Raw genomic sequence first — 72,089 nt, forward strand, 5'->3', positions numbered from 1 at the left:
TAATATATTAAATTACCTTTTGTTGTATTTCTATTTTAATGTTTATTATTTATTTTGGGAGAGAGAGAGGGAGAGAGAGAGCGAGAGCGAGAGCGAGAGCGAGAGCGAGAGCGAGAGAGAGAGAGAGAGAGACTCCCAAGCAGGCTCCACTCAGCGCAGAGCCAATGCAGGGCTCAGTCTTATGACCATGAGATCACGACCTGACCTGATATCAAGAGTTGGACAATAAACTGACTGAGCCACCTAGGCACCGCAACTTTTGATGTTATTTCTTAGCATTAACATTTTCCTACTACTCTGTTAAATATAGAAATATATAATATATTAATTTTAATAATACTATATGTATAAGATTACTATGTATACTATATGTTAATACAGTTGACCCTTGAGTAGGTCCACTTATACATGAATTATTTTCTGATAAATCCAACACAGTACTGTAAATATATTTTCTATTATGATTCTCATAATATTTTATTTTTTTAATTTAAAAAAAATTTTATTTATGTTTGAGAGAGAGAGACAGAGCAAGAGTGGATACGGTGGTGGGGAAGAGGGGGAACCAGAGAGACAAAGACAGAATCAAGCAGGTCCCAGGCTCTGAGCTGTCAGCACAGAGCCCAATGCAGGGCTCAAACTCATGAACAGTGAGATCGTGACCTGAGCTGAATCAGATGCTTAGCTTACTGAGTCACCCAGGCACCCCAACATTTTCTTTTCTCTAGCTTACTTTACTGTAATAATATGGTGTATTATACATATAACAGACAAAATGTGTGTTAATTGATTGTTTATGTTATTAGTAAGTCGGCCAACAGTAGACTATTCATATCTCAGTTTGGGAAAAATCAAAAGTTATTCACAGATTTTTGATAATGCAGGACATCACACTGCTTACCTCTGCATTATTTGAGGGTCAACTATATATTTATCTATCTACACACATCTATATTTGTAGAATAGTATAATTAACAACTGTGTAACTGTTACCTAACTTCAGTAATTGTAAGCATTTTGTGGCATTCTCTCTCCTCGTTCTCAGTCTCTGTAATTACGTGCATACACACACACATCATTAATATATGTACTTTTAGCTGAATCATTTAAAAGTATATCTCAAATACGACTGGCACTTTACCCCTTGATACTTCCACACATATATCCTAAGAAAAAGACATCATCTTACTTAATTTATATAAAATTTTTCCCAAATACATCCTTTGTATCTTTTAAAAATATATTTATTATTTTTTATTTTTAGAAAAAGAGAGAGAGAGAGAGAGACAGTGGCCACGAGTAGGGGAAGGACAGAGAGAGAGGGAGACAGAAAATCCCAAGCAGTCTCCACTCTGTCAGTGTAGAGCCCGACACAGCGCTTGATCTCAAGAACCATGAGACATGACCTGCGTGGAAATCGAGAGCTGGGTGCCCTACTGACTGAGTGACCCAGGCACCTCAATCTTTTATATCTTTTGCTACCAAGATTAAATTAAGATTCATGTATAACATTCATGTTTAATGTCTAAATTGTTTATTTGATTTAGAAGGGTGCAAAAAATTTTTTTATATCTAAGACAATGATGACATTGGCGTTTTAAAGGGTTTAATCTGGGTATTTTTATATTGTCCCACATTGAGAATTGTATTGATTCCTAATAATCTCTTTCAAGTTAAATACTTCAGCAAGAATGCCACGTAGGTGATGTTTTGAACTTCATACTACATTTCATCTAGAGACACACAATGCCAGTTTGTCCCATTTTGATGATGCTGAATTGGATTATCTGGTTTAGATAGTGTGCATCAAAAAGGAAAGGTTAATGTTTGGTTTGTTTTTGACATATAGGTAATAGCTGAGATCATGTGAATATACTTGGTCCTTACAACTTTCACCTAATGACTTTAGGACCTATTGATGGTCTTTACCTCGATCCTTAACAGTATCTATTATACGTTGGTAAATATGAAATGGCAATTTTCTAATTTTTTACACCCTGTATTTTTATTGGCATTATTCTGAAAATATGACTCCATTTAAGAATTGCAATGGATTCTGAATTATTTTCTTAAGTGCTAAAAATCCATTACTATCATTTATTCTTTTTCAAAAGAATAAGTTTATTCTTATCCTTTAGGAATAAGAAGTGAAGTATCTTTACTTTATATATTTAGCCACTGCTATATATTTAGCCACTAGGAGCCTTTTTAACCCCTGAACATTTGACATGCCCTTTTCAGTTTTTAAGCATGTCTGGCTTTCTTCCACAAGATATTAGAGAATCACCTCATTCTTTCCCTATTTAATTTCTGGTTGCAGTCATTTTCCAAAGAGTCTGGTTCTTTTCAGTGGGAAATTGTATTTAGGAAGACATGGACACTAGTTATGACTATTGTTATTGTGGTAACTTTACCTTTGGATTGTGAGGTTCTTCTTGTGAAATAAGAGAAGACATTAAGATATTAATATATTAATTAAGATATTAAGAAACAATAAGAGAACATACACATTTATACACACATACACACAATATGTATAAATATATAATATTGTATATACAATACAATATACAATAGACATATCTAATAAAATGGTTCAGGAAGTCTAGGATTATATATAGGGAGAGAACATATATTTAAGATTTCTACTTGTTACCTTCATATTTCTGCTTTTTATAATACTCTTAGTTTCCCTTTTCCTTACTTTGACTTCTACAATTTGGGTTGCCACATTTAAATCATAGTCTTTGGCACCCACCTATTTCCTAGTTATGTTATTTTATATTTTTAAGAATCTATACTATTTACATACTATTTTCCTGGCCTTGTTCCCATCTTAGTGTTAGTTTTGGATCTCCAACTGAATATATTTAATTCTTAGCAACAGTCCCTCTGCTGAAGTTTCCTCAGTTCTGTCTTGGCTGGATAAAACTCATCCTACATTTTATAAGCTTCAAAAAACTTCAAAACTATAGTATTCTCTGAGCTATCATATACTAAATTTTTTTTCTTTACTCTCAAATAAATACCATCCTCATATAAATGTACATGCTTTTAATTTTAGCCACATAGATGATGGACATGATACCAATTCATATACATGAAGCACACACACAAGCTCAGACTCACCTCGTCCAGAGAATTTGGTCTCAGACTGTGCATGTATTTTCATTGTATTCCCCAGATATTCCCTGATATTGCAGTCAACATACAAGTACAGTCCAGAAGACTAAAGAAATAACACTTCCTCCAGTTAAAGCTCAAAGGGCAATGGAACAGAGGAAAATATTTCAGACTCTCTTGCTTCAGACAGACATCTATCTCTGGGAGGCATGCTGAACAACCCTCAGGATAGTGTGGTAAGCAAGGCCCCCACTGCTCTTGGAATTATCTCAATAACGCACTCACGCTTTAATTAACTCCCTAATTATTCTAACTATCCCTCCCTTTAACTTTCTGAAGTCCCTTCTCAAATAATTTAAACCGCACTTAAATGTTTACCTTGGTTCTGTTTTCAGGAAAACTCACGTACGAGAGGTGACAAAAAATTATTCTAGAAAGTAACCTCTATAAGGGGTTCTAAAAATGTATCACTCATCAGGCATGTGACAATAAGTACTGCCTTGTTTGTGGTGAAAATGCCTAGAGTGTTATTAAAGGTGGAAAGAGGTGAAAGGTCTATAGTCTGAAAACTGTAATACATTGAAGGAATTAAAGATGATACAAATAAATGGAAAGATATTCCGTGGTCATTGATTGGAAGAACCAATATTGTTAAAATGTCCATACTACCCAAATTAATCTACAGATTTAATGCAATCCCTATTAAAATACCAGCAGCATTTTTCACAGAACTAGAATACTAAATAATACTGAAATTTGTATGGAATTACCAAAGATGTCAAATAACCAAAGCAATCTTGAAAAAGGAGAACAAAACTGGCGGTATCACAATCCCCTATTTCAAGATATACTACAAACTGTAGTAATCAAAACAGTCTAGTACTGGCACAAAATAGACACTTAGATCAGTGGAACAGAATAGAGCCCAGAACCACACTTACATGATCAATTAATCTATAACAAATGAGTAAAAAATATGCAATGGGAAAAAGACAGTCTCTTCAACAAATGATGTTGGAAAAACTGGACAGCTTTGTTCAAAAGAATGAAATTTGGGGATGTGTCAAGTAAGAAGTTGCTGCGGTGGAGGTCAAGGAGGTTGTTTCCTGCTTTCTCCTCTAGGGTGTTGATAGTTTCCTGTCTAACATTCAGGTTATTGAGACCCCATCAAGATTAAAAGGTTCTGCACAGCAAAGGAAACAACCCACAAAACTAATAGGCAACCAACAGAATGGGAAAAGATAGTTGCAAATGACATATCAGATAAAGGGTTAATATCCAAAATCTATAAGGAACTCACCAAACTCCACACCCGAAAAACAAACAACCCAGTGAAAAAATGGACAGAAGATATGAACAGACACTTCTCCAAAGAGGACATCCAGAAGGCCAACAGACACATGAAACGATGCTCAGCATCCCTCCTCATCAGGGAAATACAGATCAAAACCACACTGAGATACCACCTCACCCCGGTCAGAGTGGCTAAAATGAACAAATCAGGAGACTATAGATGCTGGCAAGGATGTGGAGACACAAGCACCCTCCTACACTGTTGGTGGGAATGCACACTGGTGCAGCCCCTCTGGAAAACAGTGTGGAGGTTCCTCAGGAAACTAACAATAGAACTCCCCTATGACCCAGCAATAGCACTGCTAGGAATTTACCCAAAGGATACAGACATGCTGAGGCATAGGAGCACATGGACCCCAATGTTCATAGCAGCACTCTCCACAATAGCTAAAACATGGAAAGAGCCTATGTGTCCATCAATGGATGAATGGATCAAGAAGATGTGGTTTATCTAGACCATGGAATACTACATGGCAATGAGAAACAATGAAATCTGGCCATGTGTAGCAACATGGATGGACCTTGAGGGTGTTATGCTGAGCGAAATAAGTCAGGCAGAGAAGGACAAATATCATATGTTTGCACGTATAGGAGGATTAGGAGGAACTTGACGGAGGAACAAGGGGGAGAAGAAGGGCAGAAATTGTGGGGGAAAGGGAGAGAGGCAAACCATGAGAGATTCTTGAATGCTGAGAAACAAACTGAGGACTGATGGAGGGGGGGGGGGGGGCGGAGATGGGCATGGAGGAGGGCACTTGTGGGGATGAGCACTGGGTGTTATATGGAAACCAACTTGACAATAAATTATTTGTAAGAAGAAAAAAAAAAACAAAAGAATGAAATTGGGTCAGTTTCTTACACTACACTCAAAAATAAATTCAAAATGGATTAAAGACCTAAATGTGAGACCTGGAGTAATAAAAATCCTAGAAGAGAACACACGCAGTAATTTCTCTGACACCAGTAGTAACAACTATTTTATGATGTCTCCTAAGGCAACTGAGACAAAAGAAAAAACAAACTATTGGCATTATATCAAAATAAAGGGCTTTTTCACATGGAAATAAACCATTAACAAAACAAAAAGGCAACATACTGAATGTGAGAACATATTTCAAATGATATATCCAATAAGGGGTTAATACCCAAAACATATGAAAAATTTACACAACTCAATACCAAAAAGCAAATAATCTAATTTAAAAATGGCCAGAGGACATGAATAAACACTTTTCCAGAGAAGACATACAGATGGTCAACAGACACATGAAAAGATACACAGCATCAATGATCATTAGGAAAATGCAAATTGAAACCACAATGAGATATCACCTTATACCTGTCAGAATGGCTAGAATCAAAAAGACAAGAAACAACAAGTGTTGGCAAGGTGTGGAGAAAAAGGAATCCTGTATACTACTAATGGGAAATGTAAATTCATCCAGCTACTATGGAAAACAGTGTGGAAGTTTCTCAAAAAATTAAAAACAAAATTATTATATGATCAAATAATTCCTCTACTGTGTATTGACCCAAGAAAACTAAAACACTAATTTGAACAGATATTTGCACTCCTATGTTTGTTGAAGCATTATGTACAATAGCCAAAATACGGGAGCAGCTCAAGCATCTGTCCATAGCTGAATGGATAAGAATAAGTGGTATATATCAACAATGGAATATTGCTCAACCATAAAAAAGAATGAAATCTTGTCATTTGCAACAACGTGGATGGACATACAAACTGTAATGCTGAATGAAGTAAGTGAGACAGAGAAAGATAAATGCCCTTTGATTTCATTCATATATGGAATTTAAAAACAAAACAAACTGACGCAAACAACAACCACAAAAACAGAGTCTTAAATGCAGACAACAAATTTATGGTTACCAGAAGACAGGTGGGTGGGAGGGTGGGTGAAATAGATGATGAGGATTAAGAGTACACTTACTGTGATGAACACTGAGTAATGTATCGAACTGTTGAATCAGTATTTTGTATACCTGAAGTTAATATAACACTGTATGTTAATTACATTTCAGTAAAAAAGGGGGATCTGAAGCCTCAAGGTAGTGAATATGTTAGATTTTTTTTAAACCAAAGGATCCACCAAATACTAGGTCTCAGAGGATGCTCCCTTTATTATGTCAATAATGAATGAATGTATATAACAACATATTTGAGAAGCTCTGTAGTGTCTGCATTTTATAACCCAGAATGAGATGATACCTTGTAGCTGATCTCATTTGTTCAATGTGAGTCACAGAATTGTGGACAAGGAAAGTGAAGTAACTTAAATTACTTAATATGTCAGAGGCAAGGTTAATATAATTGTTACCAGTGGAGCAAGGCTGAAATGGAAACCTAAGATTCATTAATAAGCATGGTACAAGATGAGTGGATAATCAACAAGATTAAGTTTAATTGCAGAACCAGGAAAAAACAAAAACTAGTAAACGGAAACTCCATCTAGTTTCCAACTTTTGGTCAGTTCTGAGTCAGAACACATGACTTAAAAGGAAGGTTGACTTCCCTTGAAAAAGAATCCTATAACACCACCACAAGTATTTTCCCAATCCTCCAAATGTACGTGTTGACATTTATTAGACTAACTGTATATACCAGGACAAAGAGAATATCCAAATCTTTTGAAAGTCTTTGCTAACGATGTGCAAAATGACCCCACTCCACCATATGAAACATTATGGTGGCCACCAAACTTGACTGGTGAAGTATGAATAATAAATTATTATTACTAAGATTTGTCTGACAGATACCAATGAATCTGTAGACCCACAAAGTGGATCCAGGCAACGAGAGGCTCTTTACTCCCTTTCCCATCCTTGAAATGTGTTCCACTTTCCTTCCCTGCTCCCAGAAGCTGCTTCAAAGGCATAGCTTTTAGATCATGATATGATGTTGAGGCCCTCTAGAAAGTATATGTGACTGAACCCATTTAAGGCCTCTATATAAACTTTTAAAATTTGGCAGGCACATCAGAGATCACCTTGTCTTGTGGCTGACTGTCCAAGACAAGCTTTGTGTGTAAGTTCCCTCACTTATGAAGCCTGAACTTATGAACTTCTTGCTTCGTTCTTCTGTTTCTCCTTGCACTCTGTGTAGAGGGGCTGGGTTCAGATTACACCCAGGAAGCTCCAGGGTTGCAAAGCAATAAAAGAGTGGTTCCTCATTCACCTAGGACACTAATGGTGACAAAAAGAAGAGTTTCCACATTTGTAATATTTTGGGGAGATTTGGACATCTCACCAAAATGGAAGAATAATGGAACACATATATATTCATATCACCTATCTCATTCATTACCAGGATTCAATACATGGTTAGGATTCCAAATGAATAATGGAAAAAACAAATAATATCAAAAATACAAAATGAAATAATGAAAGAGATGCAACACTGTAAATGTGTAAAGAAAAATAACATTAACCAATGACCATTATTGGATTAGAAGCCATCTGCTTTTTAGCATCTATTAAAATTTCATACCATAATGAAAGCAAGTAGAGCCCAAAGGAAGTTGTAACACACAGTATAAATTAAGAAATTTGTCTCCATGTTCAACATGGAGCCTTCTGTTCAACCCAAAACTATCATTCATTAAATAGTGAAGTACATCACTCTGCAATGGAAAGGTAGTGTTATTCATGAAAGATTCCCAAACCAAGTGAATTGTCATTTTACACATTACCTTGTTAGTAAGGAAGTCCAATTATATTATCTGCTTGACTAAATTGGGCCAGATGCTTAGAGAGTGAGTTTGGTACATATCCAGAATCATAAGATAATCTTCCAAGCCCCAAACAAAAAAATAACAACTGTTTGCCAAAGAGTAACATCTGGGGTGTCTCATAGCACAATCCCCATAACAGTGAAAATGGGTACAACGTCCAATTTTCATCTATTATATGTGCTAATTCTGCAAATGCATGTGGCCTCATTTGCTACTTCAAATAAAAGTACCAGAGCATCTGTTCAGGTAAATCCCACATCTAAGGACGTTAAGTGTGCTCCTTGGGCCAGATTTTATGCTGTTTAAATAAATATTATTTCTGCTTTAGAGAGTCTTTTATCAACAGGATTGGAAGATTTTGCTTTGTGAAAGAATTCTTCATAAGAATTATGTCCTATAGAATTATCCAGTACTGACAACAGAAGGCCTGTTCAAAGAAATATTCTGATTACCTTTAAATAAATTAGTTTGTGTAACATTTTCCATACGAATAAAGACAATTTGGATAACTTCAACTCTTTTCCATATTTCTTAATTGCTTGTTCTTTTTGTTCCTTCCTTAGACTTCTCTAACTCTCAGGTCCCTTCTTTGACTGAAGCCATACCAACTCTTGACCCCTTTCCCAATAGACAATGTCAGGAACTAAATCTTAAGACTAACAAGATATATCGAAGCTATTCAATTAATGCTTAAACATGTTTTTCCATTTGCTTATTTTTGTCTCATAAACCATCCGTAGTACTGTGGTTTAAACAATCCCTCCAATAGCTTAACTTCTCAATTACTAATTACTGTGCTGCCTCGCTACCAATGATCCCATCTCTACTGCATCTTAACTACAGTTCAATAGCTTGTACCCTAACTATATCACCTCCATCTTCACTGAAGAGCTTCCTAAGATTCTTTGAAAATAATTTTGGCTACAGCTCATCTCATCATCTATTTTGTCAGACCAAGTCCCAAATCCTCCTCAAATTTGGGGAGATTTTATAGCCATTTTTAAATGAAACACAGAACCACAAAAGCATAAATAGAGATAATTTATTGAGTACTTAATCTAATCCAAGCTTTATATATTAAATGCAGAAATGTGTGTTTGTATACAGTATTTTTGTTTTGTTTTTACTATTTTTTATAGTGTGCAGTCAGAACAGAATACTGTTTTCTAAGGTTACTTAGATCACATACTTTCCTCCCCATTCACTTCAGTGTTATGTGATTCATTTGTAATGATGTTAAGATTCATTTGTCACAGCCTGGAATTTTTATTGTTTGTTGTTGTTTCCATATACTAGAAATTACTCTTTGGTGTGTAGTTCTATGGGCTTTGATGAATGGATAGAACCCTTTATTACCACCATATTCACTTCAACAATTATCTCATCATAAATGCTGTATCTTTATGAACAGCTCGATCCCCCATTCATAAACTTCCTCCAGTGTTGTAAAGACATGTCATCACTGTCTTTTTGCTTGTATTATTTCTCATGAGAAATATTCCATCACCTGCATCTTAGTTTCTCTGTATACAATGTGCCTTTTTTTGGTATGCCGTAAGATTTTTTCGTCACTGCTTTTGATTATGACATGAGTTGGTATAGGTTTCTTCATATTTCTTGTGCTTGGGGTTTATTGAAGTTCTTGCATATATGGGTTTATAATTTCCATTATGTTTGTGAATTCATTGGCCATTATTTATTCAATTTTTTCTGTCTCTCCGGAAAGTCTACAGTTGCATATATTGCAGTCTACTTGAGGCCATCCTACAAAGTAATTTCAATTTTTTCCATAGGCATTTTATTTTGAATGCTTTCTATTGATATATCCCCATAATCATTAATTTATTTATCCATAGTTCCTGATATGGCACTTATCCTCTTCAGAGTTTTTTTATTCTCAGATATTATAGTTTTCATCTTTAGTAGTTTGATTTTGATCTTATAAAAATGTCTTCCATATCTCGGGGCACCTGAGTGGCTGAGTCGGTTAAGCGTCCGACTTTGGCTCAGGTCATGATCTCATGGTTCGTGGGTTCGAGCCCTGTGTCGGGCTCTGTGCTGACCATCAGCTCAGAGCCTGGAGCCTGCTTCAGATTCTGTGTCTCTCTCTCTCTCTCTTACCCTCCCCTGCTCATGCTGTCTCTCTCTCTCTCTCTCAGAAATAAATAAAACATTAAAAATTTTTTAAAAAACGTCTTCCATATCTCTCTTTTTAAACTGTAATTTTGATAACTCTTTTTAATAACATTTTCTGGTAATTCAAATGTCTGTATCACTTCTGAGTCTTGTTTGATTGATTTTTCTCCTCATTTTGGATTGTCTTTTCCTGCCTCTTTGAATTCCTGGTAATCACTGAAGGGTTCCTGACATTGTGGATTTTATTTTATTACACGCTGGATAATTTTTTAGTCCTAAAATTCTTCTTGAGCTCTGCTCTGAGGTGCAGTTAAGTTACTTGAAAATGGTTTATTCTTTCATGTCATGCTTTTATGATTTGTTATGTGGGTCTCAGCAGTGGTCAGTCTAGGGCTTGTTATAACCCACACCTTGCTATAACCCAGACCTCTCAAACTCTGTTCGATATTCCATGATTTAATGATCTTTCCCAGTTTAGCTGGTAAAAAAGGACACTGTCCATAGACTTGTTTGAACATCAGGTACCGTTCTCCTATTTTTTTAAATTATTAGATGGTTATTTTCCTGAGCTCAGGGATTTTTCTCACACGAATGTGCTAAGTACTTGTTGAATACTTCAAAAGAACTCTCTGCACATCTCCTGGATATTCTCTCCATGATGCCCTCTCCCCTCTGTCACTCTTTCCTGTAAACTCTGGTATCTTTGATCTCTCCAGACCCTCAGCTCTGTCTCCCCAACCTAAGGAATATTCTGGGCTTCACCTCAGTTTGCAGTCCCTGCACTGTAGTCAGGAAATTCTTTCAAGTAAGTGAGCTGGGTAGTGATAGGGCTTACCTTATTTGTTTTCCATTTCCCTTTTCTTCATTGTTTAATGTCCAAAGGTTTAAAAGTCATTTATTTTTTTTTCTCTATTCTTTTTCTGTTTTGTTGTTGCTGCTGTTGTTTCAGGCAGGGTAAATCCAGTTCTTCTCTTTTTATTTATTTTCAACATAATTTATTGTCACATTGGCTTACATACAGTTCTTCTTATTCCATCTTGGTCAAAAGAGAAATGTTCTGGTGATATGTGAGACAGAAAACAAAAGAAGGAATCCATTTTTGCCTATGAGCAAGCTATTCTTGAATTTAATTTAATCTCTTACTATTCAGGTTATTCAGAATCTCCTGAGGTAAAAATCTAAGCCTTCTGCTATTTTTTCTTGCATTAATGGATACAAGAGGCCATGGCTGTCACAGGAGGTTGGCTTCTTGAAGGAAGGAATATCTTATGAGGCATAAACCATATCCCCAGATAATCACAGACTTTATGGCTAACCCTAAAGGACTAAAAAGAGAAAAAAAATAGGGATTATCTTTACTTTCATCATATTTTTCATATGGAGGGCTCCCCATCAGTATAAAACTCCTTGCCATTCTCTCCAGCTTTGCCTTCTCAAGGCTAAAAGAGTCATTATTTCATTGATAAGTTTAGGGGGATTCAAACCTCTTTGCTCCTATTCTCTTCTTATCTAGCTTATCTTTGGAGAATACCTATACTCTTGAATCCCCTCTGATGTAGGTTTTAAAAGGACATTTCTCTGTCTTACATTTTTTGTGAGTTTTCATTGCATGACTTATTATGCTAATCCTATGAGCAAATCTCCTTAAAGGAAAACCAACCAAACAACAAACCAAATTTTCTACATAATTCTCTACCTATATGTTACCTTATTTCACTTGATCTTTTTCCTCAATGCACTTTAAATTTTTATTTAAACAGAGAAGCAATGTTCTGGGCAGGAAGGCCTATGAACAGGAAAATAAGGTGAAAAAAGTAGGGACAGGAAGAACTAAGTCTTTTTTAAACCATTCACTTCCCTAATGTCTATTGGTAGAGAATTTCAAAATCTCCTGAGCCACTGGGGCATAGAGACAGCAGACAGTAGTTGGTAGTAGGGAGTTAACCAAATTTTAGACCAGAGTCACATTAAAAAATTGATTTTAATGCCTATTCTGAGATTTGTCCTCGTTTCAAGAGCCTTGGGATTCTCAATGAGTATAGTCATTTTGTGTAACAGGCAATAAGGAATTCCTACATCTATTCATGGTTGTCAAGAGAGCATTCAAAAATGTGAGTTAGAGAATACAAATGCAGACAATGTTTGGAAATACAAACATAGGGATGGAGAGTAATGAGAGAGCAATTTCCAAGATACCACGCTTATATTGAGAGAGAAAATTTCAGTTACAGCAACTATAAGGAAGAACACTGTGACCTTGGTGTTCACCAAATTTTCATTGCCTTCCTCACTTCTCTTAGCCTCTCTGGCAATTAGATTGTGGTCATGTAGCTAGCTCTGGCTACCTGATAATTAAAATAAATAAATATATAATTAAAAGAAATAAAGCTTTTTGAATACACATTTCCTATCATTGTAAATACACTAAAGAGAAAATAAGGATTCAAATATTTGATGTTCTCCATCTCCATCTTCACCTGGTATTCTCATCCTTTCCTAACTTCTTCTTAAATAGTTATCTAAAAGAACCTTATTTGAGCACAGGAAACTAGTTGACACCACAGCATCTGACTTTCACTTTCTTTCTTCCTACTCTGGTTCACTGACATGATATCTGTTTTCTGTTAGTAACAAAGCAATATTATTTGAGGTACAGCTACAGTGGACCTATAGGCTGAGGAGATGAGTCCCCATGACCAGAGACGCAGGCCAAGGACATCATTGTCAATCCCAAGATCATGCTTTCCACTGCCATTATAACCAGTATAACTGACAACACTAATAAACACACATCCTGCATACTATTTTTTTTATATCATGTGCAATTGTAGATAAGTACTTTAGCTCATCCCATAATGTTTTAATGTGTTTCTGCATTCCTATTGTGAAATCCTTGCTACAGCACATAATTATGGGCTTCTTGAATAAAGCGAACAAATAATTTAAATGATAGGCACTAATAAGGCTGGATCCAAATTACAGTTTTCTGCCAGTCTACCTTGACCCCAGGTTATACACCTCAACTCTTTCTTCCCTTGTCATCAGTTTTTTTTCCAGAGAGTCACTATTTCCTTCCTACACAGAACTGTATAAATCTACATGATTAGCCTACCTAATATATCAGACTTCCTTCTGGCTTTGATGACCACAGTTTAGGAAGAAATTCAGTAAAAGTTTCCATATAACCTAAAATTTGTGTATATTAAACAAAAATGTTACATCCTACAGCTTGTATTTTTTCACTGTTTAAAATTTTAAATAAAAATAAAATCTCTGAGTGATTGTATTGAGTGACAGAATTGGCATATCAGTTTCCTTCTCTATCATGAAAGTCATTCTTTTAAATTCCAAAACTATTAATTTAAGTCAGTGAAATGTAGTACTACAGGAGTTGGAGATATAAAATGCATTAGAATCAAACTAGAATAATTCCAAATGTGCTCTTGAAATGAATGCAGAGAACTGAATCTATACATGTAAGTGACTGAATATATGTATAACTAGGAATTCTCCATATTACTTTTGACGTAGGATACAATGTTCTTAGTGAAAGTATGAAAAATAGAATAAAATATAAGACAATAATAAAATGATAATAAATTAACTTCTGATAATTTTACAAGCTATGTTGATATTGTATACATGCCACTATAATTCAATAGAAATGATAGCATTTGTCTTTGTAATTTGGATACAAATTACTTTTTTCAGGGAGAAGTATCTTCTCATGGATGTTATTTAGAATATCTAAGTCCTGGTCATAAGAAAAATCAAAATGACTTACAGATGATTTGCGTATTCTCAAATTCCTAATAGACAAGGGACCACTTCCTTGCACCAGGATATGCTACTTTGACCGCTTTGTTCTTGGCACAAAACTGCCTTTTATGAGGTAAGAAAAAAAATGTAATGCTATTGGCTATGCAACAGTGAGACTTCTGAAAACAGCATAAATGCCAGTGAAATTATAAATGTGTTTATATTAAAACTCAACTGCAATATATATAAGCACCAACAATTTGAATTCTGAGGCTCCATAGATTGCATTTTTCTGCCAATTTGTAGTAATATAACTAGGAAAATTGGACAATTGAATTATCCCTGCAGAAATGCTTCATATGGTTTTGCTGACTGTAGACTTTAGAAGGGTGTCCAGCTGATGGCCCATGAGGGATGAAATCTAGCCCACATTCTGCTTGGCAAGCTATGAGCTCATGCATATGACTGCATCTGCCCAAAGAAAGTAGCACATTTTATTAATTAGCATAAAGACATCTGTTTTCTTAAGGTGTATCCCATAATGCTTCATTTACCAGAGAAAGTGCCATTTTCTGCTTCATGCAAGCATTCCCTTTATTGAATATGTGTAACTAAGAGAGTTTAAATTCCACTTTCCTCCAGATCAATTTCTTTAAAATTCTAGAATTTTATTAAATTTTCTTTCAACTTTTTGATTCCTATCTAAATCATATACATACATAGATAAAGAATCAAATAATACAAAAGGTGTCTTCCTTATCCTCCCAATTCTAGAGAATGTAAATCATGGTGTTTTTTGACCCTTCTAATAAGTAACATGATATCAATAATTTTTTTCACATTTGCTACTACTTATTGTATAATAGATAAAAATGACTTCCTAACATATTCCTGTATGGGTATTTTTGTACATTGTTTTTGCTGCCTCTTGAGTTTCTGACCTTCTTCTCCCTATTAAGTGAGAGACATCTATCCAACAGAGAGAAGATGAGGATTTGTTGCAGAAAAAATAACAAAAAGAAAAAATAAAGTAAAAATCAGCTTCCTATCTGCCAAAAGGATTATCTAAAAAAATTTTCATCTTGAGACCCATGCAATTGTCTTTTAAAAATATTCTAAATTCACTTGCCTTCTTTCTTTTTTTAAAGAGGTATTTATTTATTTTGAGAGAGAAGGTAAAAGCAGGTGAGAGAATGGAAAAGAGAATCTAAAGCAGGCTTCACATTACCAACTTGGAGCCCGATGTGGGGCTCAAACTCATGGATCTGAGCCAAAAATCAAGAGTAGGATGCTTAACCGACTGAGATAAAAAATGATGCTTAACTGACTGAGCCACCCAGGCACCCTTATTTAACCTTTCTTGTCCGACCTTTGTTTTCTCTCTTTAACATGACAATACAAAATTCTCCAAATGCATAGAGAAAATATGCCCGTTCCTCATAAGGGCTCAACAGTAAAGGCGGAGGCTGAAAAAAAGGAGAAAACGACATTTGGCAAATCTCCCCTTTGGATTCTGGGAATTAATGGAAAGGGACATTGAGGAGTTGGCAGGAAAGCAAGGCTGTCAGACAACTATGCTGCCTGGGAAGGAGTTACATTAGAAATAGAGAGATACTTAGGACAGAATGGACTTTTTGTCTTGGTTCCTTAGTAGGGAGACCACCTATGGTCTCCTAAAGATGTCCATACCCTAATCCCTGGAATCTGTGAAAATATTACCTTCCAAGGTAAAAGGGACTTTGTAGATGTGGCTAAATTTTGAGATGTGGAGATTATCCTGGATTGTCTTTGTAAATCCAATGTAATTATAAATAGAAGCAGAAAGAAGAGAGAAGAGATGTGAAAATGTCGTTCTGTTGTTTTTGAAGATGGATGAAGGATCCAAGAGCTAAATAATGAAGAGAATATAGAAAAGATAACAAAACAGGTTATCCTTAGAGCCTCTGTAACAAATGTAAACCTGCTGTCCACCTTGATTTTAGTAAAGTGAAACATATTTCAGACATTTGACCTCTAGAATTTTAAGATAATAACTGTGTTGTTTTAAACCACTAAGTATGCAGCAATTTGTTACAACAGCAATAAGATACCAACAAAGATCTCCCCAGAACCCTGACAAGTGACTGTAGGCTACTCTCCCAGCATACTACCTTCACATTGCACCATCTTGTTCAGGCAGATAGAGTCTGAAGTTAGGCTTCCCAAGCCTCCTGCTAAATAGAGAGGTAATGAACCTGCCATAAAGACTCCCAAATCAAATAATCCACCTGAAAGCCTAGGCAGAGTATGCCAATTTAGCTAAAAGCATCCATGATATAACTATGTCTCAGAGACATCAGCCAGAGGGACCCAAACTGAGGTCATATCAACCAAGAAGAGGTCCCAGACTCTGAACAAAGCTGACTCTACACTGAATCAGCCATGGAATCCTACCAATGGCAGAACAACCATCAGAAGCTAGGTGGTGGCTCAGGAGTAAAAACAATAATTTTTGTAAAAAACTCATTTTGTAAAACTATAGTAAAAGCAGTAGTTTAAGAAGACATCGAGGTACATATTTTACTGGGCACATGAGTTATGAAGCAGATGTTTATGACAAAAGACAAGACTTAGACTAAATTCTCTCTCTACACTTCCCCTAATCGTTATACTGGTATCCATATCTTCTTCTAATTACCTCTACCACTTCAAGTAACTTCAAACATTTCTTTGTTCTATAACCTACAAACACTGTCTTTTGACTCTCTACTTTATTAGATAAGAACATTAGCATATTCCTCATCTACTGCACTTCTCACCTTTTTTCATCTCCTGAATGGTCACCAATACCTTTACTTTCATATCCTCTTCTAGAATATGGTTTTTTGAGATTGACTGTAAAAACATAAAACTGCAACATTATATAATTTTGACCCCATTAATAAGATTTTTTAAGGTAGTGCCAAGTTAAAATATAATCATATTGTGTTTGAGTGTGACCCTAATTCTGAACTTCCATATTATTCAACAGAGAGTATGCATTGCATCAAGTTCAAGTGAATTTCCATTTTCACCATCTATTAATTGCCTTTATCACAAGTGAGGGCTTTTCTAAATTCTCATCCTGCTATTACATTTCTTGGTTTAGTGTCTTATTTTCTTGGGAATAAATCCTCTGGTCAAATCTAAAGTAAAGGTGCATGTAAGGTAAGCTTTGTAACTATTACATGACTGAAAGTGCCTTTATTCTTCCTTTACATTTAATTGCTTCATTTTGGACAGAATTCTAGGTAGAAAATTGCTTTCTTAATGATAGTTAAAGGCATCAATCCCTTGTTCTCTGACATCCAGAGCTATTGATGATATGTCTGATGCCATTCTTATTCCAGTTCATTTATATTTAATTTTTAAATTTTGTTCATGTTTTAGTTTACTTATTTTTAATACTTTAAGTTTCATTACAGACTTCTTTAGGTGTTTGTTCTCTTTAACGTTTTTTAAATTTTAATTTCACAAAATACACATTCATTACACAAGGCTATGAGTTGACTCTTGATTTGAAGACATTTCTTTCAGACCCAGACATTTCTCTTTTTGTAATTTTTTTGACAATTCTATATTCTCAAGTTTTTCTGTACCTATTTTTAGATTTTCAATTACCCTGATATTTTACCTCCTGGACTGATTCCTCAAATCTCTTCCCTTTCTTCTTTTCTGTTTTATCTGTTTAAACAATTTTTTCTTCAAGTGTTTTTATTTTTGAGGGAGAGAGAGAGAGACGAGTATGAGCAGGGGGAGGAGCAAAGAGAAAGGGAGACACAGAATCCAAAGCAGGCTCCAGGCTCTGAGTTGTTAGCACAGAGCCCGACACAGAGCTCGAACTCATGGACATGAGATCATGACCTGAGCCGAAGTCAGGGGAACAACTGACTGGGCAACCCATGCGTCCTTCATCTATTTTTTTTTTTTAAACTTATCATAGGGTTTCTCAACTTCATGACCCAATACTTATTGGTTTGTTAACCAATACAAAATATAATCACAATGTAAAATACATCATAAATAAGAAAGAATTCATAAATCATAAGGGTATATGTTAATGGACTTTCACAAATAAATATGCCTGGAAACTATCACACTGGCCAGTGATTAGAATTTAGCTCCCAACCCAGAAGTCTTGATTATGCCCCCTTCCAATGACTAGCTACTCTTATGTAAATAATATTACAATTTATAACCATAAATATTACTTAGATCTAGTTCAGGAATTAATTAATTTGTGTCTTATATATTCTCTTCTGTATGGTTTATTTTACTTAACATAATGTTTGTGCAATTATTTTTCACTATTATTTGAATTTGTGAAATTATTTTACATTATTTTTTAAGTGTAGCTGTAGTTAGTTTTCTGATAATAAACTATCCTAATGAATACTGTGATCAGTGCATGCATGTGAAGAAAGTACCTGAGGCCAAAAAAAGAGCCATCAAAAAGACTCCTGGGGAAATATTTGCAAATAGGGCTATGAACGAACAGTCCCTGTCCTTTCTAAATACTACCTAGTATGGGACAGGCAAATTTTATGACAACAACATTGGAAAGTCAAAATGAGCTATTTTTATAAAATATTGCATTAGAGCAAATATAATTTAAAAGAAATAGGTTTCTATGAAGACAAATAATCATCAAAGAAACCACATTTGTAAAATTCTCTTAACCAAAACCATCTGCTAGAATATGAGAAACAAAAATGTTCTTAAATCACCATGTAGAAAGCAAATTGGAATCTCCACTTTGAGCAATATCTGACATTATCTAATAGATTTGAAATAGCAACAGACTTAGTTATACTGCTCTTAGGTATAAATCTGAAAGGAACTTGGGGTCCTTTAAGATGATGTGTCCTCATGAGGACACAAATACGATTGAGGTCAATGCAGAATTGTTTATAATAGAGCAAAGTGAGAATAATTCAAAGGTATACATTAGGAAAATATATTAATAAATTATTATTTAGTCAAACAATAAAATAATACATAGAAGTTAGATTTATATTTATCAACTTTGATAGAGCTTAAAAATATTCTGCTAAATAAAATATAGAAAAAAGAAATTTCATACAATTCACAGTACAATAGCTTTTAAGTAAATTAAATAAACCCACACAACTATTATATTTTCATGGACTCATTTATATGAAGTATAAATTTAGAAAGCACTGAAAAAATATACCAAATTATGATAGTGATTTCCTCTTCAGAAAAAGGGAAGTGAATTCTTGGGGAGGGAGGACTGGTAAAAATTAGTTCTTCGACTTTATCTGTGATATTTCATTTCTCTCATATAAAAAAATTGGAGAAATAATTATAAGGAAAACTGTAAAACTGTTACTGTTTGTTAATCATGTTTGAGTACACAAATATTTATTTCATACTCATCTATTTCCTTGTAATTTTTCTATTACCCAAATTCCAGAAATTAAAATTTTTAAGAATTAAAAATTAATAATGTTAAAAGATTTCCTTTGGATTTTATTATCTATTTCATTACTTATATTTTTAACCATCTCAACCACATAGAATCAACCTTAAGATGTAAAATGAGACATTTGAATTATGAAGTAATCATGCAAAGGTAAATAACTCTTAAGTGATATTGCAATGAATCCCTTAATAATACTGAGAGAGTCACCCCTTCAAAGCTTAATTAGCAGCAAGGGCACTGAGAATTTTTGTCTATTCTTGAGGAGATTGTTGACAATTAATCTAGAAAAGAGATGTGTAGTAAGTAGGCAATGGAAGGTAGATGATGGAGGACTGATTTCCACATCTTTGCAGGGACGGAAAATGTGTCCTTGCGTTTGTAATGACTGTGTTCCTTCTCACTGCGTTGATAGGTTGTACTTTTATGTTTTCAAAAGCTCTTGATGATGGACTTTCCAGTTCTCTTGTTGGAGATCCCTAGAGGAATGAGCTTAAAAGTAACAGATAAGTACCCTGAAGAGGAACTAGGGCCACGAGCTATCCAGTTTAGAATTGTTCTAACAAAATGCTCCATCGTGAATAGAGAAGAAAAGCTTGTCTGTGGCCCAAGAAATGTCAAATTAGTGGGTAATATTATCAGTTGCTCTAAAATAATATATCAGAGCAGGGGTGCCTGGGTGGCTCAGTCGGTTAAGCATCCGACTTCAGCTCAGGTCATGATCTCACAGCTCGTGAGTTTGAGACTCACATCAGGCTCTGTGCTGACAGAGCCTGTGTTCAGAGCCTGGAGCCTGCTTCAAGTTCTGTGTCTTCCTCTCTCTGCCCCTCCCCTGCACATACTCTCTCTCTTTCTCTCTCTCTTTCAAAAATAAATGAAAATCTTAAAATTAAAATAAAATAATGTATCGGGGCAGATAATGCACATGTAAATTATGGTTTAACTCTGTCTGTAATTTAAGACCTAGACTGCTGAGTGTCTGCTCATCTCATGAGTTGCTTCACCTTCCATAGGAAAAATCTACAACTTAAACCTAAGGATACTTGTAAATGCTGGGAAACTACTGAGTACCTCTCCATAAATTATTATGGGGAGAGGGAAATTGCTTTCTGCAAAATACAGATACATCTTTACGCTCGCTCAGAAAACTCTTGAATTAAATAAAATTATGATTTTTTTAATTCTGTTTTTCACACGCTAAAAATATGTAACAGGGGTGCCTGGATGGCTGCTCAGGTCATGATCTCCTGGTTGGTGAGTTCCAGCCCCACAACGGGCTCTCTGCTGTCAGCACAGAGCTGGCTTTGGATCTTCTGTCCCCTTCCATTTGCCCCCTCCCACTTATGCTCAGAAATAAAACATTTAAAAACACGCAACAATTATGAATTTTATCTTTTAAGAATTCCCTATTAGTCTGATGATCAATTCATATTCAATATCTTAAGAGATCTGTGTTTCTGCTATTAGAAATGTGATAGGATTCAATGCAGAAACTTCAAAATAGGATATTACATTAACTCCTATGGATGCAGGTTTATCTAACACACCGTGGTAAGCCTCATTTTAATAGAACGTAATTGTGATGGGCAACTGACTTCTTTTTTTCTTTTTTTTTCTTTGAGAGACAGAGAGCACAGGTGGGGCAAGAAGGTAAGCAGAGGGAGAGAGAGAGAATCTTAAGCAGACTCCTTGGAGCCTTAATGTGGATCTCAATTTCATGACCATGATATCAGGACCTGAGTCAGTATCAAGAGTCAGATGCCCAACTGACTGAGCCACCCAGGTGCCCCAGCAACTGACTTTTAATAGAGAACTCCATGAAAATGACAGCACTTGAACTAAATCAGAAAGCGTGCCAGAGCATACCAGCTACAGGCAATACGTGTTCAAAGACAAGAAAGGAGATATGTTCCAATTTTTCTAACGGCAAATAAGAACTTTCCATTTCCTTTTATATAACCATAGGATTTTAAATTATTTGTAATAGTACTAAAATCTTTATAGTAGGACATTTAATGGACATATCTGAGGCATATATTGTTTCTAAATACACATATTGATGTAATTGGAAATCACTTTGCTTTCTTCTAATCAAGTTGTCTATGATTTTTAAAAGTGCCAGAAAGTAAAAGTGTCATAAATTATTGTATTTGTGCAATATTTTTATTCATTTTAGATATGAATAACCAAATTAAGATATTGTTAGAGATTTATACATGTTATCCTACATATCTCTAGTTTGGTTACTCTTCTTGTATAGAATTGAAGCATAATGCATCAATACCTTTATCTGTTCTACTGTTGATTGTATATGAATAGTTTCCAAAGTGGGTCAATTACAAATAGCATTGATATTAACACTCTTGTATTTGTATCCTGCTATACAATAGTACTAACAATGAAATCAGTGGGTGTTAGGGTGTTCATATTTTTAACTTTATGCAAAACACCACAAATTAAAAAAATGTTTAAAATGAAAATTAAAGAAAAATAATCTTTTATAATTTCAAAACAGATCCCAAAATTTATGTCAGGGTGTCAGTATGTTGAAAATTTTAATAATGATTTAGAAAGTGGCTTTCTAAGTCACATGACCAGCAACTAACTCAAAGATAGGCCTTGGGACTTTTAATAGCAAGTGCAATAGTAAAATTGATTTCAATTCCTCTTTAATCAATAAATCATTCAAATGAATTAAAACAGCATCATGACACAAGAAAAATTAAAATTTACCTATAAATTTAGAGTGTTTATGGAGTCAGATATAATTAATTTAAGTCATTTTTTAACCAAAATATGGATGTACATTGTTTTTGGAAAACAGCATTTAACTATCAAATTAGTTCCTTTATCTTTATAGTCATATTTTCCTGTCAGTAGCATATCAGGACAACAAAACAATGATTTTTATATGGTAAAATGCAATTCCCCTTACTTATTTACCTCTATAGAAAAATAAGGCTAATCTAGGATCATAATAGCTGGTTCATATTTGACATTTTCTACTTAAAGCCACAAAGCTGATAAAATTATAGGGAAAAAATAAGAATATTTTACTTATGCCTGATTTGCTAAATAATAAAATGCCATAGAGAAAGAGTCACACTTCAGTTAGGTGAATCAGTGAAATAGAGATTTGTTTTAAATCAAAGTGTACTATTTCACTTATGCAATTTTTTGATTTTTTCAAGCCAGATTGAATTTACAAATCTGAGAAAAACATGTAAAAAGCATATTTTACCTCTTATTCTTTATGACATTTTGTCTGGAGAGCTTTAGACAGCTAATATCAGATTCATTCCTCTGGAAGAGCTAAGGCCTGACAGTGCTTTTTCCATTCTTATGGATATGTAAGAGCTCCATGTTTATAAACATTTCTATAAAAGGAAAAGGAAGGAATCTTAATTCTTTGTACAGCTTTGGATAAATACGTATTGGGAATATAATCTAATCATACCAAAGATAGATATCTATAGTAAATTCTTACTGCTTATTCATCCAAAATCCTTTTTTGTGCTTTAAATTTTCAAGTGTCTATTATTACACTCTTAACTTTCTCCATAAAGCATGCAATTATAAATGCCTGTGAATATTCACAAAGCTTATTAAAAGGGGAGAGTTTCATATCTGAATTTTAGTAGATTGAGGCATTTGACTCAAATATTGTTTTTCATCAAAGCTCTGAATATTTTCAAATTCTCATTAATAGTGTTTCTTCAGTTCTTGCTCCCAATTAACCTTTATAGTTTCCTTAATACAAAACATTGCACTTTGTACCATTTGCATTTTTTATCTTACTAATAACATTTTTCATCTCCAACTTTTGATTTCAAATCTAATTATTTTGAGATTACTATCACCTAAATGTTGTAAAACCACTATGTTATCAATAACCGTTTTTCATTACAAAATTAAAATGTACTTTATCATTGTTCATTGCAAAACATCCTATTGTATACATTGACCCCGATTAGCTTTGTAAAATGGCAGTTATTTCAGATACCTTAGCCTATGACTCTTTCAATATACCCTGATGGCACTAAGTGAGTGTTTGCTTTAATCAAGCTGAAGAGTTTGACACCCAGCAATACACATGCCAAGTTTAAGGGTTTTTCCCATTTAAATAGGTTTGTAAATACACATGTCAAAAAAAGCAGTAGCATTATATCTTTGTTCATAAATACACACATTCACATGTATACAATCATATCATATTTTGAAATAATTATAGTAATACCTAGCCATTTGCCAGGAAATATGCTAAACTTCCAGATAAGGAGGATTATCACGCTTAATCTTCACAAAACTGTGTGCTATAGGTGCTATAATTAGTCCCATTTTACAAGTAAAGTTCTAACAGTTCTCTTCAAGGATATTTCAAAATTCAAGGGTCAATGGACAGGTACTTTAAAGAAACACTTTCACGGATTTCTGTTGATTTCTCTTTTTATTTTGTGAATTTCTCCTCTGATAGTACAGGCAATAGAGTTTAATTTATTGACTATTGTAATGACTGGAACATAATAGAACTAATTATTCTTTCTTGGGATTTTATAATGGTAAAAGATAAGAGTTCACCTGCTGTTAAAATCCATGAATATCATTTTTCCCCTAAAGGTCTTTTTATCTGATCCTGTGTTAAATTATTTTACTGTAAAAGCATCTGATTTCTGTTTCTAATGATGTCTAAATAACTTAAAACTATAAAGTACAGTTTGACAAAAAATAAATCAGATGTTTCCATCTCAACCAGAGATGCCTTTAAAATATATTAAGAATACTTATATGTTGATATTTTTAATAAAGTAACTCAATCATTTCTATGACACTAGTATTCTTTGTAATAAGAATTTTAATTATTAAATCAGAGTTTGTCTTTTAATAATAATATCAAAATGTATCCATCCAATTCATGCTATCCTTTAGAGAATTACTCAAAAAGTGGAAATCCTGTATTCAAAATGCCACCAAATTTTAAAACATTCAGAAGTGCTTTTTGGAATTATCACTAGACCTATCAAATTAATTAATTTTAATTAATTAACAAGAAACAAAAATGAATCTTCTACTTTACAATACGAATACAACCTCCACTGTTCATTTCCTTCTTCTTTCCTACCAGTATGTAGTTCAGCTTGATTCCACTCATAGTGGAAATAGTAAAATAGAATAGAAATAGTAAAAATTAGAGCAGAAATAAACAACATAGAGACCAAAGAAACAATTGAACAGATCAATGAAACCAAGAGTTGGTTTTTTGAAAAAGTAAACAAAATTGACAAACCTCTAGCCAGACTTATCAAAAAGAAAAGAGAGAGCACCCAAATAGAGAAAATCATGAATGAAAATGGACTTATTACAACCAACCCCTCAGAAATACAAGCAATTATCAGGGAATACTATGAAAAATTATATGCCAACATATTTGGACAACTTAGAAGAAATGGACGAATTCCTAAACACACACTCACTACCAAATTTCACACGGGAAGAAATAGAAAACCTGAACAGACCCATAACGAGTGAAGAAATCGAATCAGTGATCAAAAATCTCCCAACAAATAAGAGCCCTGGACCTGATGCCTTCCCTGTGGAATTCTACCAGACATTTAAACAGAATTAATCCCAGTTCTTCTCAAGCTATTCCAAAAAATAGAAATCGAAGGAAAACCTCTGGACTCATTTTATGAAGCCAGCATCACTCTGATTCCCAAGCCAGACAGAGATCCAGCAAAAAAAGAGAACTATAGGCCAATATCCTTGATGAATACGGATGCAAAAATTCTCAACAAGATCCTTGCAAATCGAATCCAGCAGCATATCAAAAGAATCATCCACCAAGATCAAGTGGGATTCATTCCTGGGTTACAGGGCTGGTTCAACATTCGCAAATCAATCAATGTGATACATCATATCAATAAAAGAAAAGATAAAAACCATATGATCCTGTCAATAGATGCAGAAAAAGCATTTGACAAAATACAGCATCCCTTCTTAATAAAGACTCTCGAGAAAGTTGGGATAGAAGGAACCTACTTAAACATCATCAAAGCCATCTATGAGAAGCCTTCAGCTAACATCATCCTCAACGGGGAAAAACTGAGAGCTTTCCCCTGAGATCAGGAACACGACAGGGATGTCCACTCTCACCACTGTTGTTTAACATAGTGCTGGAAGTCCTAGCATCAGCCATCAGACACCAAAAGGAAATCAAAGGCATCAGAATTGGCAAAGAGGAAGTCAAACTTTCACTCTTCGCAGATGACATGATACTCTACATCAAAAACCTGACAGACTCCACCAGAAGCCTACTAGAACTGATCCAAGAATTCAGCCACGTTGCAGGGTACAAAATCAACGTACAGAAATCGGTTGCATTTTTATACACCAATGATGAAGCAACAGAAAGAGAAATCAAGAAACTGATCCCATTCACAATTGCACAAAAAACCATAAAATACCTCGGAATAAACCTAACCAAGGATACAAGAGATCTGTATGATGAAAACTATAGAAAACTTAAGAAGGAAATTGAAGAAGACACAAAAAAATGGAAAAACATTCCATGCTCATGGATAGGAAGAATAAATATAGTTAAGATGTCATTACTACCGAAAGCACTCTACACGTTCAATGCAATTCCCATCAAAATTGCACCAGCATACTTCTCAAAACTAGAACAAATTATCCAAAAATTTGTATGGAACCACAAAAGACCCCGAATAGCCAAAGTAATACTGAAAAATAAAACCAAAACGGGAGGGATCACCATCCCAGACTTTAGCCTCTACTACAAAGCCGTCATCATCAAGACAGTATGGTATTGGCACAAAAACAGACACATAGACCAATGGAACAGAATTGAGAACTCAGAAGTGGACCCAAAAGTATACAGCCAACTGATCTTTGACAAAGCAGGAAAGAGTATCCAATGGAAAAAAAACAGCCTCTTTAACAGATGGTGTTGGGAGAACTGGACAGCAACATGCAGAAGAATGAAACTAGATCATTTTCTCACACTATGCACAAAAAAAAAAACTCAAAATGGATAAAGGACCTGAACGTGAGACAGGAAACTATCAACACCCTAGAGGAGAAAGCAGGAAACAACCTCCTTGACCTCCACCTCAGCAACTTCTTACTTGACACATCCCCAAAAGCAAGGGAATCAAGAGCAAAAATAAATGATTGGGACCTCATCAAGATTAAAAGCTTCTGCACAGCCAAGGAAACAACCCAGAAAATTAATAGGCAACCAACGGAATGGGAAAAGATAGTTGCAAATGACATATCAGATAAAGGGTTAATATCCAGAATCTATAAGGAACTCACCAAACTACACGCCCGAAAAGCAAACAACCCAGTGAAGAAATGGGCAGAAGATACGAACAGACACTTCTCCAAAGAGGATATCCAGATGGCCAACAGACACATGAAACGATGCTCAGCATTCCTCCTCATCAGGGAAATACAAATCAAAACCACACTGAGATACCACCTCACGCCAGTCAGAGTGGCTAAAATGAGCCAATCAGAGAACTCTAGATGCTGGCGAGGATGTGGAGAAACGGGCACCCTCCTACACTGTTGGTGGGAATGTAAACTGGTACAGCCCCTCTGGAAAAGTGTGGAGGTTCCTCAGGAAACTAACAATAGAACTCCCCTAGGACCCAGCAATAGCACTGCTAGGAATTTACCCAAGGGATACAGAAATGCTGAGGCATAGGAGCACATGTACCCCAATGTTCATAGCAGCACTCTCCACAATAGCTAAAACATGGAAAGAGCCTAAGTGTCCAGCAACAGATGAATGGATCAAGAAGATGTGGTTTATCTATACCATGGAATACTACATGGCAATGAGAAACAATGAAATCTGGCCATGTGTAGCAACATGGATGGACCTTGAGGGTGTTATGCTGAGCGAAATAAGTCAGGCAGAGAAGGACAAATATCATATGTTTGCACGTATAGGAGGATTAGGAGGAACTTGACGGAGGAACAAGGGGGAGAAGAAGGGGGGAAATGGTGGGGGAAAGGGAGAGAGGCAAACCATGAGAGACTCTTGAATGCTGACAAAAACTGAGGACTGATGGATGTGGGGGGAATGGGGGGATGGGCATGGAGGAGGACACTTGTGGGGATGAGCACTGAGTGTTATGTGGAAACTAATTTGACAAGAAACTATTTGTAAAAAAAAAAAAATAGATACTTAACTGACTGAACCACCTAGGCACCCCACAAATATAATTTTAGGGAAGTACCTATAAATTACAAATCAATTTAACATTACATGAAAATTTTGCGAAAGAATTCCAAAGAAACAACAAACTCTATTTTAAGGATTTTATATGAGCAGTATAGAATTTCATAAACACCAAATATTTTAGAAAAATAGAAATATTATATTTACAGTGGAAGCAAGGCATTTGAAAATAACAGAACACATCAGGGAAAGTTTATAGAGTGAAATATGCTATATATTCTTTTTATAACCACAGAAATGAATATATAAGTAGGGTACTTACCTATAGAACCATATTGGGAAAATCATATAGAATAATGTGATCTATCAATAAGCAGATTTCTTTTTTTAAGTTCATATATTTATTTTGAGAGAGAGAGAAGAGAGAAGCAAAGGGAGAGGGAAAGAAAGATCTCAAGAAGGCTCTGTACTGTCACTGCGGAGTCTGATACAGGGCTTGATCCCAGAAACCATAAGATCATGACTTGAGCTAAATTCAAGAGTCAGACACTTCATCAACTGAGCCACCCAGGCACTCCAATATGCAGACTTCAAAGCAGAAACTAATGAAACTATGACTATGACAAAAGAAAAGGAGCAATATTTGGCCTATTTCCCAAATAATAATAATATATATATATATATGAATTAAAATGAGAAGTAGAAAACTATTCCCTTCATTTAGCAAATCTTCATGAAGTAGCTATTATAAAACACTGCTAAGTCCTAAAAGGATACTACCACATACGAAGAAACAGTTCCTACTTTTAAAAAGTTTTGTTTCCTCTGGAAGAGATCACAGGTGCACACACAAAGATACTTTCAGTATAAGATAGGGAATGTTAAAGTTTAGGAAATCACACAACATGCAATATCCCAACATACACTGTATTCCTCCCTTTTTTCTAGCAGCAATGGGTTTTGATGTGGGTCTTGATTAGTGAAAGTCATCATTAGTAACCCCAAATTCACTGCTATTCCAGGAATCCAAGGCTGGCCCAGTACACAGAACCATTGCAAGGATTTCCACTCGTGCTTGTTAGTGCACGTAAGCTAGGTTGGCATAATTAAATTAAAAGAAAAGGATGGGAAAGAGGTGTTCTCCATTCTTTTCTGCCAGATGTGAACTAAGTAACCTATAATCCTGGCAAGTGACAGCCTTTCTACAACCAGATACAGAAATAAGCTGAGGAAATTTACATGGACAAAAGAGAGATTGACAGTCTGAGCTCTTAATATTATTGTTGAGTCACTAGATCAATCAAGAATCCTGCTCCACATGTTACATGAAACAATGCACTATATTTTTCTTTAAACAAATTTGAGTTTTCTTTTTCTCACAGTCAGAGGCATCCTAATGGGTAAAAATCATTGATTCATTTCTGGTATCATATTGTGATTACTTTTGTCTCCCTGGAGTATTATATAGCAATCACAATGATTAATTTTCTTTTTTTTTTTATGTTTTATTTATTTCTAGGAGAGAGAGAGAGACAACGTGAGCAGGGGAGGGTCAGCGAGAGAGGGAGTCACAGACTGAAACAGGCTCCAGGCTCTGAGCTGGCAGTCAGCACAGAGCCCGACGCGGGGCTCGAACCCACGAACCACGAGATCATGACCTAAGCGAAAGTCGGACGCTTAACCGACTGAGACACCCAGGCGCCCCTGATTCATTTTCTTATAAATATACTTACTGGAAAATAGTATGAACTCATATAAAATTAAAACTGAAATACACTCATTGTTCTCATTCTATTCAGATAAAAATATAATTTGATAATGGGAAAATAAATTTCAAAAGAAAACAATAATCAACATTACTCTGTAAGAGTACTCAAGTTCCACAGGAAAAAATACAGGTGGATATTCAAATACATTTTAGTCCTTCTCCATAATCTGAGGTAATTTTTACTAATTCCAAAGCCAATGGTAGTGGAACAAAAAATGGAATTATATCCATATGTGCTATAAAACATTAAATTACATGCTTGAATGAACCATAAAAAGCTATTACCTGCTCTAGTGTCTGTCAGATTAGATACTGAAGGGTCCAGCTTCTAGAAAATGGATGAGTGGTCCTCTAACTTAGGTCCAAGTTTGTGTGAGCCAAAATCTGGAAACAAAATAATATTTGTCAATGTTTTTTTTTTTTTTTTTTATAATTCATTAGGAAGTCAATCTATCCAGAATATAAGTTACACTGTTTATACAGCAGCAGCATTCTAGATTGACTGAGAGATAAATGACTGGCTCAATATGGAAAATATTTTCATTAAAAAAAATAAACATCATTTCTGATAAAAACCAAAATAATAAAATACTCAATAACAAAAGAAGAAAGATGCTTTTTGAAATAATACACTTCAATAAATATCAACACAATTAACAGAGAATATGAAATATTTCATTCAATTTATGGGCATAAGATCATGTTATCACAAGAAAGCATACCCATTATGATATGACAATACACAGTAATAAAATGAATAGCTTCTGGAAAATAAAAGACAAGATCATCTTAATAAAGTATATAATTATCTTCCAGTACCACAGAGGAGAATCACTGGGAAATGAAACTAAAGTTCAATTAGCAGGCCAGTCAGTAAATATACTTGGAAAGATCAATAGCTTTCAAATATACCAGAACAAAACAGTTAAAAAATATATAATAAAACTCTTAGTTACTATAAATGATGCATTCCATATATACAAAGTTAAGTAAAATCAAGGAGCTGAATGAACAAAGTAAAACTACAGAAATATAGATTTCAGTAAGTGCAAAGATGCTCTGGATGGTAAGATTAAAATTACACAGATATAAATTATATCGCCCATTAATTTGCACACAATGTGCTCAATATTTATTATTGTTTTCAACTTAATAATTTTAAAAGTTTACATAAAATGCTTAATAAAAGCAACAACTGGAGTGCCTGGGCAGCTTAGTCAGTTGTACATCCAACTCTTGATTTCAGCCCAGGTCATGATCCAAGGGTAGTGGGATTGAACCCCATGTTGGGCTCCACACTGAGCATGGAATCTGCATAAGACTCTCTTTCTCTCTCTCCCTTTGCCTGCTCTTGCATGCTCTCTCTGAAAATAAATAAATAAATAAAAATTTAAAAAGATACTCCTTAAAATACTTGTACAACTATTGATGATAAAAACTGTCATTATAGCAGAAGGTTCACACCATATGAGCTCCAAATGTGTAAGCCATGCTTTAGTTGTTATGTTAAGTGATGGCTAGATTAGCTACTAATTATATTTTACATTAGGCCTATTAGTTATACTGTACTATACATTATTTTGCACTTATATATTTAAAGAGTTGAGCAAAATTATTATCTCAACACTGGACAAGTGACATGGTTAGATACAACCTAAGACTGACATCTGGTAAACATATGCACAGAGGATCAATCTTGAGAATAATTAAACTCATCCAGATGATCCATTATTTAGCTTGTGGAATCGTCAAAAAAATAATAATGAAATGTTGGAGGCTAGAATTTATTAATAGGTACATTTTTAGCATGATTAGTGAATTACAAATTGGTTCAGCTTTTCCTAAAAGCCACCTTCCAATTTATCCTGTGAATTTTAAAAATATCCCTTGTCGTCTAGAGTAGAGACACTTTTTCTGAGTCTATCCTCAAGGGGAGAAATAAAATAAATGCAACAACTCTAACAAGTTGGAGGGATAGTCAAATATTTATGGAGCAGAGTGTCAAAAGTGGATCCTTTCCGTTCCACTTCCTGCTGAGGCATTAACATAATAGATGCCAGGTTACAGAGAGAGACATTAAATCCCCATATATATATATTTGAAAAAGAAGGTATAGGAAAAAAATTGTTAATCTTTGACTGACCTCCCACTGTTACCCAAACATTGGTTTAGATGGGATGAAAAGAGAGTGCTTGGCAATTGGAAGACAACAGGTAGCACCTACACTGTCATCTTTAAGCACCAGCTAAATGCAGAGGATACTAATGCCAGCTCACCTTGACATTCATAGGAAATAACTATTCTGCTCCCATACCTCCTCCCCCACAGTGCTTCCCTCTACAAGCAGTTGTAAGTCGAAACGCTAAGCAAAATTCAGACATGTTCTGTTTTCAACTAGTCTTCTGACCTATAGCATTCCATACTGAGGGATGAGAGAGGCCTCCCTTTTAAATCAAGATGGAACTTTTAATTTTTTTTAATGCTTTATTTACTTTCGAGAGATAGAGCACAAGTCGGGGAGGCGCAGAGAGAGTGAGAGAATCTGAAGCAGGCTCCAGGCTCCAAGCTGTCAGCACAGACCCCCACACTGGACTCAAACTCATGAACTGTGAGATCATGACCTGAGCCAAAGTCGGACACTTAACCAACTAAGCCATCCAGGTGCCCCAAGAAGGAACTTTTGATTAATACATGTTGGTAGACATTTTAATTATTGTATAGAATATTTGTTTTCTGATTGGAAATGAAGTGCAACATTTTATTACTGAAAGTGATTATTAAATCATCATGGACTTTAGGCAGATAAAGAACTATTTAAAATAAAATAAAAAGGAAGTCAGAGAAAAAAAATAAAATGACTACATCATTTCATCTTGCAGGTTATTTATCTGGGAGAAAATTATTCAATATTGCATAGCAGAATAATTTTTTTTTAATTTACACCTCATCATATGAACGTATCAGTTTGGTCATCTACAGAAGATGCGAAATTCTAAGTATTTCTTAAGTTTTAAAGATATCTTTTTTTAAAATACATAATATATTTGGTGAGTAATGGTGAGTACAGTTGAAACACTACAATAGTAAATCCTGATAAAGAATAAGAGGTTTCCTATTTTATCATTCTCAAAAGATACTCAAAATTAAAATAAAATAAGTGGTAAATGCATTAGTCAACCTACTTTAAACATTTTTTTAAATATCTGTGACTTCAAAAGGTTAGGAAGGAGCAGGAAAAGTAAACTGAAGCAAGATAATACAAAAAAGAAATTGAAGTGATTGAGACCAAATTTTGATCATATAAAACTATTCTCAATAAAAGTTAGAATTTGCAATTTACCAAAGCATATTTCATGGGGGAAAAAAAAACCTATCTGCCCTTTATGGGACTCAATCATTAATCTGGCCATGAAGATAAATCATTATTCAAATGCTGCCTCCCCTCCCCCCGATGAAAAAGCGTTATGTATTGAAGGGGAAAAGAGAAGTATTGGTGGCTAGCAATAAAGAACTACTCTCTGGGATGCTTACCTCTAAAAATGTGAACAGGAGAATAAAATAAAATCATCATAATCATAGTAACTCAGAGTGAAACATGCTTAAATAATATTTGTATGTTTTAATTTACAATTTACTTGAAAAAAGTTATCAGAGCAGTAGGAATAAAGAAACCATTAAGTAATTTATGTCAAAAGTGAATTTATTTGGAAACACCAAAATAAATGAAAAAAATATATATATATACGAACCCTTTCATTATCCCAACGCACAACTCTTCCATACAATGCCTATTTTTAAAAACAGCAAGGCTTTTATCTGATTACGTAAAATGCCACTCGTTGAAATATCTGCAGCATTTATAGCCTGATGGAAAAGCAATGTTCTGAGCACACGAGCATTTCCCTGCGCTGCAGACATCACTTGGGCAGGCTGACATTAGGTCCACATGTCAGAAAGACATCAATTGCACAATTAAGGGAAGATCAGCATTTTCAGCTTTATACCAAAAAGTCAAATTCAGCTATATAACTAAGCTACATAAACTTTAATGAGGAGAATGTTTCAGTCTTATGCAATCTGTGGCACTTTACAGACTCAGTCATATATGTTAGTACACACCATAAAAAAACAAATGCCTCCAAAAGTGAGTAAAAGAGAGATAGGGATGTGGTTATTTTTTATTAGAATGCTGCAGGGGAGAAAACTCAGGGACAGAATTTTTGGAGTTTCTTCATGCTCTTGGTTGGTATGTTTTCTTAGTTCTGAATTGACTGTTTCATTACTTCCTACGAATAAATGGAATAACATAATTATTTATGTTTGTGAAAGAACTCTCTCTGTGTGCAAATTCGATTTGTTAAAGCAACAACCTTCAGAGTCATCTATTTTAAGGATGGCAAAGTAAGCAGAATCAAATTTCTGAACTTAATCACAATGTCAGTGTAGCTTCTGAAACCATAACAATGTAAGGAGGGACATCTGGTGTGCACCATGCATGTAATGTACGGTGAGCTTCACTGATTCCTCCGACTTCTTCTGGCGCTGTAATATATGTGTAGCAGAGTGCCACTCAAACTAAGTAGAATCATTCAACTGTCTTGAATATAAAGTAAAGAATACAATGCTTCACTAGGCAGACTAGTTGCACATGAATTTTGATGCAGATGCCCAATAAAAATGTTGCCGATAACTTGCAGTAGAAAACATCTGAAAGAATCAATAAAGGAAGCTTTCTTTCTAGAGAACATACAACTCTTTATGGTGCAATAATTTTCAGACACAAGTACAGGGTTTTTTGTTACATTCCATCAGGACACTGGGACTGATGGCTATAAGGGGCATGGTAATCATTGCAACCAAAATAAGATGTGCACTAGTGTGTATATTATATGTATACATAATTCTATATAGATTATTATCTATATTATTAATATTATAGAATTATGTTTGTGTGTACACATATACATATGTATACTTTGAAATGCAACCACCTTACTTACACAAGCCCCAAAAAGGCAAAAGTCACACATCCTGACTTTAAGTAAAATCCCATTATTTTTTAAATATTATTTGATTATAACTTAATTTTTTCTGTCTCATATTTTCTCTTCCTAATTAGTGCAATATGGGTGAGAATCCTTGAGACATTGGTAAACCTGAGTTTTTCTCACTCCTTTCCCTCCTTAAGCTGTATTCGTCTCTAGGGCACAGAAACTATTGGGCCTGACTGCTGACTATTGGTTGATAATAAGGACTCTACAGAAATCCCAGTAGGAAAAAATACTATAGCATTTTCTTCCCTATGTGTTAGCAAATAATTAATTAGAAAACATTCCATGTTTCGTGAAACTTGAGGTGAAGTCAAAATGCTGGGGTTTTGGGAAAGATCTTGGTCTATAAAACTGTCACCCTTTGTGGGCAAAGTTGGTTCTGCTCAACATGAGTAAGTGTGGTCTCATGGGCCACCAAGAATTCAAGAACGGCTGGGAATGTCTGAGAAGACTGGGGAGCAGTATGATTTCCTCCTGGTGCCTTCATGGAGACATCGCAGCCTGTCGATGGAATCCCTTCATTTCCAGTCATCAGCCAGACCTGACTCAATAAGTAGTGGTGGTATAACTGACCACTCATCTGGGAGTGGGGGGTGGAGAGGGGTTGAGTCCATGTCTCACATGATGCACAACAGTAACAGCAATATTAGTAAAACAATCTTTGGAAGATAGTGAGAGACTACATGAAAAATAATTGAGTTTTACAAGGCCTGATATGTTTTGAGTGAGAGAAACAAAATGTAAAACAACTCACAGAGTTCATTCATTTTTGTCAAGTACCCCAAATCCACTTCATTTATAAAATGCTTAATAGGATTATATGAGCAAGTAGAAAAACACATTATGGTACATACTAGATTATTAACATGAATTACTTGATGCCAGTGAAGGGCAAATAGAAGGCAAGAGAGAAAGGAAAAAGAAAAAAGGCTGCTTCAATCATACTTTCATATATTTAAAATTTTAATTATGTATATATTAATATTAAATAAATTATAAAATAGCAATACTAAATGAAATATTACAGTACATCCGTGTTTTGTAATTACTAAAGAAAACATGTATAATTAGCATTTATTAAGAAAAATATTATTTAAATCTCATCATTGAAAAAACTAAAATCTTAGTAGTTATTTGCAATACTGATGATATATGAAATGGTATCTAAATTAATGAATACACAAGATAATATCTAATTTTTTTCACAGTGTATTATAGGTATTAATTTTAAAGCAGAAAATCTTTAAACAATAACTCCAATATAAGCATTAAGAAAAAAATATTGCAAGGGCAAAAGAGCTATAAAGATGAAAGCATGAAAGCAGTCAGAGAGATCTTGAAGATACATTTTATTGCCACATTTATACCTTTTAATGTGAGTACCATATCCCAGGGTTTTGAAAGTATACTACACCTTCTCCAACTGCTTTCAGCAGTGCCAACATTGGTAGATAGGCAAAGGAATTTGCCTTCCCTCCTTTTTTTCCACTTTCACAATTTAAAATAATTACTTTGAAAACATTTAGGCAAAAATAATCGGCTGATTCCTTCTTGGGCAATCACCTATATAGCTGATGATATTAGATGTAATTAAAATAAACTTTGAAGAATGTGTTTGTTTGTTTGTTTGTTTTTCCCTACAAAAACACTAGGGTCTTTGTTCCAGTTATCAGATCGATAGAATATTCCAGTACTATTTTTGAAAGAAAGCTTTGCTTCTTGTTGTGTTTTTGCAGAAATTTGAAATGACATTAATAAAGGTAAGCATGATTCTAGTAGTCTCTTTTTTTTAATGTGCATATTATTTATTTACACTGAATGATTCTGACTATTAATGAGTAGTCAGTGAGGAGACACTGTAAGATCATGGAAGTAACTTGCTCATCAACAAGTACTCTCTAGTTCTTAAAATTTATTGAGGATTCTTACACAAATCTCTCCATATCATGATGGTTACAAACTTTCCACCTCTACTACTGTTTCCAGTATATTTTGGAGGGGGAAAAATCTCATAGCTCAAAAATCCATAACAATAAAACAACGTTGGACACTGCCATAAAAACACAAGTGAAAAATACATCTTTTCTGTCACAGGCCTATAAATTCAGGAAGTACAAAAAATTTAAAATGAATCAAACTCATCAAATTATATAAATTAAACATAAAGCTTTTTTAATGTCAATCATACCTCATTCAAGTGGTTTTAAAAAAAGAATTGTGCCAAAGACAATCATGATTTTTGGTTTAATCCTGAATTAAGAATATTAACAATAATTTGCTCACAATGCACACGGTCTCCTATATACAACAGTTGATTTTATATACACATTTAAAACCCAAACATTATGGAGGCACCTGGGTAGCTCAGTCGGTTAAGCGTCTAGCTCTTGACTTCAGCTCAGGTCATGATCTCATGGTTCAACCCCCACATTGGGCTCTGTACTGGCAGTGCGGAGCTTGCTTGAGATTCTCTGTCTCTTCCTCTCTCCCTCTCTCTCTCTCAAAATAAATAAACTCTAAAAACTAAATAAGTAAATATATAAATACATAAAATCCAATACATCTTTAAGCAGTAGAAATATGCACCCTTCCTGCGACGTGCCTGTGGTTTTCCACCCCACACCTGTGTTTCAGGCACCCAGTCTTGTCCTGCGGTGAAACTGCAGGCAAATGCATCCCTCTGTGTCCGCAGGCAGACTTCCCCCATGGATCACAAACCACCTGACACCACAGGCATCCACCGTCTCCATCTTCCCAGCCCAGGCTGCCTTTCTGGACCAGGAGACAAACTGCTTCTGAGGCTGAAGTTTTCACAACAGCTGTATTTATTCCCTCCAGGAGAGCATCAGACCCAATGAAGCAAGCACCCCATCCTCAGGGGGAGCAGCTACTTCGGCAGAGTAGGTTCCATCAGAAAATGGCCTTTTTTAGACCTTTCCAGAAATGTTTCTCCCTTGTAAATCTTTGAGCTTCTTTGTGACTGTGTGAGAATCTTGGCCTCCTTTGTGGTGTCAGGAATGTTCTTTTGAGCAGGGTAAGCATAGTCACAGAGTCACTTATATGCATCTAATTTCTGGCCTTTGGTGCCTCAGCTTTAGCTGTTGGCACCAGGCCTGCAGGAAGTCTTGGGGAAGCAGGTTGGCTGGTGGCAGTCTCAAAGGTCAGAGAGGATTTGGGCTTTTCTTCCTAAGTCTTAAGCTCTTCCAGTGCCTTGTGTCTTCTTTTCTGAACAGGAAACTTTGTCTTCTTTCATAGATCTTTTTCTTTAGGTCCTGGTCACTGATGTTCATTGTAACTTTGGGTCACCAAAAGCTGCTCTTTCTCTCTGGATTCTCCTGATACAGGTTGTGATTTGCAAGCCAGATAATCTTCCCTGGCTTCTCTGTGGAATTCTGCTTTTTGCATTCTTTTTGCTTCAGATCCAAAGAAAAGTCAAGATTTCTAATTGTTTCTAAGTCCAAACAACAGGAGCATGTTGTTCATACTAAACTCTAGAGTGAATAAAATAGATATGCCTTTGGCTTCAGAGAGTTTAGTGACTTATTCACCTATTTTTGTTTCTTTGTTTATCTTTCTTAGAGATAAAAGTGCCTGGGTGGCTCAGTCAGTTGAGCATTTTTTTTGACTCTTGATTTCGGCTCAGGTCATGATCCCAGGGTCATAGGTTCATGCCCCATGTTGGGCATGAAGCCTGCTTAAGATTCTCCCTCTGTCCCTCTCCCCTGCTTGTGCCCTTTCATTCTCTCTCTAAAATTATATATATATACATATATAGAATATAGAATATATTATATATAGAATATATAGAATATAGAAAGCAGTGATTAATAGTGATAATTCCTATAAAAGATAAACAAAGAGGGGTGCCTGGATGGCTCAGTCTATTGGGTGTCTGACTTTGGCTCAGGTCATGATCTCATGGTTCATGAGTTCAAGCTCCAGGTAAGGCTCTGTGCTGACAACTTAGAGTCTGGAGCCTGCTTTGGATTTTGTCTTCCTCTCTCTCTGCCCCTCCCCCACTCATGTGCTTTCTGTCTCTCTGTCTCTCTCTCAAATAAACATTAAAAAAATTTTTTAAGGATAAACAAAGAAACAAACAAAAACAGGGGCTATGATGAAATATAACAGGAGGTATGTCAGCTGATTTCCACCTGGGGTAATTCAGAAGTGATGATTGCCCCAAGGAATAGAGAATATCAAGACTAATGAAATTACTTAGTAATATCATGAAGATAAAATTGTTGTTCCAAGATTAAATAGAGCAAGCACCAAACTGTAGTTCAAACAAGTCTCTTAATCTCTATCCTCAGAAATTTAAAGGATTTGAAATCAGAAATATGAAATACAATATTACTAATTTCCAGTATAAACGGGACATTTTCTATGAATTTCAAATGTAATATCACAGACAATATGATTAATAACAATCTATCAAATGTGATACCTAAAACCTAGTTTATAGTTATTTTTATGTTTGAATTCTAATAATACACTAATAAAAACATTTTGAAATTTTAATAAAATTCTAAAGTTTACCCCATCTTATAATAAAATTCATAAAAAAGCCAGATTTTTTCCTTAAATTAAATGAAATGTTATTTGATTTGCCTTAATTCGAAAGCTGAAAAGTATGCAGCATTTTCAATGATCTTGTTGACACTATATTTCTTTATTTTAACCATCATTCAGTAGGCTGTAATTCATTTACATAAGGAAACAAATAATTTTACATTTATAAAAAAATAAAAATCACCAAAGAAAAAAATCATACAAGAACTGTTTCATAGATTCAAAAAAACACATACACACATACTTGTTAATCAAATACATGCAAAACATATTTCAGAGAGATAGCTATTTTTGTCATCTATGACTAATAATTTATTAAATTTCAATATAAAGACATTTTATTCAATAACAAAATTTGCATTCAAATAGGTAATTGTGAAATAATAAAAAACAAATCTACCACATCTATCCATGTATTTACATATAATTCGTATACTTTCAACTTCAAGAAAAAAAATCCAGTGTTGATAAGAGCACAGATTTAGTCCAACCTTAGCAAATTGTTTTAAAAATGCTTAAGAGTATTCATTTCCTTCATTCCAGTGATATCGTTTCTGAAAATGAATCTCCCCACAAAAAAAAAGGATGGTAACAATAATCATATGATGTTTAAAGACAACAGAAATGACCAAATTAAATAAATCACTTTACTGTGGGATACATTCTACCCAATATAAAATTTTTTGGGCTTTAATATTCATTGACATGGAAAGACATGACCTGCCTCCTCATAGACATGCAAAAATAATCTGTAACTATACATGCACCAATGGTGATTATCTTTGCCCTGGGAATTAAAAATCCTTTTCACTGTTTCAAGTTATCTGTATGTGTCTGTTAATCTTTTTATAAAATGAGCATGTATTATTTTTATAATGAGAAAGCTAGACTTAACTATATCACAAATAACTGATAATTTCTGATGGTAGTAAAAATTACTATCTTCCTCTTAGATGTATGCATATTACATAATTTCAATGTTTTGTTTATGTTAATGAAAATATTTATCTATAAATTGATAACTGACTGCACAGGTAATTAGTTAAAAGACCAGAAAGTGAATTTACTGTAAAGTAATTTTCTACATTACCTTTCTTTGGGCGAGGAGGAGTGGCGTGTGCTTTGCTTTCCAAAATTTTAAACAAAGTAATTTCCTACTTTCCTTTTATTTTTGGCTGATTGCTTTTTCTAATTTCTAAATAAAATATTTTCTTACATTATCATTTTTGTTTGGTTTAGCACTTCAATTTTCTTTTCCACTTTTTAAGCAAATGCTCAGAATGTTCAAGAATTTCCTCAAGCATTTAACTTTGCTAAAGGGTCACAGACTTAAATCATTCTCTCTGAAAATAATCCTCTCTCTCACTCTGTCTGTCTCTCTCTCCTCATCTCTTGAGTCACACAGTTCTGAGAGATAACCTTACCCCTCAGTTTATCATAATTTAAGAGTTTGGGTGAGGTACCATTCCTACTTTATTTACTTTTTGTAGTTAAAGTGTTTTCACTGTTAATATCTAGTCTTCCCATTTACATCCATTCTAATTGTTAAAGTCTTTTAACAATGTATTCTTCAAAAATATGCAACATTGAATCTTACCTGTGCTTTCTCTTATTTCTTTAAATTTATCATGAATCATATTATGCATATAAAATGATTAAAAAAGCATGATTCATTAGGCCAGTATAACAACTACAACATTGAATTTATGAAATAAATGATAACTTCATTTAATGAGCATTTATAAAGCCTTGCATTCAAAAATTAGATAATATCAATTTATTCAAAAGCATATGGAACAGATGGGCAGGGGAATGGACTAAATAGGTGATGAGTATTAGGGAGCGCACTTATGATGAACACTGAGTTTTGTATGTAAGTGATGAATCACTGAGTTCTACTCTTGAAATTGATATTACACTGTATGTTAAGTAACTGGAATTTAAATAAAACTTGAAACTACAAAAAACAACAACCAAACAAAAAGAACCATAAGAGAAATCTCAACAAAATTTTAAAAACATGTGTCATACACTGTTCTGTGACTACAATGACATTAAATTTAATATCAATGATTGAACGGCAAAAACAAAAAGTTAACCATAGTTTTGGAAGGCAACAAAAAAAAGTTAACCATAGTTCTAGAAATGAAAATAATAATGATTAAATAGCTAATAGGTTAAATATTTGAGCTGAATAAAAATTAAAATATTATACATCAGAAGTACAAATTCTGAGTAAGAGATATTTTGAGAAGAAATTATACTTTCCATTCTTGTATTAGAAAAGAAAAATCCTAATAATCAAGTAGCTGAGTATAGAAAGAAATAAGAAAACATTTGACCATTACATGCTTAAAGAGCTGTTAAATATCATGTTGAGCAGGAAAAAAGTAAACAATGGAGCAGAAAGTAATGGATAAAAGACATGTTACAATAGAGATCATCAAACTACATATATAGGTTGTTTTCTTAAAGACTAAATCCAATATCTTGTGTTATTACTGAATGACTGAAGACACAAATAAACCAAGTTAGGACATTAGTACAAAAATCTTTGTGCTGATAAATTTTAAAACCTAGAATAAATTGCTAGAAAAATGTAATTAAAAAAATTAGATACAATAATTACAGAGATATTGATGAATTGGAAAACAGTTAAGAACATAAACTCAGGTGGGTTTGAAGGTGAATTTTGCCAATATATCAAAGGAGAGATAATTTTGTCTTATACAAACTCTTTTAAATAAGAAAGAAAAACAAAAACTCTATCTCAGCTATTTCTAGGCCACAATAATCTTGATTACAAAAGCAAGCAAAATTATAAACTAATCTCACTAATGACAATAAATGGAAAACTTTTAACAAATATTAGCCCACTCAGTCTTATGATTACTTTCAAAAAACAACAAAACCATTAAAAAGATTTGTAACTAATTAATATGGCAAGCTTAAGTGGAAAAACATTATTTTAATAGATTTAGAAAAGACATTCGATAATTTTACAGTTCATTCTTGAAAATAAGCAAATGAAAAATTCTAAATATAGTATTAGAAGTTCACATTCTTAATTTGCTAAAGAGTAGCTACAAAAACCTATAACAATTATTACCCTTAATGAAGAATATTAGAAATTTTCTTTTAAAATCGGAAAAAAGTCAGTATCTGACATAGTTTCTATTGAACATGTATCGGTGGAGCTAGCCAAGTAATTTAAGAAAGTTTAATGAAAAAACTAATTTAATGAAAGTTTAATTTGGTACAGAAGTAACAAATTATCTCACAGATCATCTCATTTTCTAAGGAGAAAGCTTCAAGGGAATTATTGATTTTATTAGAAATTACAGTAATTTACAAATTATTGAATATAAATTCAATATGTCTATTTAGAGTTTTTAAACATGAACAAAGACATTTTTTAAATAATTAAAAACATACTATTTAAAAGATCAATGTAAATTTTGTAGTATTCTTGTATTCTTGGACATTTTTCTCAATTAGTAGTCTTTTTCAAGTCCCTCTAAACCTTGTTTCCAATATTTTCTTCTTCCAAAGCAAAATCCAGATAGAAGACACTATTAAGATTTTGAACAAAGTCCTTAAGTGATATGTCTTCTTCTCCTATCCTATACTCCTCCCAATGATCAACTTTCCTATGAAAGTCCCTTCATAAGTTTCAAATCACCTTTATGGAAATTATGATCCTGACAGTCATGACTTTTTCCTTAATTGTTAAAGGATGGTAAAACTTTCTGACAGCCAGCAACTCTAAGTTTATAAAACTCTAAAAGTCCCTTTCTGGGGACCCAAACCTGTTATCAGAACTTTTGTCAATTAGTCATTTGCTAAGTAGACCATTCCACAATTGGACGATGACACTTCGGTCCATTCCAAGTATCTTATACAATCAATCCCAATTTCAGGATTTATAGTTACCCTCAAGTACATTAGTTTTATATTTCACTGTATTCTTCTGAGCTCAGATTTTAAAATTCCCTGTTGTGACAATCTCATATTGACAGTGAATATGAAAATAAGAAAGAACTAGAAGCTCCACATAGGTGTTTTTCCCTCATGTTACCACAGATGGCAGTTCAATTCTAGCATGATGGTGAATTCACATTCCATTCTTAAAGAATTTTTAAATGTGCTACACCCTTGCATGGCTCACTCCAACCCAAAGTTTAAATAGTTATATTAACCCATTTGAAATCCAGTGCATGGACACCATATAAAAAGATATCCTATGATTTATCTGTTAGATGAATGACTCAAATTTTTCAAAGGAATCACACCTTGCCCTCGTTCCTATATTCTTACATTTCCAAGGCATGGAATTCACTGCTTATTCTGCTTGCCCTCCCTCCAACTTAACTGTCATCTGTTTCTGAACACAAATATTTTCCTGCATATAGCCTTGTGTCTTTGTTTCAGAAATACAAAAATATACTCTTGATTTTATTTTGGGATGCTACTCCAAATCTTACATTATCCCCTGTGAACCTTCAAGTCACACATGACTGTGAGGCCCATTGAACTGACCTTCTTGTCTCAGACACAAATCTTTTTTTATTTAAAAAAATTTTTAAATTTATTTCTGAGAGAGAGAGAGACAGCATGAGTAGGGGAGGGTCACAGAGAGAGAGAAAGAGAGAGAGAGAGAGAGAGAGAATCTAAAGACAGGCTCCAGGCTCTGAGCTAGCTGTCAGCACAGAGCTCGTCGCGGTGTTGAAGCCACAAACCTCGAGATCATGACCTGAGCCGAAGTCAGACGCTTAACCAACTGAGCCACCCAGGCGCCCCTCAGACACAAATCTTAAATAGGGAAGAATATTACAGCAAGAGATCAGTAGTCAGGAAGAAGAGTGGTGGGAAAGAGAATCCTTGAGAAATAATTTAATTCTGATACCAAAAAAGTGATAAGTGTTTTGAAAGATGGAGAATTACTTAGAGACATTTAATAAACCAAGTCAATCTAGAGGTGATGTGGAAAATGAATTAATAGAGAGGAATGGAGGAAAATGAATCAGAAAAACTAGCACCTACCAAATAAATGCTTCTCCTTATGAAGGAACCATTCAACTTAACAACTCACTGACTGATAAACAAGGAATCAAGAAAATTGTAACTTTTCAAAATCATTTTTTAGAGAAATGCTATGGTGAATAATGTGTTTCGGTGGACTACATAGCCATTGCATTGCTTTGAAAACAGACTCATTGTGCCTGATATTTCCACTAATTTTTTAAAAAATGTGGAGGGGCATCTGTGTGGCTCAATTAAGCATGTGACTCGATTTCAGCTCAAGTCATGATCTCATGCTTCATGAGTTAGAGCCCCACTTCAGAATCTGAGTTGAGAGCACAGATCCTGCTTGGGATTCTCTCCTTCTCTCTCTCTCCCTGTCCCTCCCTCTTCCTCTCTTTCAAAATAAATAAATAAACTTTAAAAATGTGGAACTAAAATGGAAATCCATTTTAAGGTTTGTGATAATTTTGAGCATTTAAAAACAATGCATGGGGTATTAATTAGTATATGATCTCCCAGTGTACAGTGTAATTTTTCCTTGTCAAAACAATGATATGATTACATGAATGTTAACCAACTCATCCTTAGTATCTAAAGAAGGTAAATCAAGCTGCATCATTAGAGAAAAAATGAGAAACAAATACTGTCATGCCAGCTAATGGTTCAAAGAGATTCCTGTCATGAAGAAGGTGATAAGTCAGCAATTACTGCCTTCACTCATTCACCAAAGTGCACTCAGGCTCAGATTATATTCTAAAGCAGAGTTTTTCCTTTCACCAAAGAAACAGGAGTACTTTGCAAAAAGTAGACAGTATAATTTAGCTTTTTGATCATTGCAGCAATGTGTAAAATGCCTCTAAGCAAATGTTTTCTTCTATATGTATATATACATATATATGTACATGAATATTTGTGTAGGTGTATACATCTTTATATGTGTGATTCTGAGAAGTCTTCTAACCATAAGTCTCAACCCAACTAATCAACACATTGGTTTTAGCATATGACCAACAAATATGCCTTAAAGAATCAATGTTTACAACATCTAAAGTGAATCATAAATGTGAACGATGGACTTTGCGTGATTATGATATGTCAGCATAGGTACATCAACGTAATAAATGTGGTCTGGTGGGGGATGGTGATAGTGAGGAAGGCGATGCATATGTGGATTCAAAGTGTATATGGGAAGTCTCTGTGCTGTCTCTTCAATTTTGCTATAAACCTTAAAGTGCTCTAAAAAAAATCTTAATTTAAAAACATGAAATAGAAAAAAAGTCAGTGCTTACCAAAAACATACATCATTGTATACATCACCATATATATCAGCTACTCGGCAATCAGTAGATCATTTGTTTAATCATTTGACCATTTAAGCATACTGAATGTCTACTTTTAAGCACTATGTTAGGTATCTGGATTATAGAAATCAACCAGAATTATCCATTTACTTAATGGTCTTATAAAGTAGTCCCCTGTGGCACCAAAATCCAGTGGATAATACTGATGTTATGACTTTGAGTGAAAGTATTTGAAGAGAAAACAGCATATTGTTTAAATTTATGGGTTTTAAAGTCAGAACACTGGATCTGAATCCCACCCGCATGATCAACTAACTTTAGATGAACACTGAGGGAGATTAACTCATATCTTTACACTGACTTTTTTTCTATTAGTAAAATATAGGTGTAACATTAATATTTTTTAGACCCTTTGAAGTATTTATATATTTTTAAAGGTTATTTATTTATTTGAGAGAGACAGAGACAGCGCAAGTGGAGAAGGGGCAGAGAGAGAGGGAGAGAAAATCCCAAGCTGACAACACAGAGCCCGAGGTGGGGCTCAAACTCATGAAACCCTGAGATCACGACCTGAGCGGAAACCAAGAGCCCCATGCTCAACAGACTGAGCCACCCAGGTGTTCCTGAAGCATTTACATAATCTAGGTAAAACTCTTAGAGTAATATCTGATATATTCTAATAAGTAATGTTTGCTCTAATTATTAATAAATATTATTATGTTCCTTTTTGGATATATTTTTGTCCAAATGTCTAACAATGAAGAAAAAAGTAAAGATATCATCTTTCTATTGAATATCCATATTATGATCAATAGCTCATTTTAATAATTCTAATAGCATTCTTCTGATGCTATAAGATCCTATTCTGATGACCAAAGTGGTCATCAGATATGATCAAAGTCCTAATTCCATAACCCATCCATTTTGGTGTTTATTACTTAATACTAAGTAAAATGTGCTCAAGATCAAAGTCAGAACACTACACATCTGCTTGTTTACACACACAATTGCAAAATATGTTCGATTGGCAGCATATGTTAGAATGAACACCAATCTGTTATGGTAATAATTTCATTGTCGGATGTATTGCAGAGGCCTGGTCTATAATATATTTTATTAAGATGGATGTGCTTTAGTTTGTTCAACCAGTCATGGTAAAATATTTGGCTAATGTTTTTATTGCATGCCATCTGTGTGGGCAGTGAGGTTGTCCAATAACACACGAAATGTCACTGTTTTGAATAGACATCTAATTGAGATTTAATCAAATGGATATTTTACATTAATTAAATGCCAGCTGATTAACGAAAACACATTTTTATATTTAATAACTATGTAAAAATGGAACATGATTAGCTCAAAATTCCATACATTATGCACAGAATGTAGACTTTCTCATGAATACATGCATGCAGAACAGTGTAATAGAATCTAGATGCATTTAAATAGCATTAAAATAAATGTCACCCTGCTATTTAAGAAATAGCAAGCGCTATGTGTTTGGAAATGATTCTCTCTAATATCTGGATCTCTTTGACCCCTCTTTGTACTGTCATAAAGCAACACATTTTTTTCTCCACAGCCAGGAAGAAATTTAAATGTACCCACTCCTACTGTGACAAATAATCAGTTCCATATTACACAATCCAGAAGCATTGCTAACTACCGAAATGACTGTAAGAATCACAGGAGAACAAAATCAGGCAGATGTTTTGAAAACAAAACAACTTGCTGAAATTTAGCTTCTCTCAAAAAATATCATAGAAATGAATCAGCTTCTCTCTCCATTTTCTTTTCTTATCATTTTCTATAGTATCTCCTGGCAAAGCCATTTTTTTCTGTCTGGCTACATTTCATGACTGGTAGCCATCTCAGGTTTATCCAAAATTCATTCTGTATGTGCATTCTCCCATCTCCTTACTTGATTCTATGAGAAAATTCTGTTCAGAAGAGAGGACAGCTCTTACATGCCATTCTATCATTTATATCGGCAAAATTCATGTCTCCCCTCTTTGCTTGTGTTTTCCCTTGAGATTAAAGAGAAATCTATGTATAGGGTCAAGAATAGGTTGAGCCTTAGACAGAATCAGACCCAAGACTGTCCCTTTGGTGGAGCCAGATTGCTAGTGCCTCAGAACACTCTTCTCTTCCAGGCAACACAAGGTAAAAGGGAATTGGGGGCTTTTCTTCACATTAGTATTTGCAGGCCCTGGTCATTACTGAAGCCATGAATAAAAGGAAAGAAGTATATATACATGGACATCTGCCCCATTTAATGTCTAACTGAGTGACTCTTGAGAACCCAGGCTATTTATTTCTTTTCAATCTTCAGTGACTAACACATTCAACTACTATTAAACATACTATTATTTAAATACTTAGTATTATGCCAAACATTGAGACTGATTTCCCTTTCCACAATGCATGGATGCCTTGTTTTATTGCACTTCACAAATATTGCATTTTTTACAAATTGAAGGTTTCTGGCAAATCTGCATCAAGCAAGACTATTGGCACCATTCTTCAACCAAATTTGCTCATTTTGTATCTCTGAGTTACATTTTGGTAATTCTCAGAATACTTCAAACTTTTCCATTATTATTACATTTGTTAGGGTGATCTGTTATCAGTGACCTTTGATGTTGTGATTGTAATTGGTTTGGGGTACTACAAATTACAATCATATAAACTGGTATATTAATTGTTAAATGTGTATGTTCTGACTGCTCCACTTCCCAGCCCTGCCCCATCTCTCTCTTTTTCCTCAGACCTCCCTACTCCAAGAGATGCAATATTGAAATTAGGCCAAATAAGAACCCACTATTGCCTCTACATGCTCAAGTGATAAGAAGAGTCACATCTCTCACTTTCAATCAAAAGCTAGAAAAGATTAAACTTAGTGAGGAAGCCATGCCAAAAGCCGAGATAGACCAAACTCTAGGCCTCTCATACCAAAAGATATCCAAGTTATGAATGCAAAGAAAAAGTTCTTGAAGGACATTAAAAGTGCTACAAGAGTGAATATGCAAATAATGAAAAAGGAAAGGAGCCTTGTTGCCGATACGGTTTTAGTGGTCTGGAGAGAAGATCAAACCAGCCACAACATTATCTCAAACCAAAGCCTAATGCAGAACAAAGCCCTAACTCTCTTAAGTCCTATGGAGGCTGAGGCATGTGGGGAACCTGCAGAAAAAAAACCTGAAGTTAGGAGAGGTTGGTCCATGAGGGTTAAGGAAAGAAGCTACCTCTATAACATAAAAGTGAAAGCTGTAGCCACAAGTGGTACTGTAGAAGCTGCAGCGAGTTATCCAGGAAATCTAGCACAGATAATTAACAACGGTAGCCACTCTAAACAAGGGATTTTCAACATAAACAAACAGGCTTTTATTCTAAAAATTTAAAAATAATAAAGATGCCATCCAGGACTTTTGTAGCTAGAGAAGAGAATTCAATGTCGACATCAAACTGCAAAGGGGAGGCTGACTCTCTTGTTAGGGCCCAAATCAGCTGGTGACGAAGTTGAAACCAATACTCAGTGGGGGCGCCTGGGTGGCTTAGTCAGTTAAGCGTCCGACTTTCGCTTAGGTCATGATCTCGCGGTTCGTGGGTTCGAGCCCCGCGTCGGGCTCTGTGCTGACTGCCAGCTCAGAGCCTGGAGCCTATTTCAGAGTCTGTATCTCCTTCTCTCTCTGACCCTCCCCTGCTCACGCTCTCGCTCCTAGAAATAAAAAAAAGAAAAAGAAAAAGAAAGAAAAAGAAACCAATACTCAGTGACCATTCTGAAAATTCTAGAACTCCGAAGATTTATGCTAACTCTAGTCTCACTGTACTCTATAAATGGGACAACAAAGCCTGGATGACAGCACATCTGTTTAGAACATGGCTTACTAAATATTTGAAGCCCACTGCTGAGAACTACTATTCAGAAAAAAGATTCCATTGAAATATGACTGCTCATTGGCAATGTACCATGTAACTTAAGAGCTCTGACGGGGATGGACAATGGGAACTATGTTGTTTTCATGCCTGCTAACACAGCATCCACTCTGCAGCCCATGGATCCAGGAGTCACTTTGACTTTCAAGTTTTATTATTTAAGAAATACATTTTGTAGGTCTATCTTTGGTTACCATAGAAAGTGATCAGGGCAAAGTAATTTGAAACCCTTCTGAAATGAGTTACCGTTCTAGATGCCATTAAGAACATTCGTGATTCAGGAGAAAAGGTAAATATATCAACATTAACATGAGCTTGGAATTTTTTCCAACTCTTGGGTGGCTTAGTCAGTTAAGCATCTGACTCTTGATCTTGGCTCAGGTCATGATGTCATGGTTTGTGAGCTCCATCCCCATGTTGGGCTCCATGCTGACCATGTCGAGCCTGCTTGGAATTCTCTCTCCCTCCATCTCTGCCCCTACCCCTCTCATGCTGTCTTGAAATATAAGTTTTTCCACCCTTATGATTGGCTTTGAGGGATTCAAAACATCAGTAGAGGACATAACTGCAGATGTGATGGAAACAGCAAGATAACTAGAACTGGAGTCTGAAGACATTAACTGAATTGCTGAGAATGCATGATGAAAGTTGAACAGATGAGAAGTTGCTTCTTAGGGATGACCAAGAAGTTTTTGTGCTTAAGTTTTGTGTCCATTAAGTTTCTGTGCTTCATGGAATCTACTCCTGGTGAAGATGTTTGTGAAGATTGTGGGAACAGACAACGAAGGATTAAGAATATGACACAGACTTTAGTTGATCAAGCAGAAACAGTATTTGAAAAGACTGACTTCAATTTGGAAAGAGGTTCTACTGCAGGTAAAATGCTATCAAACAGTACGGCGTGCTACAGAGAAACTGTGAAAGGAAGAGTCAGTGGAGGAGGTTGTCATATTTTAAGAAATTGCCACAGCCACCCCACCCTTTAGCAACCACACCCGGTTCAGTCAGGACCCATCAACATCAAGGTGAGACCTTCCATCAGCCTCCCCCCTAAAAAAATTATGACCTAATGAAAACCAAATAAATACATTAGATAATGGTATCCTGTTTTCAATCAATAATCCATTTCACCCAGGAAATTTACAAGGTTTAACAATTTTCAAGCATCCTCACCTTTGTGTAAAAATTGGCTAACTCATGAATTAATTTCACTGGTTTTCATTTATATTTTTGCCTTCAGTAGCACTTTGGATAATGACAGCATTGTTTGCTACCTGCTGTAGTCTTATTTACCTAATAACTAATTATTTCATTGTGAGCTTTTAGTTCTAGTATTCTGCACTGTGTGTGGGAGTTGGGGGGGTAATTCATTTGAAAATGATTTTTAAGACTTTAAATGGAAAATCTAACCTCCAAATATAAATTATTTTATATGTTGGATTTTACTACTTTTAATCTATTTTTCTGTTAATGTTTAAAATATAGATAAGAAAACATGGTTTGCAGTGAAGCATTACTGACACTTTGACATCGAGACATATGAACTCCTTTCATTCCTGTCTCTAAGAATTGCACATGATAAAAAATTAATTAATTAATTAAATCCTCTTTGAATACTTAAATAGAAGTGTTTCATTATTTTTGGCAAAAGAACATGTCAAAAAAACTTCTTAAAATCCTAGATAAATAAATTTACAGTAGACTTTTAGTTTCATGTACACAACATAGTAATTCAACAACTGTATACATTATGTCATGCTCTCCACAAATATTGTGTATACTTAATATACTAAAATTATAAAATTAAGAAAAAAATAATAAAAGAAGTATCAGCAAAACCAAACCAAAAATGCTTTATTTTTTAAAAGATGTGTCTAGGAAAAGGTACATGAGTTCCAAGAAAAGTCTGTGCTAATGGTAAACGCCATGAGTTCATTCAGAAGACCTCTGTCCTTGATCTTGATGTCACCTATTTTATTAAGTAGGTATAGGATCATGAATAAAGCTACTCAGTCTCCTTTTTTTTTTTGTTTTTTGGTTTTTTTTTGTTTTGAGAGAGAGAGGGGGAGAGAAAATTTTACACAGACTCCATGCCCAGAACAGAGCCCTATGCAGGGCTCAATCCCACATCCTTGAGGTCATGACCTGAGCCAAAATCAAGAGTCAGAAGCTTAACCAACTAAGCCACCCAGATGTCCCAAACCTACTGTCTTCAAAAATAAATTAAGTAAAATACAATTTTAGTAACGTTTATTTTTGCTTATAGAATTCAAGTCGTTTTTCAAAATGTAAAATAACCTATGATCCATTTTTTTATATCTTCCACCAGCTTAGGCACTAAAAAATCAAATCTTAACAACTGTGTTTGCAGATTGTCTTCTAGATGTCTGTCAGTCACATTGGCAGGCTTTATGTACTCTGACACTGCAGTCTTTGGTCCAATAGGTAATTCATTTTGGCTAACAATTGCACAATTTCACCCTTCAGTTCTTTTAAAACTCTTAGGGAAATTCCATTTGATTCTGGGGATTTATATACATCCAGTTTCCAGGTTTTCTTATGATTGTACTAGTTTGTAACTAATTCTTTTCTCCTATTATAATTTCTTTAATATCTATTTATTGGGTAGCAATCCTAAAATACAGACAATGATGGCATCAAAATGACAATTTTCAAAACCAATTAACTACAGCAGCATGAAACACTCCCAACGTAAGGTATATTACTATTATGTTCTCAAATTTTTGTATTTTTCAAGTGGAAATGGAAAATGCATACATATTTTGGGGGAAAAAGAATTCTTTCCCCTACATATAGGCATGAGCACACATAGATAAATATATACAAATTCAAATCAGTTTTCTACAGAGGCGTATAGTATAGATAGCATATTTAAAAGAGATTAGCAAAAGGGGCTTGATTATAACTCTTCAATTTTCAAGTAATTTTTATGTATTCAATACTTCTAAACAATGTGCACATAAAAACTCACTTATGTTTTAATCCTAGATAATTATTTTTTAATGAAAATTTTTGTACTATAATTATTTCAAATATGGCATTTAGCGTAAGGTTCTAAACTAATGAATTTATGCTATGTAAATTTGTAAAAAGGTGTGAATTAAGTACTTAATGGTATTAACATTTTGATAAATAATATGATTTTCAAAACATTGACATAGCATTTGTGTTGACCATTTTATAAATGTTCTGATTAGATTATTTTCATTTTAATATCATTAAATTTAGGGCATGTATTTACCTTTGACAACCCGTTAATTCTGAGAGTTGTTGAATGTTAGTTCCATTTTACACATGCAGATGCTAAGGTTGATATATGATAATCATTATACAGCCACAAAGATCCAGAGTGTAGATATGAACCCAGATGTGCCTGATGCTGAATTCCATACTCTCTCCATCATGATGCACTGGTCCCCTCAATTGACCTCACACTTCCTTCACAGCCATTCACTCCATTAGAGTCTCCTGTGGTCAGATATACATGGAACATGTGCATCAAGGAGCACCAAGAAAATTAAGAATTAGTTAAGATGGAACTCCTTTTTTTTTTCAAATAGAGTTGGAACAATCAAATTGCTTTTATCTTGGGTGGGTGTGAGTATGGTTTAGGGTGAACAGTATAAGTTCAACTGGAAGAAACACTGAAAGACCTCTATCACAGTGTGATTCTTTAGAAAGGGAGACAAATTGGTAACTAGGAAACACATCCAATTTTGTCATCCTTTTCACTTTTCAATATATTTTGAAAATTTTATTTCATGCATCATTTTCAATCCTGTGTTTCTGGGTCTCAGATTCCCTCCTCAGATCAGAGCCAAGCAAAACTGAAAGATTGACGGCTTGTGTCTAGAAAATTTATTTTAGTTATTGGATCCCCTTGAAATGTTAAACAAGAAGCTGTCATACAGAACCTGGTTAGATTATTCAAGTCATCAGCTGTGAAATTAGTGTACTTAGTTTCCAGCACTCAATTCTCCTAAGAGGCTCTCTCCTTCATTCGTGGAGAGTTCTGTAAAGCAATATATTACAAGTCCCTTCCAGATCTAAATTGATTGGCTCTATTGGATCAGTGTAATAAATATCAGAACAACATTTCAGAAAAAAATGTAAGACACCAAACTGGGATTACTAGTTTGTTAAGGAAGGAAGGAAAATGTTCTGTTTCTGAATCATTGCTTTTCCTCCTCTTGTATTTTCTGTCTCAATGAATCACAACATCATTCAGGCCACAAAAAGAAAATTTATATGTATCTGATCTCATTTTTCCCACGCTTTGTCTTCCCACATTTAACCAGTAAATCCAGTCATCTGTCATCTAAATTTCAATAGTCCTCAATTCTCTACCACATCCCACATTGCTTCATCTACTACTGACTTAGTCTATTTCTTGCTTGGATTTCTACCTTGGTACACTGAGTACTTTGTCTTCCCATAGTATCTAAACTATCTTTGACAGTCTGATCTGGCCAGCTAACCTTTAAATTATGTTACTGATAAGATCAACTTTAAAATATGTTCATTGTTATACTCAAATAAAAATTATATATATACATATACATGTATATGTATATATATGTATATGTATATACATATACATTATATATATCTTTAGTATTTCTAAAGGTTTTTGGAGAAATTACAAAGTTCTAAACATTTCTTATAAAGTATGACATGATCTGGTGCCATTATCTGGTGCCTAGCCTCAGAACTCATAACTTTTTACTTTTCCTTCCACTTACCTCCAACCTCCATCCCACTTTCCTTTAGACATATAGCACTTGCTACTTCATGTATCTGTAACATGCCAAGTCTTTCTAGTAATTAGTGATAGAAGATTATGAAACAAAACACTACCTTTTTAATTTAGAAGCCTCTCCAATGAACAACCTTGTTGCTGATTTTATCTATATTGCCCATGTCATGAATTTTTATTGGGAGATCCCACTGTACTTTTATGTTGGATGCCCAGGAAAACAGCATGTAGACTTTTTAAATTTAACTCTTACTCAAGTTTAATACACATAAAGTATAAAATTCATAAGCATGTGAATGTTATATATATATAATATATATATATTTCATATATACTTCATTTATATATTTCATATATATATAATATATAAATACACAGCCAGCTCCACAACTATTACAACATATATTATTGATTTCCTAGAGTGAAAATTTTACTTTACCAATCTCAGTCAATATAAAGACTTTAAAATGTTTTAATTCATTATTATTCTCCCAATCTTTATGCAATTTTACCATGTAATAATCCTGTATTTATACAAAAAATACATTATCATTCCCTCAACGTGTCATGAATAATTACTCTTTATTTATCACATTTACCCTGTTCATTCATTTCTTCATATTCTTGCTTCCATCTGGGATTATTTTCCTTTTGATGACAGATTGTTTAGTATTTTCTTATCACTTTTATGTTGCCAATTATCTTATTTTTACATCAAAATTTCCTGGTTTAAGACTAATTTCTATTTTCTTTAAATGTTTTATTTATTTTTGAGAGAGAGAGAGAGAGAGAGAGAGAGAGACAGTGTCAACAGGGGAGGGTCAGAGAGAGAGGAAGGTACAGAATCTGAAGAAGGCTCCAGGCTCTGAGCTAGCTGTCAGCACAGAGCCCGACACGGGGCTTGAACCTACGAACCGTGAGATCATGACCTGAGCCGAAGTCAGATGGTGAACCGACTGAGTCACCCAGGCGCCCCTACGACTAATTTCTAGAAGAGAGTTTTGTTGAAAATAGAATTCTAGATCTGTGGTTATTTTGTTTCACACCTTTGAAGATGGCCCTATCATTTTTTCTGTCTTTTGTTGTCTATTGAAAAGGCTGAGCCAGTTTTATTTTTTTATTATGTTTATTTATTTTGAAGGAAAGAAAGACAGTACCAACAGCAGAGGAGCAGAGAGAGGGAGACACAGAATCTGAAGCAGGCTCCAGGTTCTGAGCTGTCAGCACAGAGTCCGACGTGGGACTTGAATTCACGAACCATTAAGATCATGACCTGAGCCAAAGTCTGATGCACAACTGACTGAGCCATGCAGCTTCTCGGTGAGCCAGTTTTAGAGCTTCTCTTTGAACACGGTTTTTCCTCTGTCTGCCTTTAATGTTTTTATTGCTTTTTCTTTTTCACAACTTATATTTTCATTTGTTGGTGAAGTTTTGGTTATTTCTAATTTATCCTATTCTAATATTCTAATTTATAATTAAGCTAGGGCTTAATATAATTTAGAAAATTTTTCGTCAATTATCTCTTCAGATATTATTTCCATCAAATTGTCTCTCTTCGCATTTCCAACATATATGTGCATATATATGCTAGGACCTTTTTTATACTCTCTCTATACTTTTCACTCTTCTCTCTCATTATTACAGTTGGGATTTTCTTCTTCTCTTTCAGGTCCTAGTTAACTCCTTTTTCTTGAGATTTTTCTACCCTGTTACAAAATAAACTTTCAATTCTTAATTTCATTTGTGGTATGGTTCAGTTCTAGAATTTTCCACTGTATACTTTTTTTATATTTTCCAATTGCAATAGTCCCTGTTTTTATCTAGATTCTTGAACTTATTACACTCAGGTGTAAATTGTTCTTTGATAAATTCAAACCTGTGTATCATGTGTGTCTCTTTTATTATCTATTTTTATTATGGCTTATGTCATGACACCTTGTCCCTTGGTAGTTCTGGAAATTTTGACGGATTGCCATACATTTTGAGTGAAAAGTTCTAGAGACAATCTGTGCCTCTGTTTGATATTACATTCCTCCAAAGAGGATTTTCTTTTACTTTTGCTCACAAAACAAAAACACAAACAAAAATAAACAGGCAAACCTTAATTTATATGAAGAATGGGAAATTAGCTCTGTTCCAGTCTCTTAGAAGATTGTTTATTTTCTGTTCAACTTATTTCTAGGATGTGGGCCTACATCTTTGTTGGAGGGCTCTAGTAAAACCCTGGGGGGTATTATCACACAGATCCTCACATTCATAGATCCCAAGAGTTCCATACTATTGCCTCCTGGTCCTGTAAAATTGCCAGCAGATCTATTCTGTTTTATGCTCCAATTCTTCTCATCCTCTCCTTGCAAATTTCAAATCAAGAAATATCTCAAAGTGGGGAACACTCTGTATTTAACCCATATCTCTTGAGAAAAGCGTTTACTTCTTTTCTCTAAAGGATCATGGCCTTACAACGTCTCACTGCCTTGGAAATTTTCTGGTGTCTTAAAACTATTTTTTGGGTTGAGGCCTTGATAGGAAGACTTCTCTGTACAAAACTTGCCTGTCACTACTAAAGGAAGTAGGACAAAAGATATGTGTATAAAACTATAATTTTCAGTAGAAGTTATATTAATTGATTGTAATGACATTTATTTGTAATAAATCACAAAGGTATTTAGTTATTTATTGTAAATGTACTCATATAAATATAAATTTTTAACAGTAGAATTTTTCTTGAATGTCTATCCTCTTGCTGCTAAGTTGGGATTTGTCACTAAAGATAGCTTTCAGTCTCCACAATTATGTTAGTGCAGAGATGATTTCCAAAAAGTAAATATATACTGGTTACATAAGACAAATGCTACTTTAATCCTCATTTTAACCATTCTTATTCCTATTTTTAACATCAACTACAGGACAAAAAGGACAACTAAATTTTTTTCACGTCTGGAATGTGGCCAGCATGTCATTTCCTTCCTGATTATTCCTTGAGATAACCAATGAGTACCTGACAAGGGCCATTTTGGGAGATACATTTCTGAGTCTGATTCATAAAGGAAGGATAGAAAGTCCCTGGTCAAGGGTTACAGATCTACATAGTAATTCACTAAACGAACGCTAGCTTCTCCATTCCATTTCTTTCCTGAACTCAAGAGCCAGGATATAGAAACTTCAATGCTAGAGGAACTATGAAGAGTAGTTTTTGAGACTCTTTGAAGTCTATAGAAATAGAGTTTTGTTTCTTTTTTGTCATACATAGCATTGCTTTTTGAACAACTGTCTTGCTGGAATTGCAAGCGACTGGAATTATTTTTGTTCATGCTGGCATACTGAAAAAAAAATCAGTCCGTATAGTCAAGTGGTGAATAAGGGCGTATAAATCTAATATAAAGCCTGGGGCCTAATTCCTAAGATCTCAGCAAGAATTAAAAGACAGCATCCTTGTTTGTTTGTTTATAGAGTACAGACTCTTCTAGAGGTGGTAATTAAATATGACAGATCATAATGGGTCAGCAGTTCCGGAGTGTGCAGGTAGTCTCCTTATAGCACATGGAAGAGTTCAGTGCTCTTCACAAACTCTGTTTAGTGTGATAGAAACTGACAGGTACAAGACTATAGTTTACAGAGAGAGGATTAGTAGGAGTAATGTAATGGAAATAGTAGCCTCAGCTGCATCTGTGGCAACTCCTGATGCTATTTATTGTATGACTGCTATGTTTATGTATGTATAAATATATAAATGCACACAGAAACATAAATATATGTGTTTCCCAAACATTTTTCTCTAAGCATATATTGCTACCACTATAAAGATGAGGAAACTTGTCAGAGGTTAACTAGTTTCCCCAGGCCAATAGCCACCCATTAAACAGCTAAATATCAAAAGTGCCAGGATTTAAAGACACATTTTACTGCCCCAAAGTCACTACTACTTCTATAGTTAATATTTTACCTAGCATTTTACTTCTTACAATGTTTCACAAAAAATTGCTCTTTCCTACATATTTTATTTTTCTCATTCTAGCTTTTCCTAAACTATTAATTCCCCAGACTTTTTCTGGAATCAGTTCAACCCTTTTCACTGTTTGGCTTTATTTTAGGCATTGTTGGGCTCGGATGGCCAGGGTGATCCTCATGCAAGCAGAAAGCTGCCATTTCTCATTAGCCCCTGCCGTTTATCACAAAACTAGCTTCAAGGTTAAGCTGTGTATGCAGTGATTGCTAAGGTTTGTCCTTGCTTTTTGCATTTGATGGAACATCTATGATTATAGACCAAAGCTAGACATTCACTATTATCTTACCTTTCTAAACCAGAGGAGGAAGATAATTTAATGCAACTGATTAATATATTTCAGGTTTCTATACCATGATAATCAGAATCATAGATCGCCAGTTGCCTCTAATTAGGAAATAAAGGATGCTCCAGCATCTTTACAAAGAAAATCAGATTTGTTAATGCATTTGTAACCCTGATATATTGAACATGTTACAGTGATGCAGTCTGTTTAACCAGGTGTGACAAAATATGATAAGCCTCTGGGAATTAATAGGATTGCCCCATGGGAAGAATGTTGACAGTGAAAAATAGAGAAGAGCAATAAAACTGGGATTTCCATTAAAACATTTTTTTTACTGTTTAGTTATTTTTGAGACAGAGAGAGAGAGTGTGTGAGCATGTGAGGGGCAGAGAGAGAGGGAGACACAGAATCCAAAGCAGGCTCCAGGATCTGAGCTGTCAGCACAGAACCTGACACGGGGCTTGAACCCACAAACCATGAGATCATGATCTGAGCTGAAGCTGGACACCAACAGACTGAGCCACCCAAGCACTCCAGATATTTCCATTTTAAATGCATACACAGGCCAACTAGCTATCAATTATAAAAGACCAAAGCCAGGTGGTTTAGGTCTACAATAGAGAGTAGAGGAGACTGTGATGAACTGAGGAGCTCATGCCCTCCTCAGGCATAAGAAAATTTCACAATTAAGACATAGGAGGAAGTTATCATTGGCACGATTATAAAATAAGAGGATACATGTTAAGCTATTTCCTTGTGGGGCTAGAAACAAAGACTGGTTTCTACTATTGGCCACATTTGAGAGCCCTCACATAGTTATGGACCTGTGGTCAAAGGGTAAAGTGGAAATCACTTCTCCATTAGTTGTGGATTTCTAGTGGAGTCCAGTTATAATGGGAATCATCTGGAAAAGTGCAGCAGTTCCACTTTGGTTTTTCCAGATTCCAAATATGCTTTATAATGAGGGAAGATAATGTTCAGAACATGCTCAAAATCCACGGCCTTTTTATGTTGGATGAATTTCAAGCAAAGAGCTGCCCATAAATACATTAGATGGCAGATGATGTCAAAACACTATAACCATTCAAGTAAACTATCTATACTGAGTGTATCATGAATCTCCAGAAAAGATCCTAAAATAACTAGCAAATTTGCTATGTAACCCAGGGACATAATTCTTCCTTTTTCTTTTTTTCCTTCCTTCCTTCCTTCCTTCCTTCCTTCCTTCCTTCCTTCCTTCCTTCTTGTTTGTTTGCATATGAGGTTTATTGCAGATTCCTAGACACAGAGCTGCAGGAATTAGATGGAATAGGGCAAATAGACCTTTAAAACTTACCATCCCTTGGGACACCTAGGTGGCTCAGTAGATTAAACATCTGACTCTTGATTTTGCCTCAGGTCATGATCTCAGGGTCAGTGAAATGGAGACTTGCATAGGGCTCCTCCGCACTGACAGCACAGTATTCTCTGGGATTCTCTCTCTCCTTCTCTCTTCCCCTCCCCCCTTTCTCTTTCAAAATAAAGAAACATTAAAATAAATAAAATTAATTAAATTAAATTTACTATCCCTAAACCTGTTGCTCCTAAATCTCTGCTGACAAGAATTGTGTACATTTTAATAAGAAATATCATTAAGTTCAAAAGTATTTATAGTGAAAAATAAATACAGTAAAATAAAATACAAACAAAAAACAAAACCAGTGGATAAAAACTAAAAGCTAAAAGTGAAAAGTTAAAATGTTTATATATATATATAGTACCCAAAATAGGAAGAATTAAGTTTTTAAAAAATATTTAATATTTATTAATTTTTGAGAGAGAGAGAAAGAGAGAGAGAGAGAGACAGAGTGCAAGCAGGGAGGAGGGGCATAGAAAGAGAGAGACATAGGATCTGAGCTGTCAGCACAGAGTCTGACACAGGCTTGCACCCACCAACCATGAAATCATGACTTGAGCCGAAGACAGACGCTCAAATGACTGAGCCACCCAGGTGCCCTAGGAAGAATTAAGTTTTAATCCAAAACAGTCAACAAGAATTTTTGAAGGAAATAAAAAATTAAATTCATGTTACAGTAGAAATAGAAGGAAAAAATAAGGAAAATTTACTAAAATATTAAGAATTAAAACTAAAAAATATTAAAACTAGAAATATTTTTAAAATAATTTTGAAATGAATGAAGAATAAGGAAATGTATAATAGTTTATAAACTTTGGACAAGTGCTAGGAAAAAATATTGAAACTGAAAATTATGTGACCTTATAAACTCTTGAGAAATAATTTTTAAAGTGCCGAAAAATAAATAATATGAGCTAACATTTATTGTTTGCTCATTTAGTGTCAGGTGTTGTATTTTATAGCTCCTGGCTAACAAAATCCTAATGATATTAGAACTTTTTACCTATATATTTTATATTAACCAGTAGACTCCTAGACTGTTACCTAAGGCCAAAAGTGAATACTTTTAGGTAGAGTCTGATCTCTCTTCCTCTAGAACATGGACTTTTTCCACACAAGCATAATACAGATAATAAAAATGGGGGGAAGGCTTGGCTATAAAGGAAATACTGATAAATCATATTAACCATACTATATGTAGATTAGAATGGCATTGGTGATTAGCCATTTAAATGTGCTTAAGTTTATTAAAAAGTTTCATGTAAGTGAACTTTCTTTAACTTGTAGTGTTTTAAAAAAAATTTTTTTTTTAATGTTTTTTATTTATTTCTAGGAGAGAGACAGCGTGAGCAGGGGAGGGTCAGAGAGAGAGGGAGTCACAGACTGAAACAGGCTCCAGGCTCTGAGCTGGCAGTCAGCACAGAGCCCGACGCGGGGCTCGAACCCACGAACCGCGAGATCATGACCTAAGCGAAAGTCGGAAGCTTAACCAACTAAGCCACCCAGGCGCCCCTAACTTGTAGTGTTTTAAATTTCAGTGTGAGAACAAAGACATTATCATTGCAGACACTGTGTTAATACCTTACTTTCTTCATGAGAGTCTTAATTGGTCGTCCAGATTCTTAGTCCATTCTTACTTAGCACACCTCTTTCAACTGCAAACTCTTTACATTTTTAACAATTTTTCTTTATTCATATTTCTTACCCATCTGACAGTGAACTTGAGACTTATTCCACCCTGTTAGCTGACTCCAAGTTTCATATTTTCTTCACATGTGTGTATATGTGTATATATACTATACATATATATGTATATATTGGAACTCTCAGAGGGTCCCAATTCAGATTTATGCGTATGCATAAGGCAGCTATCGAATCCACTTGCTCCCATATTTCTAAAACTGTTTCAAATTAGTTGGTGAGGAGAAACAACTCTTCCTATTCTGAGGAAGAAAAGCATAGCAGCAGAGAGCACTACTCTTATAATTGGCTTTACAATAAGAAATATTTAGGAAATCTGTATTAAATAAGTTTTAGAGAGATTTGTTTTGTTTTAATATTTATTTGTTTTTGAGGGAAAGAGAGACAGAGCGTGAGTGGGGGAGGGACAGAAAGAGAGAGACACACACACAGAGTCTGAAGCAGCCTCCGAGTGTCAGGACTGGAACCCACGAACCACAAGATTATGACCTGAGCTGAAGTCAGACACTTAACAGATTGAGCCACCACGACACCTAAGAGATCTGTTATATTAATTATAGTAGCGGCAACATATTAGAAATACAACATGGCACTTTTCACCATAGATGGATTTGTTTTGGACCCCAACTGAAGGAGTTTTACCAATTTTCCCACAGTAGAAATATCAAAACATGATTATTTATTAACAGTTTTGTAGATCTGTTTGTGTCCAAGGAGATGACAAGAAAATTTTGTGAAAGACAGTATCAACAATCCATCAATCTTAACATCTCATAGCTTCTAGAAGAAAAGAAATCTAGCGAATCAGGAGACATCTTCAGATGAAAATAAGAGTAAAACCTTGTAGAGAGTCCAGAGATGAACAAATGAAGATGTGTCATTTTTGAAAGCCATGAGGTCACTGGATTGACCCTCTCTGCTTATTGTGTACCAACAACACCGGATTTCACATTAATGACTAGACGTGTTCATGAACCATTTATTTTCACGTTTTTCAAACCAAAACTATTGTGTAGATTGTTGTGTGTTTCTTTTTCTTTTTTAATTTTTGACATACGCTTATTATATCAGTGTTCAAACCCAAAGGGGATAATTCCCCATTACATTCCTGGCCTCTTTGATATCAGGATTATTGAATTATGTTTTATTTTCTCTTCTTCTTATCTCAGTTTTATAACAGAAGGAGGCAAGGTATTGGGACAAGACTACCCCTTTTTACATTCAATAGAAACTTTTTTCTATTTATTCCCGTAGCCTCTTTGCTGCACACAAATCTTTCCTTCTGAACCACAAATCTCTTTGCGCCTCTGTTCATTAATTCATTATCCATTGAATAACACTATGGGGAGCAATGTGTTGCTCCCCACGGTGCTTTTCAATAAATAATGAAAGTAACCAGATAACTGGGCCTCACCAACACCCCAGAGGAGTGAGGAGCTGAGAATTTGTGGAAGCCATGGGATTATTTTTTGAAAGGAATTTTTTTTTTCATTTGTGCAGTGCTGCAGCCTTGGGTTTCCTTATTTCCCCTCCTGGGCTCTATAAGCTTTTAGCTCTAAAGTTTTATTGAGAAGCACAACTGGGGACTTCTCAGGGATCCACACTGATCTTTTCAACTGACTGGCTTGTGAAATTGGTGACTGAGAAATGACAGGAAGGCTGTCAGCAGCCACAGTGTCAGCTGAAAACAAAGTGAAAAGACATGCTTGAATCAAAAGAGTCATGTTCATGACTAATATAGCCTTAGACTGCTTTTGTAATGTCTTACTCATAGAATTAAAGCAAGAAGTAGGTGTTTATGTTGACTGGGCTCCATTTGCAATTTGTTCAGCAAGGGTGTATGATTTGTTAGTGAGTGTTTCCGCACTGGTTCACACTCCCTAATCACATCATTCTATGATAATAAAATGAGATCGTAATTTGTACAGGCTTAATCAGAATGTATTCTGTATTAAACTCAGCATATAAAAGACATATTTACTGCATATTATATCTCTAAAGTTTCAGCAGAAATTAAATCAGAATGAATTAAATAACTTGATGGAAAATCAAAGAGGGAGCTTCTGTATTTGCAAATTCCCATCACTATGCACAACATCTCACCTTTTCGTGTTTTATTTATCATGTTTTATTCATCAAAAGATAAAAGGAAAAACACAGTAGACAATCTTAAGAATAAAGCTAAAGGAGTTGCTAATATGTACCTTTGTTTTGAAATAGGATTGCGCTCAAAACTTGTTGAGGGAAAAGACAGCTGCCCCCTTTTATTCTAAAAAAGAAGCAGCAAATTGAGGCACACCAATAATTTCTTTTTGTTGCTTATCTTAGATTCTTGCTTTGTGGTTGAATTAAAATAGCCACCAATACTTAATACGGAGGTTCCCACATAAAATCATATTATGTAAGTTCAGTTAGATCCTTCTTGGATCCTTATCACTACTACCACCATCACCTACTCCCCACCCCTGTAACTTGCACCATTAATTTTCCTTGAAAGAGATCTCGTCAAGGATAGAAGTCACAAATCAATATAACTTAGGTAGTTTAGAATACCTTTGGGATATACAACATCGTGAAATGTTACCCTGAATACTCTTCCCTAGTTTCTGACTAAAACCCAGATACTCATGCTGGGAAAGATTTGATACATCCTAGTTTCAGTAGTCATTTTCCTAAATTGATGTCGATGAGGAAAACATGGGGGAAAGGAAGAGAAAGGAGCGACTATTCTGTAGAACTCAGTTTTAAGATCATCAGAGATTATGTAATGGTAAAAACATGGGCTTTTAAGAATGAGGACTTTACTTGAAATTTGGTTTTGCTGTGTCCCTTGGGGAAATTAAATTCCAGTTTAAATTCCCACAACTAAAATGAAGCTAACCCTATCATCTCGCATGATTACTGTTAGTATTAGAAATAATCCATATCAAGTATCTAACACAGATCTTGGCATCTAATAAATGTTCGATAAATTGTAGCTAAATTACTGTAATTCTTCATATCCCTTTAGAATGTTATTAATTCACCTAATTTTCAGCTACCAATCTGAAACATATGGAAGCTTTTCTTCATAAATATGAGCTTGAAAATTCTGTAATAATTTTAGAAATTACAGAAACAGTAATTTCTTTCTTCTTAAAACATCTGCTGCCTTACTGATATTTTGTCAAATACCAACTCACAAGCACAGAAGTAAGATACTCCAGCCTTTACTTCAAGCATTTATTACGTTTGTCCTTTTCAACATTTAGCCATAAAAGTGATTTATATGAGTTGAAAGTTAAAAGCGATAGCTTAATTTCTCAAAATTAAACAATCACTCAAATCTATGCAAATTGAAATGTCCAAATGTGATGGGAGATGTAAAATGCTAACTGCAAGTAATATTAAAAAGGCTATTATTTTAATAAATTAAAGGCTGATGCTATCAGCATTGTTAACAAAAGACATCTAAGAACAGATTCTTCCACACTTCATTTATCTAATGCTCGATAAGGTGTGGCAGTGAACAGCCCCCTTCAGGTCTCTCTACATTGCTTCAAATGGCAGTCACCAATATATTAAAAGAGATCCTATAAAAAGTAACAAATGTTGCAATCATCTGTATATTCTTTTTTAAAATATGATTTTAAATATACTTCCTCTGGTTCTCATCTGTTCGTGTGTGTAACATATTTTACACCATAGCATCATAGCCACATTGTACTAGCGACAGTTTTATCCATTTCAGTAGCTTACACTGACACTCCTTTTACAAAAAAACAGCCATTTGATGGCGAATATAAAAAAAACACACATAGTGAATATGAACATATGAGAGGCTCAGAGCAACCTCTTTGTCATATTTGTCAGGAACTGAGAGCTACAGTCAGAGCTCTTGGAGCTCAGGGCAGATGGAAATATGCAGGTTCTCAGTAAGAGAAACCGTTAATATTCAAACCTGTAATGGGTATCAGGAAACAATACAATCTAAAATTTGGGCCATTTGTACCAGAATTAGTTTTGCTTTAGCCTTGTCATCAAGGAAATGAAGAATATTTTTCTTCATAGAATCCTGAAGAAATCCATGGGGAGAGAATACTTGAAACATAAGTGTGAATTATATATATTTGTTTTTCCTTTTTCAGGGAAATTTTATAACAATTAATGAGCAGACATTTTAGAGTTGTCAATAGCCTAAGAGACATGTACTGTGGAATCTTAGCAGAGACGTTCTGTTTAAGCAGAGCTGTCACGTTCGACTTTTAGAGGTGTTTTTCTTACAACCTGAATGTTCTAGTTTCTTGACTATCTTGAATATAATGTTACATAGATTGGTCTATGGCAGAAGTCAACCATGCTGGAAAATGAGATCTATGACAATACACCAATACACATACAAATCTGTAGTGATTTAAGGCAATTTTTTTGGTATCTTTTTTCTTAATTCCTATCATCTACATCAGGCGAATGCATGAATAGTAGAATCTAGGAACGTTCTATTCTATGGTAGCTAATGCTTATGAAGCTTAAGACCAAAGGTTTCAAAGCTTTTTAGTGTGCGTGTGTAAGAAAAACTACTGAAGTTCATATGATATCACCAAAGTGATGATAAAAGTAAACATTAGAATTCTTAATTTGTTTTAAAAAGTAATTTTTTAAATAGTCAAAATAATTGCACCAAAAATTAAAATAAAACTTAAGTAGGTGAAGGGCTATACAAAAACACTTCTAAATAGATACAGGTCTTAATTTTCACAACTATCATTCTGAATTTATGTATATTTGGAAGAATAATTGCCTGAAAGACACAGGCATATGAAAGTTTTTCCAACCTACCAACAAAATATGGTAATAGTCACGTTCATTCTCATAAAGAAAAAAACAGTGCTTTGTCACAAAAAGACATGTCAAAGGGGCCAAAGTTATAATTTAGTATATTGCACAATTGAGGTATATTTTTAAAATATGTTTTTATATTCACATTTTTAAATAATTAAGATCTAGTAATGAATTTCTGCTCATATTTAAGTTAACTGAAACTGCATTCCAAGTTTACATAACTATAACATAAAATGCTATATATTATTTGAGGAAATAATTTGGTGAGAGGGAAAGGAAAGAAAAGAAGAAAAAAGAAAAATGAATGTTATCTCCTAAGTAATATATGAATTGGAAAGAAAAACAGGTATCAGGGTAAGAAAACATTAGCTTTAGGCTTTACAAGATGACTAAAGAAAAAGAAAAACAGAGAGAGACCCTGAATTCTGAAAAGCTACCCAACAAATCTTATCTTTATCCTTCTACTGGATGTTAAAAAAATACATAGGTATAAGGAAATCTTATTTTATAACATTCTTAATAATAGATACCTGATATTTTAAAATATGTGTATCCTACCTTCTTGCTCTAAACTAATTGTCAATAATTAATATTAAAACCATGTATTTCTATCTTATTTCCCCATAATTATCTATCATTCCCATGAAATAAAACTAAAGACACACGCAAACCAGCTGTGCTCTCTTTGTTAATAGCCCATATATTATGCAACTTGGAATTGATCCTGACAAGTTATTTATAGTTGGCTTTATTCCAAGGGTGGAAAATAGTATAACAGTGTGAAAAAATAACATAGGGAGAAAAGAATAATAAAGCAAAGAAAAAAATAGAAGAATAATTACAACTGTGCAATCTTCTTAAATGTGCATGGAACATGCTTTGCTAAAGTATAATACATGTTACAAGAAGTTTATTGGAATTTATATTGTGAATTTCTTCTAAAAATTCAATGTTTGCTTAAAAGATAGATTATATTTATATTCTAATTATTTGGTTGAAATCAAGAGACTATGAATACCTATATTTCAGTAAGTAAAATTATTTCTCAGAGATTTAAATAAACAATTTTACTTGTTTCTAATTGAAATTTTGTTTTTTTGAATTTTTTTAAATCTTTTATTTTTTGCGGGGGCGGGAGGGGCAGAGAGAGAGTTGGGAACAGGGGATCCAAAGTGGGCTCTATACTGACAGCAGAGAGACCAATGCTCGGCTCTGGAACTCACACACCATGAGATCATGACCTAAGCCAAAGTCAGGCATTTAACTGACTGAGCCATCCAGCTGTCCTACCTAATTGAAATTTTACAATAAATACCTTGCATATTAATTTTGACTGCTCACAGCGGATGATGAAGAGTGCAAATTATTTTTATTAATTTTGATTTTGCTTTTATAATCCATATTTTGCTTCTAACAGTTTAATCAGGTTGATTGTTTTCTAGAGTTTCTTGTAGCCTGATTTCTGAAACCTTCCATAAACTTGGATTCCTGTCTGTCCTAGCTGTTAATGTGAAGAAAGATTGATATAATAGGAAATCAAGAAGTGTGTCAGATTATGCACATTCTTTTATCTTCTACAGTTATTCTTCCCTAGTTGTACTTTTAAATAAATATAATCATTTGAATTCTTCTTGTCTTTTTTCTTCAAGAATTAAGTTTTTGAAATTCAACTATACTTTAGCCTACATTGCTTATTAATTTTTTGTGCTGACTTTGCATTGAATGAATACATGTATTCATTGTAATTATTTATTATTTGTTATAGTTATATATTTATTGTATTTACCCATTTTAATGATGAAATGTGTGTGCTATTATCAAATCAAATTAAGAACAAATATTCAAAGAAATGTCTTCTTCATATATCCTAAGAAACATGACAAAAAAAGAAACATGTACAGAAGATTTGCATTTATGCTTAGGAGAAAAATTGCTAACTGACAGGTTGTCTGTGTCTTAAAATTTGTTAAATACTGCTAAAGTGTTCCAAGGTGGTTGAAGCAATATGCATTCTTCATAACAGAATATGAAGATACTGTGTGTGTAACCTTGCCAATACGATCATCACACTTTTATGATTGGTAAGTAATGTTAACATATTGTCCTTTTAATTTGCATTTTCCATATTATCAAGCACTGAAAATCTTTTCATGTTTTTGTCATCCATTTGCATTTCTTCATATGTGAAATACTTATTCTAACACTGTTTCCTTCCCTTTTTCTCAGTGATGTAAGTAATCCTTATCCATTCTAAGGACTAATTTATGGTCTATTGTGTATGTAACAAATACCTTCTTCCATTTGGAATCTTGCCCTTTCTTTCTGTAAAGTATCTTTTGACATGTCATATGTTTATTAAATTTTATTATTATTTTAATTTATATTTACTGTTTTTTACCCCTTCTTTCACAAGTCTATCTTTACCATAAAATATTGAGATTATTTTCTATAGTACGTGCTAGAAATATGTATAGTTTGAGATTTCACATTCAAGACTTTGATCTGGCTGGAAGTAACTTATTTTGCATGATATAGGGGTCCAATTTTCTTTTTTTCCTATATGGGTATCACTTAGATCTGTTTTTGTTTTTTTATTATTAAAATGCTATACTGGTCTCACTACTTTACAGTATCATCTCATCATATTTTAATTATCTGTATATGTGTGGATCTGTTTCTGAGCAATTATATTCTATAAGCCTAATTGTCTGTCCTCAAACAAAAATATTTTGCCTTTATTACCACATATCTTTAGTGTCTGCATCTCATAACGTAAGTACTCTTTGTTCTTCTTTATGACTAACTTGGTATTTTTTGTCCATTGTATTTTTATATGAATGTTAGAATCCATTAGTCAATTCTACTGGGATTTTGAATAGTGCTGTAGTAAATCTAGAAATAAATTATGGAGAATTGGAAGTTTTTAAAATAAAAATTCATAGGGGCGCCTGGGTGGCTTAGTCGGTTAAGCATCCGACTTTCGCTTAGGTCATGATCTCGCGGTTCGTGGGTTCGAGCCCCGCGTCGGGCTCTGTGCTGACTGTCAGCTCAGAGCCTGGAGCCTGTTTCGGAGTCTGTCACTCCCTCTCTCTCTGACCCTCCCCTGCTCACGCTGTCTCTCTCTCTCTCTCCTGGAAATAAATAAAAACATTTAAAAAAATTTAAAAAAATAAAATAAAATAAAATAAAAATTCATATATATATTCTATATTTCTTCACTTACTTTGGTCTTCTTATGTTTCTAAATAATTAATTTTTTTCTTATACATTTTGTTTAATTCCTAGGTTCCTTAAATATCTGGTGCTATTAAAATGACATTTCATAAACTTAAAGTTAATATATAAAATCTAAAATATCTAAAAATGGAGATAATATAAAAGACAAATTTTATCTAAGAACTTCTCTCTCTCTCTCTCTTTCCCTCCATCTGCTTTTGAACTGATCTCCATAATAGAAAGGAAATTATTATGTTATTGCAATTTCAATTTAATTTCTCTGAGTAAATTCTTTGGAATTTCTCACTTAGTTTGAAAAATGAAGCTACAGTAGTAATATGAGAAATTGATATAATCTAAATGTAAAAATGGATAATTTTTTTTAGAATAGGGTTGATGGGATAATTTTAATAGTTTCTGGTGCTGACAATTTACAGCAATAAATGTACTCATATTAGTACCTTACAAACTTTCTGATATTGCATATTTCACTGTCTATATAAATATATAACATAAAATGATGTGACTCTGGTTAATTCTGAGCATCTAGTTGCTTAAAATCAATTTATAGTCTCAATATTTTGTTCTTAGTGTGGCATTGTATTAAACTCAATTATCTATTATTTAGCAAAAAAAATTCTTTTATTGAAATAGAAATTTAAGTCACACATCTGAAACAAAAAGAAAAAATCTAAATATGTTAAGCAGTGGTTTTCAAGACATTGGACAGCAGGCCACAAAGGACTGTAATCACTGAGACAAGGAACAAATGTATTAGCCCTAGGAATGCCCCAACTTCCTGACTTGAAAAGTTTACAGGTCTGGACACAGAGAAGGGAAAGCAAGGTGGAGCCCTTAAGTTAAGGAGATGGAAGTTAGTGTCTTCATAGACCAAGTAGCCAGAATTATAAGACAGAATACTAGAGATGAGAGAACTGATCAGTACATAAATGTGTAGAAATTACTTGAGGCCAGGGCACTATCCAAAAGAGTCATTGGAAACAATACTAAGAGAACAAACAGGGACAAAATTAGCATCTATTACCCTAAGCCAGTGTAGAAAATCTAAAACTTTAGTGTTGGGTAGAGTACTTAGATGGGTGTTACCTCAGTTGTGGTGAATGTATAACTTTAGACAAACGTTCCTTTGGTTCTGCCTAACAAATTTTAATAACATCACAGCTTACAAATAACTAAACAAAAATATCATACTGTTTCTAAACACTAAGTTGTATCACAGAATAAAGCCCAAGAATGCTTATAGGAATACAAAAGTACCCAGCATACAACAAATAATGCAAAATTCCCAATGTCTGGATCAAAACAAAGATTACCAGGAATGCAAAAGAGTAGGATAATATATCCCAAAGTGAGGAGAAAATCGATTGATGATGTTGATGAGCATTGACACAAATACTAAGTTATAAAACAAGGACATTTAAAAAGTATTAGAACTAAATTCCATACGTTCAAAAAATTAGGTAAAGACATGTACAAAAGACTTAAATCAAACTTCTAGAGTTGAAAGTACAATGTCTGAAATAAAGAATACACTGGATGGAATTAATTACAATTAGATATTAATGAATAAAAGATTAGTAACTCTAAAAGCACCAGTACAAACTAGCAAAAATTAAATCTCAAGAGAATTTAAAAAGTGAAATAACATCAATAAATTGTGGATCAATTTTAAGCATCCTAAATATATGAAAGGGGAAGCAAAAATATTTAGAAAAATTAAGGCAGAAGGATGTCCAAATTTCATGAAAACTATAAAATCAAGAAGCTAAACAAAAATCAATCATGAGACACATGAATCCTAGTCAAATTGTCGAAGCCATTTACAGCAAGAAAATCTGGAAGCAGCAAGAGACAGACACATTATTTACAAAGGAATAAAGATATGGATGACAGCAGATTTCTCATTCAAAACAATGTAAGTCAGAAGACACAGAGCCCATCTTTAAGTATTGCAAAGAAATTCAATTTGGGATTCCACATCCAGAGAAAACATCTTTCAAAAATTTGAGACAAAATAGTCTTTTTCAGACATACAAAAGTTGAAAGAGTTCATCACCTACAGACCAGCATTACAAAAAATGCTAAAGTCTTTCAGGCAGAATAAAATGAGAATAGATTGAACTATACGATCTCCACGATGAAATAAAAGCACAAAAAAGGAAAAAGGATGACTATATGAGTAAATTATTCTTACTATTCTTACTATCTTATTATTCTTACTATCAGTTAGGCCTTTTGAAAATATTATTGACTAAACAAAAATAATAACACTTAATGGAGTTTATAAAATGTGTAATAATATATAAGACAACATAAATGCCAAAAGTCCCTATGAAATAAGATTGTAAATACACTTTTTACACTGCATATTTCCTGTAGTTAATAAACATGAGGGATCACTATTTCCTGAAGTAATTTAGTATAAAGA

General features: G+C 34.2%; 1 pseudogene; it reads right to left on the minus strand.

Moving 5' to 3' along the window:
* Positions 1 to 34,952: 34,952 nt before the first annotated feature.
* Positions 34,953 to 39,150, minus strand: LOC120225377 (annotated as a pseudogene).
* Positions 39,151 to 72,089: the final 32,939 nt, after the last annotated feature.

Source organism: Hyaena hyaena, unplaced genomic scaffold (genome assembly GCF_003009895.1).
Source record: "Hyaena hyaena isolate Hyena2069 unplaced genomic scaffold, ASM300989v1 scaffold_1380, whole genome shotgun sequence".
NCBI classification, from domain to species: Eukaryota; Metazoa; Chordata; class Mammalia; order Carnivora; family Hyaenidae; genus Hyaena; species Hyaena hyaena.